The sequence below is a fragment of the Pinus tabuliformis genome, chromosome 5_2 (genome assembly GCF_031772625.1).
Source record: "Pinus tabuliformis cultivar Carrire ecotype Pingquan chromosome 5_2, CPIR1, whole genome shotgun sequence".
Taxonomy (NCBI): Eukaryota; Viridiplantae; Streptophyta; class Pinopsida; order Pinales; family Pinaceae; genus Pinus; species Pinus tabuliformis.
Window position 1 is genome coordinate 385,819,899 of NC_142306.1, and position 72,089 is coordinate 385,891,987.

The window sequence follows — 72,089 nt, forward strand, 5'->3', positions numbered from 1 at the left end:
TCCATTATTACAACAAGGGAGGTTGGGGCCATAGTTTCACTCAAGGCCAAATTAATTTGGCATAAGAACTAGTTGAAACTCTCATATATAATGGTTTTCAATTTAATAATGCGTGTTTTCACTACTCCTAGAAAGAGACAGGTGAAAAGTTCGTTACGTGACGGGGTCATTAACTAGTAGATGACGGAAGGGGTGGTGAAATTGGTTATATATATCTAGCAAAACTAAAACTTATATGCTAACACACTCACACCCTTCTGAAATAACTTGTTAACCTCTAAATATGTACACTATCATAGAATATTTTATACTATGTAAAGCAGGAATTGATACTCATAGACCTGGTAAAATCGTTAATAGAAAATGATATTGAACACAATTTATTAGGGAAATATTATTGTACAGCCGCCTTGTAGGCTAGCTATGAACAAATAGAAAGGAGAAGTCAAAATTATTCCATAATTCGAGCTACATGATGAAATGTATAGTTCCATGTTTACAAATTCATCGTTAAATAAACAAGAGCCAAAATTGGAAACATTCACCAGTTTCATCATTACAGAGATAAGTATAAAAGTCTGGAAACATTCACAGTTTCATATTTATAGAGATAAGAGTAGAAACTCGAAAAATCCATTGATGTATATTTATAGTAACAAAAATAAAAACTGGAAACATTTACAGTCCCATCATTATAGAAATGGGAATATTAGGGAAATGAAAAAAATCACTGAATTATTGTTCCAAGGGACAAGAATAAAACTAGAAATATTTATAGTTCCAACATTACGGAGACGAGATTAAAAACTATGAAAAATGTTACAGCGAGTTGGGTTGAAACCTTAGCCCGCCCTCTTAACCAAGTGACAACATAGCATGTGATTTTGACCTACAACCTCCAAACTATAAGTCTATGAATTCCAATTGATGAAGCGCAACACTATCTAGAACCTCATAGGAGCATAGAGGTATGTTCCCTCATGGATGTTCTGAGCCAGGGTAAATACATATCAAAGTGAAAGGGACAACCATCTAGACTAAAAAATCTAACGATTTTAATGCAGGAAGTAACCACCTATAGAACTGAAGAGGGGCAGGGATTAACCATATGCCCAAATTTGAGATGAAACCACAAATAAGGGGAACTTCATTGAAGGCACCGCACAAGGAATTGAAACAAATAAATTAAATTTGAAATAGAACGGCAAAAGAAAATTAAAAAAGAAATCACAAACAAGTTAAGAAGGGACATCAATGAATTTTACCTGTACAAAATAATTTGCACAACCTATCACCTTCTAGCTACCTGTAGCAAAAATCACAAATTAAACCCCATGAAAGTTATTTAAAAAAAGAGTAGAAATGCTACCAGGGAGCGATTTAAGAGCAGACTTTTCATGAAATCGTACAACAAATAAAAATACAAACTTACCCTTACTTGTTAATTGATGGAAGAACTTTCCTCCGATAGAGATGCATTTATGGGTGAGTGGAATCCAAAAACGGGAGGCACCTATGTGTATCCTCCAAGCAACATGGAGAAAAAGAGAGAAGGTTCAAACCCCAGAAGCTAATGTACTTGAAGAAATATGTGTTCAAAGCCTTAAGACAACCACGCAGAGTAGCCATACCTATAAGAGGTGCAAAGGCCTTAAGCCACCCAAGTAGCAGGATTGCCTCCCATAACTAGAGTACAGACCTACAAAATAGAGAAATTCCTCACGCATATGACAAAAATCATGTAGGAACAGTGGAATAGAGTCTTTTATTAGGCTGAGATTTTACCTAGTAAAACATAGTTGTCATGAGAGCACCAGAGAATTAGCTAGCAAGGGAAAAAGATGTAATGAGAAACTCTGGATAGAGCCTTATATCACCCTTGCAGAACTCTAGCTGTTGTAGTGAAAATATTACCAAGGGAAAGGAATACAATGGGGCTATGGTTAATACAAACACATGATTACCATAAATTAAACTTGCATAAATATCCACCCTTGATTATTGATCCCTCGAGTATGGAGCAGGCACATGAAGGGTGTGGCTTTCATGTGAATGGAGAGGAGGTGTAAGCAGGAGAGTAGAGGAGTTAGGAATTAGTATCACCACATTTATCGCATAGTTAGCCTCCTTACCCTAGAGACATATTTAACATAGTTAATGATGGTTTCACCCTATCATCAAGGATGTTAATGTTTAGGATATAATTATAGTGTTAATATTTATAACTTCAACCTTAGCTAAGTATGCCAATGCGGGGTTAATAAATGAACGATAAATTCCCACATACCACATAATTGGGAATGGAATGATCTTCATGAAGGTGCCACACTATTGAACGCTGCATTTTAAATTCAATCACAAACATAACTTAATGGCTATGTTCGAAAAGGTACACATCATCCTTATGGCATTCAACATTATTTAAGAGCATATTAGAAAATTTTTTATTTCTACATTTAAAAGAAAAAGAACTCACCTAGTACATGTAATGAAGGTACATATTACAATATGTCATCCTAGGTGTATGACACATGGTATAAGAGCTCCAATGACTATACTAGGCCTCCAAGGCACCATCATAAAAAAATATAAGATACTCATAGAGATTGTATGCTTCATGAATCATAAGGTACTGCAGTGGAGTAGACTACAGCAGAATGACAGAAAGGTCTCCTCCAACTCATATGCATGGTGTGGATTTGTGTGTGGAATTGGGGGAAGGCAGCACTTCACTACCATATCAGTTGGTTGATACAGTGAAGAATCTAGAACAAAAAATAGTATAACTTCAAATTAGTAATGAAAAATTACTGAAGTCCCTTGAAATGCAAGAAATAATGTTGAGAGAGTGGATGGAAAAGTCCAACCACAAAAGCACTAAGTTGGAATGGCAAAAGAGGAAGAAAAGTGAAAAAAAATCTACAAAATCTGAAAGTAGAGGGGAGTCGGGTCGGATATGTCCAAAATTATGGAAAGGAAAGACGAAGATAGAGTTACAAGGTGAGTTTAGGAATATTAATCCACTTAGCTTTGAGGTGGAGAAAGACGATAATGCAAAGGCTTGGCTATTAAATATGATCAAATACTTTCAGGTGTATGAATATGAGAGTAATTTGAAGGCTCGTCTGGTCATCTATCAGCTGCACTGTAACGCTACGTTGTGGTGAGAAGAGGTAAAAAAGCATACATTTTCTGGAAGAGAAGACAATTTCTTGGGAGGAATTTCAAAAACAATTTAAGTCATGGTATCTTAGTGACTATGCATTTTTTATTAATTTATCTAAAATTAAGCAAAGTTTTTTGGTAGAAATCACATAAGAGAATTTTTTGGCCTACGCTTTTTGAACCATCAAGTGTGGTTCATCATGAGGACCAGATGATCTTAGTGACTGTTACTATGATGATCATGCCAAAGAATTCCATGAATTAAAGTCAGGGAAACTAACCATGGACAAATTCATCGTAAATTACCAACCTATTATGATATGGACCATATATTAAAGAAGAAAAGGCCAAAATACAATGATTCTTAAATTGTTTACCCACCTCTTATAAAGAGAGAATCGAGTTTTATGAACCAAAATCAATGGATGAAGTAGTAAGGAAGGCTAGGTTGTGTTATCAACAATTCAAGAATAGAAGTGAGGGTGGAAAGTCATGGAAAAACAACAATAGAAGCAAGGTGGGAGGGAATTTTAAAATGAAAACTCCCTCTTACCCTAAGAATTTTGGTAAATATAAATTAAGGAAGAAGTTCTGCAAAGGAAATGCACCTCCACCAACACAATCTTACATGGGATCAAAATGTAAAACACTGTACAACAAGAAGAATAGTGGAAAAAAATACTGAGAACCATTAAAATGGTGGGGCTATGGTAAGTTTCATTAGTTAACAGACAGCCCACATAACTCTAGATCTATCCAGAATATTCAAGAAATCCAAAAAGAAATGACAATGAATGAATTTGCTAGGAATATTCCTAGGATTAGTACAACATTGGAAGACATGAAAGTCAAGCATTAATATACCATGATTGAAAACGAGGTACTATATTGAACCTAACTATGTCTCTTTTAATTGATCCAGGGGCTAGTCTATGTTATATGATCCCCCAAATTGTAGAAAAGTGTAATTTAAAATGTAAAAAATTCAAGAGTGCTTGGTTGCTCCAGTTGGCAATGGGTACTAAAATAAGCGTAACCATTGAAATCAAATAATGTGTTATTAGTTTAAATGGGCATCCCACTAATATAAATTTAAATATTCTTCCTTTCAGGTTCTATGATGTGCTAATAGGCATGGATTGACTAGAAAAGCATGGAGTTGTTATAAACTACTTAGAGAAAAGAATCCAATGTGTGGGTGAGGGTGGACAAACTTGGTTAATTAAGGGAAAACCAAAACTAATATCAGTTCAACAAATTACAAAATTACAACTTAAAAGAAGTGATAGGAAAGGGTGTTAGTTGCATATGGTGCTAGTAGAAAACAGTGAAAAATTAACTAAAAAAGAAAGATTGAACAATTTATAGGTTAGTAAGGCATTTCAAGATGTTTTCCTAGAAAACATTTTACGACTACCCCCACATAGAGATATAGATTTCAACATTGACTTAGTGCTGGGGGTTGTTCTATTGTATAGATCGCCGTATAGGATGAGAATACAAGAGTTACTGGAATTAAAAATGCAGTTACAAGATTTTTTGAATAAGGCATATATCAGGCCTAGTGTCTCACCCTAGGGGGCATCAGTACTCTTTGTAACGAAAAAAGATGACACCCTTAGTCATGAGTTGAACAAGTTAATAGTTAAAAACAAATACCCATTGCTTGGAATGGATGATCTATTCTATAAGGTAAGAGTGGTGAAAGTATTCTAAAAATTTGACTTAAGAACTGGTTATCACTAGTTACATATTAAGAATGAAGATATATATAAAAAAACCTTTAGAACTAGATATGGTCATTATGAGTTTGTTGTGTTACCTTTCGGTCTCACAAGTGCACCAACAACTTTTATGTGCCTGATGAATAACATGCTTCATTCGTACCTTGATAAGTTCAGACTCATATTTATATATGATCTTTTAGTATATTAAAGGAGTGAGGAAGATCTCATGGAGAATTTCAGGATAGCGCAACAAACATTAAGAGAGAATCAATTGTATGAAAAACTCAGCAAATGTGAGTTTTAGAAAGACATGATACAATATTTGGGGCAGATTAGTTCTAAGAAACGATTCACTATGGATCCTAAAAAGGTTAAGACCATCATGAATTGGCCTATGCCAAAGGACATATCAACAGTACGTTCATTCATAGGAATTGTAGGATACTATCACATATTTATAGAATCCTTTTCTAAACTAGCCTATCCTATCATATCTTTGTAGAAAAAGGGTATAAAATTTGAATGGATAGCCAAGTGCGACGAAATGTTCGATAAGCTAAAGAAATTATTAACCACAACTCCTATAATAAAAATTGAAAACCCCAATAAATAATTAGGTTTGTGTATAGATGCATGTTTGGAGCATCTTATACGAGTACTAATGCAAGACAATGCAGTAATAACATGTGGGTCCAGAAAGCTGAAATTACATCAACATAATTATGCAATGTATGATTTAGAATAGGAAGCGGTAACACATGCAATCAAAATTTGGAGACATTATGTTCTAGGGAAAATTTTTACTTTGGTGACAAATTTATCAGTCTAAAATATTTTTTCAGCCAACCCAACTTAAATAGAAGGCAAACAAGATGGTTGGCATTTCTCAGTGAATTTGAGTGTGAAATAAAACATATAAAAGGAAAAGAAAACAAACTAGTCGATGCTATCAACAAACATGCACATACTGGGTTGGGAATGTTTGTTAGTAAGGTAAGTACATATTTTATAGAACAAGTTAATCAATCAATACCCTAAGACACTCAATATTTGGAACTGCAGTAAAAATGCAAATTATAGGATATGGAGAGACTTCAGAAAAAATTATCACATATTGAAATAGGATATATGTCCCTAATGTGAGTACATTGAAACAAACAATATTAGATGAATACCACAAGAAACCTTATGTATGCCATCTTGGATATTAGAAAATGATCACTGCATTAAAAAAAGATTTTATTTTAGTCACGTATGAGAATATATGTGGCAAAATATCTAGCAAAATGCATGAAATGCCAGCATGTCAATGTAGAGCATCAATATCGTGGTGGATTATTGAACCCCCTATCTATACCTGAGTGGAAGTGGGAAACAATTTCAATAGATTTTATTACCGGAACACCGTGAATAAAATTCTAGCATGATTCTATCATGGTGGTAGTAGATGTTTTAACTAAATAAGCACACTTCATACTAGTACAACCCACATTTGGGACTGCCCAAATTGCTAGTACTTTAATGAAAGATATCTTTCATTTACATGGGGTACCTAAAGTTATTGTATCAGATAGAGATGCTACATTTACCTCCAAATTTTAGAAAGCATTTTTTGGGGGTATAGGAACATAATTGAATTTCAACACTACATATCAATGAGAAACCGATTACAAAATAGAAAGGAAAAATCAGATTGTTGAAGACATATTAAGAATGTATATTATGAATCAGCCCACAAAAAGGGCAGATTTTATGCACTTAGCAGAGATTTTCTATAACAATAGGTATCAAGCTACTATTAAAATGAGTCCTTTTGAAGCATTGTATGGCAGAAAGTGTCATATGCCCCTTAGCTGGAGTCAACCAGAAGATAAACTTATATTGGGACCAGATGCTTTGCAAGAAATGGAACAAATAGTGTGAAAGATACATCAGAATATAAAAATAGCTCAAGACCAACGAAAGAGTTGTGCAGAAAAGAAAAGGGATGATAAATAATTTAGCGTTGGGGACCATGTATTCTTGTCGATAAAACCCAACAAAAGTACTTTACAAACAAGAACTTGTGCCAAGTTTGAACCGTAATTCTGTGGGACTTTTGAAATATTGGACAAAATTGGGCCAGTACCATATCAGCTAGCTCTTCCCAATCATATTAAAGTGCATAATGTATTTCATGTATCCTTATTAAAAAAATATGTCCATGACAGTTCTCATGTAATTGACTAGAATTTGGTATCGGTAGAACCCAAATGACATTTCCCACCAGAGCCACTCCATATCCTAGATTAGAAAGGAACCAAGCTACAAAATCGAGTCATCGCTCAGGTTAGAGTACAATGGAAGTAATTTACCCCTGAGGAGGCTACATGGGAGTGGGAGGATGCTATGAAGGAAGGGTACGAGTACTATTTCAGTAAGGAACAACTAAACAAATAAAATGTAATAACCATCTATTGTTATGTAAGCATCTTCTTTGTTGTTTATTATTAGACCATTTTATTATGTGGCGAGTAAGCCACAAAAAAAAACTTGATTTTGAAAATGATATTTTAAATAAATAAAATAAGGAAATAAAGGTAGAAAATTTTGGGAGAGATTGTATTAGAGAAACTTTCCAAATATGAAAAATACTTGAATTATCATAAATTTCTTTAAAAAAATAACTCAATGGAAGATAAACACCGAGGGAAAATATCTATGGGAGAGAATAACAAATTTTAAAGGAAAAACATAAAACAACCTGGGCTAAGGGGTAAGTAGAACCTTGAAAGGCAGGACACTGCCAAGAAACATCTGCTGAAGATTAATATATAACACATTATGGGAATCATCAAGAAGTTGTTGATTCCAAGAAAAATTTCTCTACTCATGGGGAACCAGAGGAGATTGGTTCAAGGTTGTGAGGAAAATCTATTTCCTAGAACCATTTTCCATCCAGATGAATTACCCCACCAAATACTTTTGGTAGAGGTTTTGTTGTTTTATTTTATAAACGAACTTGATGTTATGTTGATTGATCAGTTGTGAGTAGGTGTTTAGTGGATTTCCTGTAGAAATGAACTTGTTGCTATATGTATTGATCTATTATCTAGAAAGTATAATTATTCCTCGCTGATAAATCAAGTATCATATTTTTATCTAATTAACTACTCCATAGATGTTACGTCTATTATTTTAGCTTGTGGTATTATGAATGAGATTATGGTGGAAATAGTATTTAGAGGATGATATAGAGCTATTAGAATTTATATGGAAGTACTTGAAATGTTATTATGTTGCATTGTAGTTTTAGTAGATATATAATTTGAAGAAATAAGTAGATGAATCATTTTTTCAAAACAATATCAATTATCGTTTAGTTAATATCATTACGAATGAGTTTCTTGTAGGAAAGAAAAAGAATAAATATGAAAGGATCATGATTAGGTTACTCTTGAAAAAGGAAACTGAGACGATTATATGCTTTTAAAATTAGAAAATTTATAGACGGAATGGAATATAAAAATAAAAGATAATGATGTATATTATGCATGCAAGGGAATGTACCCCTAATTATGAGTGTAGAAAGGTTATGTATTGGACTCTACCACATGCATAGATAAATTTTAAGCTAGTAATATTAATTATCGAAATATGTTAGATATGAGTTCTAAGATCGAAGGTTAGAAATCACCTATAGAGGGTTGGCATGATTGGAATGATGTGGGTTTGAATGAATAGCTTAGCTTCTATTAAGAAATAATAGAAAGGACCCATTTGCACCATTAACACTAGTTGGAAAGTCCGTAGTTCAAGTGTGTGAATTTATATGATGGGCTAGTTTAAGTGTGGGCATCACTTTGGGTTGCTAGTAACACACATAACATGTAAGAGTAGTTTAATAGCTTAAGGTAAGTGGTAGAGGACTTAATAAATTAGTGAAAGGTTGCCAACAAGTGTTGAACAACCATAATTATGGTTCCAATCTTCTATCAAATAGTGAAACGATGGCAAGTAAACTAAATATAACCCTAGGGATGTGGTAATCTCCACTATTACAACATGGGAGGTTGGGGCCATAGTTTCGCTTGGGAATAAATTAATTTGGCATAAGAAAGAGATAAAACTCTCCTCTAGAAATGCTTTTAATTTAACAACACGTTATGTCACTATTCTTAGAAAAATATAGAAATAAATTTCATTAGTTGAAGGGGTCATTAACTAGTAAATGAGGGAAGGGGTGTTGGAATCGGTTATATATATCCTGCAAACCCAAAATTTATACGCTAGCACACTCACACCCTTTGGCAATAACTTTTTAGCCTATAAATATATACACTATCTTAGAAGATTTTATACCCTGTAAAGTACGAATATGTACTCACGAACCTAGTAAAATGTTTAAGGGAAAATAATAATGAACGAAAAATATTTGGGCAAGATTATAGTAAAGTCATCTTGTAGGCTACCAACCAACCAACTCTTATATATATATAAGAGTTGGTTGGTAAAATTACATATTTATAGATTCATCATTATAGAAACAATAACTAAAATTGGAAACATTCACCGGTTTTATCATTATATATATATATATATATATATATATATATATATATATATATATATATATATATATATAAAAGAGTTGGTTGGTAAAATTACATATTTATAGATTCATTCTTATAGAAAAAAGAACCAAAATTGGAAACATTCGCCGGTTTTATCATTACAAAGATAAGTATAATAGTATGGAAATATTCATAGTTTCATATTTATAGAGATAAGAGTAAATACTTGTCAGGCCCCTATACTACTAGTGTAACCCCTTATTGTTATTAGTATAACCCACTTATTATATTGATGTACCCATGTAGTGCCCATATTGTTACTATTGTGCCCCATAGAAGCCTGCTATTGTTATTATTGTGCCCTTACATTATTATTGTTATGTCGGCTCTGATTATGTTATGACCCCTTAGACTCCTATATATAGAAAGGAGGTCTCTTCATTTGTATAATCCAAGAATTGTTCATTTATGTAATGTAAAGGAGGTTGCCCCCTTGAAGAGGCTGAATTCTAAGGCGTTGATCTATCTTTTCTATCTTTTCTTGAGCTGGTTTCATAACATTTGGTATCAGAGATTTGCATTCTAGGGTTTCGCTGCTCCAAACAGGTCATCGTGGCAGTTTCGCTATAACTTCTTTTCGGTGACGTTTCAGAAGTTGCAACAAAAACCCATTTGAGAAGAAATCGCGCTGAACCTTGGGTCCAAATTTCAGATCTTTTCACACGATATCGATGGAGATATGATCTGAGTAAATTGGTCTTTTTGCAGACTCCTGAATTACATTCCAAACAGGTGACCTGGGGAAAATCATCATAACTTTCTTTTTGAGCATCGGATTGAAATTTCACAAAAAGGTACAGAAAGAGGACAGACTGTAGTTTTTGTTTATATATTTTTCAGATTCAAAGCTTGAAACAGTGACACGTGGCACTTCATACAAGTTCATTGTACTGAACTAGTCTACAATCAGGTCACTATGGTAGATTGTGCATAACTCTTTCTTGGAGAATCCAATTTGGATCAGACTAGTGGCATTCGAAAGAGGACACAGAAGGCTACTACAAGTTGTAATTTCAGAACTTAAAGATCCAAAAGTACAGAGTTACAGTAGTTTCAAGATTGAGCTCCTAAAATCAAGAAAAAACAAGATGAGGAAGTTTGATGGCAAGGATCCGGTAAATTGGATACTTTATATGGAGCAATATTTTGATCTACATGGTGTAAAACTGTTACAAAAGGTATGTATTATATCTTCATATTTAGAACCAGATTAATTTTTATGGTACAAAGGGCTTTGTTATCGTAAACAACTTGTTACGTGGTCAATTTTCACAGAGGAAATGATAGCACATTATGAGGATACAAAGAGAAACACCTTCTTTAGAGCAACACCACAACAATTAGAAAGAGTAAAAGGTATTTGTGACATAGTGGAAAGAAAAATTATGGAAAATAGGAAGCGTACCCCTCACAACTATAAATATGGAAGTGTTGTTTCTCGTAGCCTTCCACAACCTACAAGGGTTACACCACAACAATTGGAAGAAAAAAGAGAAAAAGGGCTTTGTTACAATTGTGATAGCAAATGCACTAAAGGTCATAAGTGTGCTGAGAAGAAATTATTTTACATAGAATATGAAGAGGAGGAAGAAAAGGATCAAGAAACATAAAAAGAAGAAGATATACGCCAGGACCCCACCCCAGAGAAAGAAGAAACGAATCAAACCATATCTTGTAAAGCATTGGCAAGAATTACCACTCCTCAAACTCTCAAGATAGAAGAACATATCAAGAAGAAAAAGGTGCAATCCAACCATATCTTGTAATTCATTGTTCGAAATTACCACTCCTCAAACTATCAAGATAGAAGGACATATCAAGAAGAAAAATGTTCAAGAAGTGAAAGATCACATCGAGCATCAAGAAATGAATCCAACCATATCTTGTAAAGGATTGGAAGAAATTGCCACTCCTCAACCTCTAGAGATAGAAGGACATATCAAGAAGAAAAAGGTTCAAGCAGTGAAAGATCACATCGAGCATCAACAACAAGTTCTCCAACTTTTAAAGGATAATGCCACTTCGGTGCAGAATCAAACGAAACAACAGGTAGATCAACATCGTAGTGAAAAATGTTTTGATGTAGGTGATTGGTTATTTTTACCGCTACAACTCAAGCAAGCTATGTATGAGAAGGAAATGTTGGCAATACTACATGCACTTAAAAAATGGCAACCTTACCGAATGGGAAGACTCTTCAAGGATGAGGATGTGGAAGCATTGTTTTGTGCTATTTATATTATCCCACCAAATTGGATAAATGAAGCAAGGGATTAATGGAAGAAGGACGAAGAAGTATGGTCACTTATTCAAAAGTTGCAAAAGATCCCAATTCAAACAATATTTCCAGAAATTAAAGAGGAAGGAAAAATCATATTGGAACCTGGAGCAGTCACAGAAACAGGAACCCGATAGCAACGAAATCGATCAATTTCAGAGTATCTCATCAAGTGGAAGAACTTACCCATTGAATATTCCACATGGGAGGACAAGAATTTTATACAGAAGCATCAAGAACTACTCAAGCATTGAGGACAAAACTTTTTGAAGGAGAGGGGCATGTCAGGCCCCTATACTACTAGTGTAACCCCTTATTGTTATTAGTATAACCCACTTATTATATTGATGTACCCATGTAGTGCCCATATTTTTACTATTGTGCCCCATAGAAGCCCGCTATTGTTATTATTGTGCCCTTACATTATTATTGTTATGTCGACTCTGATTATGTTATGACCCCTTAGACTCCTATATATAGAAAGGAGGTCTTTTCATTTGTATAATCCAAGAATTGTTCATTTATGTAATGTAAAGGAGGTTTCCACCTCGAAGAGGCTGAATTATAAGGCGTTGATCTATCTTTTCTATCTTTTCTTGAGCTGGTTTCATAACAATACTGGAAACATTCATAGATTCATCAGTTAGTAACAAAATAAAAGACTAGAAACATTTACAATCCCATCATTATATAAATGGGAATAGTAGGAAATTGAAAACAATCATTGAGTTATCATTCTAAGAGATAAAAGTAAAATTGGAAATATTTTTAGTTCCAACATTTTAGAGACAAGATTAAAAACTCGGAAAAGCGTTACAGTGAGGGGGGTTGAAACCTTAACCCTACTTCTTAACCAAGTGATATAAAATCATGCGCTGATATCTTAAAACCTACAAACTACAAGTCTATGAATTCCAATTGATGAAGCACAACATTATCTAGAACCTCAGAGGCACATAAAGGTATGTTCCTTGGTGGAAGTCTTGAGCTAGGGAAAATACAAGTCACAATAAAAGGGACAACGAACCAAACTAAAAACCCTCATGAGTTCAATGCAAGAGGTACCAATCTATAGAACCAAAGAGTGGGGGGGGGGGGGGGGAATTAACACTATGCCCAAATTCGAGATGAAACCACAAAGAAGGGGAAATACATTGAAGGTACCTGACATGGAATTACGAATACATTAAATTTGAAATAAAACTACAAAATAAAAAGAACCTAGAAATAACAAACAATTTACGAAGGGACAATAATAAAATTTACCTGTACAGAAGAATTTGCAGAGTCGGTCACCTTGCAGCTACCTGTAGAAGAAATCATGAATCGAACCCCAACAAAGTAATTTCAAAAAAACAGTAGAAATGCTACGAGGGAAAATTTAAGAGCAGGGTTTTCATGAAATTCTATAGCAAATGAAAATGGAAGCTTACCCTTACTCATTAATTAATGACAAAAATTTATTTTGATAGAGTAGCCTTTATGGGCAAGGGGTAGACAAAAAGGTGAGGCACTTGCGTGTATACTCCAAGCCACATGGAGAAAATGAGAGAACGCTAAAAACCTAGAAGCTAATCCAATTGAGGAAACAGTTGTTTGAAGCCTTAACAAAACCACACAGAGTGACCATAGATGTAAGAGGAGTGAATTCTTTAAGCCAGCCTCATAGAAGAATTTCCTCATAAAGCTAGAGTACAAACCTACGAAATAGAGAAATTCTGCACACATATGCTGAAAATCATGTAGGAAGAGTGGAAAACAAGGTTTTATCAAGTTGCATTTTGACCTGGTAAGTCGTAGGTTTCATGCGAGCACTAGAGAATTAGATAGGGAGGGACAAAGCTTCCACAAGAAACTCTAGACAGATCTAGGTATCACCATCATAGAACTCCATTCATTACAGTGAAAGGATTACAATTTGAAAGGAATACGATGGGGCTAGTGTTAATAGAAACACAAGATCACCATATATTAAACATGCATAAATCCCCACCCTTGATTATTAGTCCCTCAAGTATTGAGAAAGGATGTGAATGGTGTGGTAGCCATGTGAAGGAATAGGTGTATGTAGGAGAGTGGAGGAGTTGGGAGGTAATACCACCACGTTTAACACATAGTTAGCCTCCTCGCCCTAGACACGTAGTTAACATAGTTAAGGTATGGTTGTGCCCTAGCACCGTGGATGTTAATGTTTAAGATATAATTATAGTGTTGATACTTCAAAATTCAACCTTAGCTATGTATGACATTGAGGGGGGTTGATAAATGAACCATAAATTACCACACAAATAATTGGGAAGGGAAGGATCTTCACAAAGATGCCATACTATTGAACCACAAATTTTAAACTCAATCAAAAATTCAACTTAATGGATATGTGTGAAAAGGTAGACATAAGCCTTATGTCATTCCACATTATTTAAGAGAACATTAGCAAAAGATTTATTACTCTATTGAAAAAAAAAATCTCTCACAAGCAATGTAATGAAGGTACATATTGCAATATGTTATCCTAGGTGTATGACAGAAAGGATGAAGTTCCTCCAACATTATGAAGGTGTTGATCTCCCAAAAGTTCAGAGGGAGCCTGGATAGAATAAAGGACATATCTCTCAAGTTGAGAGGGAGGGAGTATTATGAAAATAGTAGTGAATACCTTTAAGTAAGTATGAAACATAATGAATGAAAGTACTACAAGATGAATTCCTGTAATTGATGAAGTTATAAACAAAAGGCTTGAGAAGCACTCAGACTGTATTTGGTGTTGATAAAAGGAAAAACTACGATAATATGAAGATGTTATAACCCACATTAGAATGATTGAGGACCCTGAAGGTTTTTGTTTACTCGTATATATACATTTTAAAGTTTATTACTAATTTGAGTTGTGATTGTGCATGATCTCTCCATAAAAGATTGAACATTTCAAGCATGTTTATATTGGTGGATATATATGATTTAGTTGATTATGAGAAATGAAGCATACTACGGAAAGATGCTTGGGCATATATCTAGTTGACCTATCCGTTGATGTCTAGATCCTGAAGTAGGTAGGGTTACGTTGGTCATGGATCTTTGACCTTGTATATGCACCTAGATTCTTGGGTTGGTGGTAGAGTTTAAAATCCCGATGGTACCTATAGTGGCTAAAATTAAGTCCATATTAGTCCCACCCAATTAGAGTACCCTATTTAGGTATCTAATTTGTAGCACTGCTTGTGCTATGACTATTAAGAGGGCATATCATTTTTAGATCTTCCATATACCTCTATATGTATGTAATTATGAATATCGCCCTAGTTAAGAGGGAGTGTTGAAGACCGAATGTAACTAGTTTCAGTTTGCATAAATGTATTTGAGACATGATATAATGTACTTTTCAAAATAAAGAAAAATGAATTTTTGTTATTAAATAAATTGACTTATTAATGGATGGGTTTACTGCTTAGCTCAAGTTTTTTTGGTTAAAGTCTCCATTGAAGGCTTTCGGGATTTATGACATGTGTCCTTGTCCATGTCATAATGTAAAATACCCTTGTTGGGCTTCATTTTTCAAGAAATAAATTTATTTTAATGTAAAATAGGTCAATGAGGGCTCCTCCACCAAGTCCGCCTCAAACTAGAAAGGTTGTCCCAACTGAGGGCAGAAATCGGCCTCATTTGGTGAAATCTCTCACTAAGTTTGATCTGCAGTTACTCGGGGTAGTAAAAGGTGTTGAATTTAAGAAAGAAGATGAAAAGGGATAGCAAAGGAGAAGGAGGTATATATCAAGCACAAGAAGTCGAAATGATCTATCTCTTTCTCCCATGTGTGAAGTCGTTGAGCTAGTGGAAGGGAGACGTTACATAAATATAGATCGGATGAAATTTTGAGTTTGCTGGGAGCTGAAATTCTGGGTTGTTGCTCGGCTGAAGTTGCTAAACAGGAAGAGGCTACTGGAATTTCCTAAATTAAATTGGAAGGCTGAAGAAAGTATTATGGTATAGATCTTTTCTATTTAAACTTGAATTTTCTAGTGGAAGAGTTCGAATGGGTTTTCGCCTATATAAGGGTTTTAACCTTAGAAGAATTCCTACATCTAGTGTCTTGATCTTCGTGTTTTTATTTTGATAATTTTCTGATGAAACAAAGATAAAAGAAGAACTTAAGAAGGTTTATAAGAACATAAATTTATCACAGGTAATTATAAGCATAAGAAAATGTGCCTTCCTTTCTTATTTTTTAACATTTTAAGAACATATGATCAGTTTATAGCTGGAGCAATGTTAATGAAAATTGTCTTTCTAGAGGATGAGTATAAAGACAATGGAAGAATAATGTGAGTTTCCTATATAATTCAAATGTATTTCATATTTAAAAATGCGCTTCTAGGCTTACAAATAACTCTAATTATGCTATCATCATTAGATAAGAAAATTTATTGAATTGTTTTGAAAGAAAATATCATTGTTTAGTCCATCTTTGCCATATAACAACTACAATATGTTGTTGCAACATAGAAATTTAAAATGAATTGGGAATTTGTGTTTTCTTGCCACAATAGTAGGAATTTTTTTTTTGCAAATGAATTTATCCACACATCACATGGATTTATTTTCAATAATATGATAATTCAAACAATACAAGAGTGAATGATAAATATATATCATTTTTGTAATCCCAAAAGTAGTTAGGACAATATCAAAAGTAATGATTTTTTAATATGTTTTGTTTTGTAAAAGAGAGGAAAGTTGTTTTTAGTCTTCATTATTTCACAAAGGTTGCAAGATACAAGTATGATAAATTGGGCAGAAAGAAAAATCAAATCTACAACCATAATGTCTATTTTTTTTGCAATTTTTCATGTGATGATAAGTCTAAATTTGAATCATTTCATTTGGAAGCATTGTTGAATCACAAGACAAATAACATTTGTATCACGAGAATGTTTATATATTTCTTCATTTTGAGTCCAAAGTAATCCTTGATCATGTTTTATTCCTCTACTTTCGAACTCTCTCATGAAAAAATAATCTTGCAGCTATCCAAATAGTTCATTATTTTTGCAATCAAAGTATGTATTGCTCATATTTTATGCCTATTACATTGACAACAAATGCATGGGTGATGTCTAATCAATCAATCAATTAATTCATGATAGTGTTATTTAATGTGACTTGCTGTAGAGATAGATATTTATTTTTCAATTAATCTACCAAAGGATCGTAGAGATGCTCGACACTAGGGAATGTGAAATAAAATGTTGTTCAACCAAGTTGTCAAATCACTACAAAGATGTATTTTCATATTCTTTCAATGTAGTTAGGAGATGTGTGAATTTGCTTCGAACATTGATATGAAATCAATGGCTGTAGTATTTTCTGAAGATTGTTTTGATTTTTGATGTCTATAGTAAGTGGTTTCTCCCTTCAAGCTCTAGAGCTTTGTGAATGGAAATGCATGTCGAGTTGGAAACCTAGCTTATCAATATACTAATTTCTTCAAAAAATATATTCATAATATGTGATAAGAAATTTCTAAACATATGCAATAGTTTCCATTATGTAGTCTATTGATGATACAAGTGATTCATCACATCAACAAGTTGACTAGAGCCATAAAGTAGTGTGAAGAATTTAAGCTCTTTGGAGAACTTGTCCTCAAAAATATCGAATGGATCGAATCCTTCATAAGGCATGATCTGTATTACTGTTGCACCAAGATCATGGATTAAATGTGCCTCTAAGTAGAAATGTACAAGTTTTTTTAATTTTGTCTCTAGATCATTGTTCATTTACTTTGTTGGCCATCTTATACATACCATATGATCTCCTTAGTAATATCATGTTATGTCATGTCTGAGTCAAGGACATTTGATTTCAGAGTTATGGATATTTTATTATCAGTTAATCCAAATGGAAAATGGCATCAACCCATGGTATTCATCCACCCATGGAATTTAACCATGTTATTGTAAGTGGCATCCACCCACGGTATTGTAAGTGACATCCACCCATGGTATTCATTCACCCATGGTATTTTCCCATGGTATTGTGACATCCACCCATGGTATTCATTCACCCATGGAATTGACCCATGGTATTGTGACATCCACCCATGGTATTCATTCACCCACGGAATTGGCCCGTGCTATTGTAACTAAAAAATACTATAAGTAATAAGTCTCATTTTGTAAAAGGACAGTTTGTCCACCACAATGTAGCTTTTACAATGATTCTCTGTTTTAATAAAAAATTCTTTGTGGTTTTGTTTAATGGTCATTCTCTTGTTTTTCTTTTGGCATTTCATTTTTTCATATCTTGGGGGCCTCTCCCCCAAGATCCATTTCAATCTTTTAGATCTTGGGGGCTTCTTCCAAGATCTGGATCAGTGGTATCGAAGCAGCTTATGATTCCATGGGAATGAGGGTTTCATGCATATTTCAGTTTCAAATTTTTGCACCAATATTTAACAAAATTGAGGCACGCGCTATGACCTCCATAGAGCGATTTTTTGGGCCAAGCAGGAAGAATTTTCTTTTTTCATTTTTTTGCAAGAATTTGTTTTTGGGTGGCGATATTGCAGATCAAATCTGAAACATTTGGTAAAATATTTACAAAAGCAAATAGCAGATCTAGATTCCTTGCAAAAAATACCAAAATTCAAAAAGAAATTGGCCAAATCGGAGTTTAGATGAGGGAGATATCGCTGATTTAAAATCAGCTATGTTGTAGAAATGTTTTCTGAAAACTGGTAGACGGCGACTCTCCTATAATTTTTTTGAAGATTTTGTGTAGAATATCAAAAAATTGATTGTATATCTAAGCTCCTCCTGGAAAATCACCCAATTTAAAAAAAAATTGGGTCGAATCGGAGTTCGAATGTGGGAGATATCGCTAATTTTAAATCAACTATTTTTTCAGAACTTTTATGACGACGGAAAAAACGACAACGCGAATTAGAGTTTATACGGTGTCTAGATAAGGATTTCCAACACATGGGAAGATGCAAAATGGTTCTTCTGCCTCCAAAAATAGGTTATAATAAATATCTTGAGTTATATTGACCGAGTTATGTCCATTTTAATTTTGGAGCAGCATTCGGAGCAGGGTTCCCTTTTGAGACGTGCCCTCCCACCCCAGGCTATGTAGGCACCTGCTACTTCATCAATAACCAACATCACAGTTATGGGTCAACCACACAAAATCCTTGTCATCGAAGTCCATTTGCTAGGCCACACACTGTTAGCATCACAGTTGGTCACAAGCATTACAGGGTATCTCTATCCTCGGATCTTCGTTTGTCATGGTTATGGGTCATCCACAAACCCACACTTCATCGAAGTCCATTTGCTAGGCCACACACTGTTAGCATCACAGTTGGTCACAAGCATTAGAGGGTATCTCTATCCTCGGATCTTCGTTTGTCATGGTTATGGGTCATCCACAAACCCACACTTCATCGAAGTCCATTTGCTAGGCCATACACTGTTAGTATCACAATTGGTCACAAGCATTACGTGGTATCTCTATCCTCAGATCTTCATTCTTCTTGGTTATGGGTCATCCACAAACCCACACATCATCGAAGTCCATTTGCTAGGCCACACACTGTCAATATCAGAGTTGGTCACAAGCATTACAATGTATCTTTGTAGTCAGATCTTTGTTCATCATGGTTATGGGTTGACCACATAAAACCCTTCTCTTCAGTGGGTCTTCATATTCAACAAAGACTTCGTAGGAGGGAACTTCACGTAATGGGGACCATTGCTTCTTAAGGAGGGAGGAATGATCTGAATGGAAAATGGCATCAACCCATGGTATTCATCCACCCATGGAATTTACCGATGGTATTATAAGTGGCATCCACCCATGGTATATATCCACCCATGGGATATATGCACCCATGGTATTGTAAGTGAAATCCACCCATGATATTCATTCACCCATGGTATTTGCCCATGGTATTATGACATCCACCCATGGTATTCATTCACCCATGGAATTGACCCTGTAGTATTGTGACATCCACCCATGGTATTCATTCACCAACGGAATTGACCGATGGTATTGTGACATCCAGCCATGGTATTCATTCACCCATGGAATTGACCCGTGGTATTGTAACTGAAAAATACTATAAGTAACAAGTCACATTTTTTATAAGGATAGTTTGTCCACCAAAATGTAGCTTTTACCATGATTCGATGTTTTAATAAAAAAAAAATTATGGTTTTGTTTATTGGGTATTTTCTTGTTTTTCTTCTGGAATTTCAATTTTTCATATCTTGGGGGCCTCTCCCCCAAGATCCATTTCAATCTTGTAGATCTTGGGGGCCTCCTTCCAAGATCTAGATCATGAGTGTTCCATATAATTTCAAACCAAATTTGAGAATTCAATAAATCACTTATGTGTTATGGTCATTTTGTTTTTTTCTTTTCTTATGATAGATATGTGTTTTCATTGAAACCTTTATTAGTGAAAGGTTAATTTATTATCAAAACATCGCCTTTGGAAGGGAAAAATTTTAAACATAACGTTTCTTGAAGGGCAGCATAAAGACCTAAAATGTCGAAAAAAATTGTATGATGGGTAAAGAGGAATCCAAATTCCAACCCTCGTAACCAACACCCTAAGCATAACACAAAATGAAGAGCACAGAGTGAAAAACTCTACTTATATCACTAGAATGTTTCTTTAACGCAATTTAATATAAGTAGACATTACCAAATAATGTTCATCCCCTCACTCAAATAGCTATTCAATTCGCAAAATCATTGTTCCCCAACCCCTTGTATATTTATAGAAAATTAATTTCCTTGAAAAAGATAGCTTAAATTATAAAAAATCTTCTCTAGATTACAACATTCCCATATGATTTGTTTGAGTAAAGTAATAAAATAGCATTTAATTAACATCACCAAAGAAATAATTGGGAGTTTCACAAGTGTGTCGACCCAACCTAGAATTGTTTAGTCAATTTCATCCTAAGATGAAAATTTCTTTTCCAGTATAAACACCTCTCATGTTGATTTTTTTATTAAGTATTTAATACTTGTCTTTCATGATAAATTTTCCTTTTAGCAGTGTCCACTTTTTGTGGACCTTTTTATCCACATTCCTAGGCTTTTCAATAAAATCTATTTTTCTTCTCCCACAATGCTTTTATGTTTTTTGTCCAAGATTAGCATCTTTCTCCAACTAATAAACTTAATAGATCTTTCTATCCCATCCATTAATCTTATGTAAAACATTATCTATAATTCTTATCATGAAGAAATTTTCCAATCTCATTTACCTATGAGATTATATTCTTTTGTTTTTGGCAAGTCTAATAGTACATACACTCTATTTATTTATTACCAATTATTCATTTACATCATGGATCCAATTTTTTGATGGATTTTCCACCAATATATATGAAACAAGGTTACAGTAACTGAAAGCATATTACAATCATACAAAAGAATTTGCAATTCTTTTCGCTATTTGATTAGTCGAATTTGGATTCTTGGGGTTCACATCTGCAATGTGTTTAGAATGGGACTCTAGCACATGATGCATGAGGTAATCCCCTAGTATTTTAGAGTTGAACAAATGGAGAGAAGATTTAGGCATGTCAAATAGTCTTTTCTCTACATTTTACAAGCTTTTATATTATGCTATTTTTTATTTTCTATACCAACATTGAACCTAAATCCCTAAGAGATTTGAAACAAAGATCCGTGGTCAAGTTTGGGATGAAGATGCCTGGATGGCTCGTACATCTAGAAATCCTTAGTGGGGAGTAGAAGCCAAAATTTATTATGGCTTTGGATAGAGAAAGGTAAGAATTGGACATAGCTAGGGTACTTTGGAGTCGAAAGGGCCTTTGTATTGATGATAGATTGGGATGTAGGTGGGCCTTAGTCTAGTTTCATAATATCATTCTCCTCAAAAGCTAAAATTTTATAAAAATTCAATATTTGTGGAATCACATTATACTTTTTCACATTAATGATTAAAATGGAAAGTGGATTTTTTTATAATTTTGTTCTACTTGCAAATATGGTTGTTTTCTTTTACTCAATACAAAACAACCATTTTATTTAAGAAACAATATTAAATTTGTAGATTTCATTTCAATAAATTTGATGGATATATCTTCTTTGTTTTTCATTCAAAGACTACAACTTATTTTCCAATCATCATCAATAAAGATATAGGAGCCAAAAGCAATGATAGGATAAAGAAACTAAAAGGGAAAATGCTATCGCTATGGCTACCTCACATTGCCAATTTTATTTAAGTGAAAACACAAATCACTATCTCATTTTCTTTACTAACTTTTTAAATTTAAAGATCTGATAATGCTCAACCTTCTAACACTAACATCGTCATTTCAATTAGCAAGTACACCTATCTTTTCTTGTGACATTTTTGACATCGTTAATCTCATTAATAGGTACACCTTTATCTGCTTGCGACATTGGAAAAATAATGAAATGCAAGCCAATAAAAAAATGAAATGCAAGTCATATCACCTAAGCTGAACTTCTTTAAACAAGCTAATGGGGAAGGGAGATCATGAGATTTTGGTCGTGGTGGGAGATAAAGGTACATTTTTGTAAGCACTCAATCAAAATTTGAACATTGAATGTGGGTCACAAAGCATATCATCCTCCTATTGAAGGGAACATAGAAAATTTTCTCCCTCTGATTAAATATTTGCTTGATATGGGGGTGTTTATTAAAATTTGCTTGATATGGGGGCATTTAATAAAATTTGAATGTAGTGTAAGTTACAAAGACTCAGTGGAGGTCTATAAATATAGGGGAATGAAGTAGATTTTTAATGTAGTACAAGCCACAAAGACTGAACAAAGACCTATAAATATAGTATCTTAATTCGTAGGCATTACTTGAAAGAAGCCATCTGGCTCAAGAAAAATCACTTTCTTAGAGATGGAGCTTAAGAGAAACCATGCAGGTATCTTTCTCATTGATATTTGTCAGAGTAATTTTTCCCTTTTGCAAATATGAATGGCTATTATATTGAAATTGGCTGAGTATTCCACTTCAATAATCATATCTTTTAAAAAAAGTTAAACAATAGCACTAAAAAAAGTTAGTGTTTTCATCCTTCACATTTTTCCTTAACAAGTCCTTCAATGGAAAGGTATGAATATCAAGTAGGAAACAAAAAATTTCAACCATTATTGTGGCAAGAATGACCAGTCGATGAAACTGCAATCCATCTGCAATGAAATGATATACAAGCATGTAAGACAAACAACACATGTAATAACTACAAGATGACTATTAAAAAACCACATTAGTTTACTATTTGAATACTAAATAATCTACACAAATTGTTAAAAACAACATTATATATTCTATTATAACATGATTTGAATAGATAGTTAAGATACACCTATTTACTTATTGAGAGCAAAATGAAATTATATCAAGAATACATTTTTAAGATTGAGAAGGTACTCATAAAAGGTGTCCTCTCCCCAAGTCATGGCATTGTTTTTATTGAAATAAAACTATGAATATCCCATAGTACTGTCGGATTCTCTCCTAGTTCTCGACAAAAATCAATGATATACATAGTTCGTCCAAATTTCCACAAAATTAGCAACCTTAACAATTTAAAAGGCATTTTGTCACATAATAACATAATTTTTGTAAAGGGAAAAGAATATCTGGTATCTAAATCAAATTAGGATATTTGGAAGAGATGGCCAAACTAGCACTGCCAAACAAATTTTGTATTCCCTCTTTCAAACAAGCACTTAACCTCCATCCCTCAAAACTTGAAAATTAAAAGTTACCCATTGAAGCCAATATTTGGTGATCATAGTCCAATTTTTTTGAATCTAAATCATCTATACAAAAATCTATACACATCAAAAACTAGTGGTTAAATCCATTTAATTCCCCATCCAAAAAAGAATATTGATAGATCTAGGAAGAAAAATGTTCTTTATAAATCCTACAACTTTCACAACACTTTCTATCCCATTGGCTTGAAATGAAATGCGAGACTTGAGAAGTAAGTGAAGTGTAGTTGTGAAAAACGTATTTAAAATTCCATAGGAAACATAAGAAAAGAATAAAATAGAGAGATAACATTCATATGATAGATGTTAACACCCGCACATTAAAATTTATGTCATGATCCACATTCCATAACGTGGAAATGTATAATGTGATTCCACAAATCTTAAATTTTTATAAAATTTAAGCTTTTGAGGAGAATGATATTATGAAACTAGACTGAGGCCCAACTACATCCCAATCTATCATCAATACAAAGGCCCTTTCGACTCCAAAGTACCCTAGCTATGTTCAATTCTTACCTTTCGCTATCCCGAGCCATAATAAATTTTGGCTTCTACTCCCCGCTAAGGATTTCTATATGTACGAGCCGTCCAGGCATCATCATCCCAAACTTGACGACGGATCTTTGTTTCACATCTCTTAGGGATTTAGGTTCAATGTTGGTATAGAAAATAAAAAATAGCATAATATAAAAGCTTGTAAAATGTAGAGAAAAAACTATTTGACATGCCTAAATCTTCTCACCATTCGTTCAACTCTAAAGTAATAGGGGTTACCTGATGCGTCATCTTCCAAAGTCCTAGTCTGAAGACATTGCAGATGTCAACCCCAAGAATCCAAACTCGACTAATCAAATAGAGAAAAGAATTTCAAATTCTTTTGTATGATTGTAATATGCTTTGAGTTATTGTAACCTTGTTTGGTTTATATTGGTGGAAAATCCATGAAAAAGATTGTATCCATGATGTAAATGAATAATTGTTAATAAATAAATAGATTGTAAGTAATTTTGGAATTGCCAAAAACAAAAGAATATAATGACATGGGTAAATGTGATTGGAAAATTTCATTACATAAGATTAATGGAGGGGATAGAAAGATCTATTAAATTTTTTAGTTGGAGAAAGATGTTAATCTTGGATAAAAACGTAAAGGAATTGTGGGAGAGAAAAGTGGGTTTTATTGAAAAGCCTAGGAAAGTGGATAAAAAGGTCAACAAAAAGTTGACACTGCTAAAAGGAAAGTTTATCATGAAAGACAAGTATTAAATACTTAATAAAAAGATCAACATGAGAGGTGTTGATACTGGGAAAGAAATTCTCATCTTAGGATGAAATCAACTAAACAATTCTAAGTTGGGTGGACACACTTGTGAAACTCCCAAGTATTTCTTTGGTGATGTTAATTAAATTCTATTTTATTATTTTACTCAAAAAGATCGTATGGGAATGTTGTAATCTAGAGAGTTGTTTTTATAATTTAACATCTCTCTCAAGGAAATTAATTTTCCATAAATATACAAGGGGTTGGGGAACAATGATTTTGTGAATTGAATAACTATTTGAGCGAGGGGATGAACATTATTGGGTAATGTCTACTTATATTGAATTGCATTAAAGAAAATTCTAGTGATATAAGTAGAGTTGTTCACTCCTTGCTCTTCACTTTGTGTTATGCTTAGAGTGTCAGTTACGAGGGTTGGAATTTGGATTCCTCTTTACCCATCATACAATTTTTTTTCGACATTTTAGGTCTTTACGTTGCCTTTGAAGAAACATTATGTATAAAATTTTGTCCTTCCAAACGTGATGTTTTGATAATCAATTAACCCTTCACTAATAAAGGTTTCATTAAAAACACATATCTATCATTAAGAAGAAAAAACAAAATGACCATAACATATAAATGATTTATTGAATTATCAAATTTGGTTTGAAATTATATGGAACACTCATAATAAAATCTCCATAACACTGAAATCAAATGTCCTTGATTTAGACATGCCATAACATGATATTACTAAGGAGATCTTATACGACATATAAGATGACCAACAAAATAAATGTACCTCTAAATAGAAATGTACAATTTTTTTAATTTTAAGAATAGATAGAAACTGTATTTAAAAAAAAAAAAAACACTACATATTGTGAATACAACACTGTTTACATTGGACCGTTTCATATCAAGTTGTTGCATTGCACAAATAACGTGACGCCGGGGTCATGAAAGTCCATTCTAGGGATAAGAATCATGATGTAAAGTAAATTCCGTGAATTAATCTTTATTTGAACGCTGAAACACATGGTATCAATATGATCATTTTGGGAAATACAATCAATATGTACTCAAAAGAGTGGGAATAACCAATACCTAAAAGAGGGTGATTTTTGTCTAAATGCGTTAAAAGTACCCCTTAATGTAGTTTATGTTGCTGAAGTCAAACTAAAGCGTGGTCTGTAGTGGAAATAAGGTAAGATACCTCTTCATTGAATCAGACTTCGAAGCGGGCTAGGGTATTTTTCACAAATTTGTTACAACTTATTATAACATTTTCTGTGGATAATAATTGTGAAAAATCCATACAATGGGACAATGGCCTCGAGCATTTTGCATCGAATAATCTGACTACACCATGGCAGAAAACAATAAAATAACTAAATGTCTCATTCCTACTTTAAACAAGAGTAGATGCAGAATTACGAGGAGACAAGGTCATCTTATAAACCTATATTGTAATAAATGCCCTTCTCGTTGCACGTGAATTTGGACGAGGCGGTGTCAACTGTTCCCGTTCATTTTGAGGGAAAAGGGCCGCCCAACTTTCTGATTGGTTATATTTTTAATCTCGGATGCAGAAAGGCTTGCTACAATTTCACAATGATGTAGTAATTTTTTTCTCTGTCTACGGCATCATATCATGGTAAGCCATAGCAGTGATTCATTTCATTCATGATGTTCATAAGGATTAGGTTCATGAGAGTATGACAACTACTATTTCCTTTTCAAGTCTGGTTTTTTCCACTTTGTTGAGTTGGAATAATGGTTCGATAAAAGAATTATTTTGGATAATGATCACCCTCATATTTTAAAATTGGATAGTGTTTACCAAGCTTTATCTCTTGTTCAAGTCACACTACGGCACCACCATCATGAGGTAAGAAAAGCCTAATTGATTGAAAGAATAATCACATATTCCTATTCGGAATTGGAGAAGAAAACCAATGTATGACTGTTGTTTCCTTCTACAAATCCGTAATGAAAATTGCTGCTTTCCTCATCTGCAGATCTGAAGGGTTGTCAAATTCAAACTAATGACCCTACCTATTTTGAAAGCAGCTCATTGCTACGAAAACATCTAGATTGCTTTCAATGGGATAACGTTATCCTCACCAGCACATGGATAACACTTGTCCTCTTTTCTACTTAGCGCTTATCCTCTATATATATGTATATTCTTAAATAGTACACATCCACAAGGCGTTCAAATATTAATGGTGTGAAGAAGCCAAGGAAATAAACGTATGTCAACGGTGTCTGCATCAAGAAGTCAGAGCTTCTCTCATGTGTCTTTAAACTTGTTAATAAATACAAGGAAAGTACAGCAAAAGAGGTGATAGTTGAGCAGAATATCCAAGTCCAGCTAACTACGGTGATTAAAACATTGCTATAATAGTGACAAGTCTTGAGATATGGCATGGCTTAAGTTCATGGAATTGCCGTCCGCGGATTATGTGTCGAAGTCGCTTCTGTGTATGAATTAAGTAGAAGTATGGGCAATCAGATTCAGAGTAATATATTTACCTCTTAGCTGTTTGGGTCTTCCTCTCATATAAATGGGAATTTGAATCTCATATGGTGATGGGGAATCGAATTGTCAAATGATGATGGTCAATTGAACTGTGAATTGAACTATCACTAGATTAAAAATTACTTTGGTCAAAAATATTGAAATTGATGGACGTCCATATTTTTACCAAAGGCTCCTGAAGTTTTTCCGATGGAGGGTTAGTTTTCTTAATTCCAACAAAATGTGCCCTTGAATCTAAGTAAGATGGCAGGAAGTGACGTATTTAGTTCGGCACTTCCACGCGCCATATTCTTACGTATGTTTTACCATTCAAGTAATCCACCATAATGTGGAATGTTTTTTGGAATTACAGAATTAATGCATGGTATGGTTTCTTATTGACAACATAGTTGAAAACCTATACTTTTGTCTGCTTGTTAAGGTAAAAATCTTACCAATCCCAAAATTTATTGTAGGAAATAGGCCAAGTGGTTGCAGCAACAAGTGAAAATGTCATAAGAACGAATTAGTTCGACACTAAGAGGTTATTCATGACCAAGTGCATGATTATTTAGTTGCATGTTGTATTATAAACACCATGATGTGCTTAGGTCAAACATTCATAGTTGTAAATACATGTCTCCATCCTTACGTTAGTTGTAAATGCACCGGTATATAAGTATTTAAAAAATGGTGTTAGTTGTTGAATTTACAAATTATATATAACCAAGTTACATAGATGTGTGTGTATAAGTTTATATGGGCTATATTTTTAAGTATGCATAAACTATCCCATAATATTGTGAATGCTTTTCCTTGGAATTACATGATTAAATTATTTGTGAGGTTTGTAAGTTCATCTTCCCTTGGGTTGCGGATAAATAATGTTGGAGATGAATGAGGATAATCCCAAAATCAATGATGGATTACATTTATGGAGGTTTGAATCTTCTTTATTCATATATTTACCTACATAAATGACTCAACTCTATGCATATATTCATACATGGCTCATTACGTTCTTACTATGAGTTTCGATTGTATGCATGAAAAGATTATATGCTTTTATGCATGAATATTTCCCATGATTTAAAAATAGATTTAAGATATCTCACAATAGATATAGTCAGCTTGATGAGTAAATTCGAAGGTATTTAGTCCTTACAATTATATCGAAATTCTCAAATCTAAGTAATTTTGATAGCTATAGTAACATGGTGGGTGGGAGAAACCCTCATAGACTATATTTAAAGAAATATTTTTTCCAAGGTTTAATTGTGGTGGAGAAAAGAGTAATGCAAAGAAATGAAAACAAATAACATATTTATTATTTCAATAGGTAAGAAAAGGTCAACTATAAATTGGTTATTTCTTTTTGTGGGCCTACTTATTGAGTATTAAAAATTACATGCACAATGTATCAAAATATAATATATGTATATCCTTGAAATTAGAGAAGGCTCAAATACTAAATGCCTTGACATAAGAGGAGTAAAGCATGTAACGAACTCTACAAAGGATAATTGATATGAAAGTTATCCATAAATGATGGTGGTGAATAAGTGATTTTTAAAGTATGGTCATTTGATGTATTTTAGTCATGTGGTCATCATACTATTTTACTCATATTAAAATTATATTATGAGTTGTATGATTATTATGCAAGGACATATCTTAATAAAATACAAACTATTTCACATAAAGATAGTTGTGTCAATGAAATAACCTAATTGAATAATGTTTTTACTCATAGAGATCTTAAGAAAGTATGAAAGATAAAGGAAATAAACAAGGATCTTCCCATAGAACATGGGAAAATTCAAAGATAAATTATGTAGAGGGAATCTATATAAATCACCAAAAGAAAGCTCATGACATTCTAGAAACATTTTTTTTTTATTACAGTCGAATCGGCAACAGGGGTAGCCTCGCGACTCGCATTACACGGGGTTGATTTCGACCACTACCTCTATAACCACTGGGAGCTATGCGTGCCCCTCTATACAGCTCCAGAGTAAGTCTGGGGGATTTGAACTCGTGACCTTCAGTACGGAGCCCACCTTTCTAACGAACTTCGCCGCATTGTGATTACCAACTCACCTACCCCCGTGAGGATGACATTCTAGAAACATTAATACGAGATTGATGGTTAATTAATTTCCATCCTAGAATAGTTTCTGAAGATTTTATTTGCAGGAAGGTTTCCATGAAAAATTGTTAAGCACATGAGTCTAAGTATTTTTAAAATTGTCGATCGATTTAATATGTTGTGTTGATTAATAATGAAATCAATTTTCAAATGTGGTTTTTCCACTATATGAGCCGTTAATTTACTTTCTTGGTAAAATGCTTCAAATATACACTATTGAATGGATCTAAGTCTTACTAGGTTATTATTAAATATGGAATTTGACATGCATAGTTTGTAACTTACAATTTTCTTTTGAGTAAAGCAAATATCAAAATAATTATAACTAAAGCACATAATAGGCACAAATTATATTCCAATCTAGATGAAATTATGGTCAAAATTTACAAGTAAATGCTCAAATGCAATGCAAGTCAGTGTATGCATGTGGGCGAATACATCATGCATTAATAAATTATGACTCTAATAAGAAGGTCAATGGGACTGACACCAAAAGTACATCTAGTGTAAATACATAATGGGGGTATAGAAGCAAATCCTTGGTTAGTAGAAGAAACACAATATTAATCTTAAGAGAACCTTCCCAATAATTCACTCAAATTCTAATGTGTGAAACTTTGCAACTTAAGGTGTACCTTAATGTACATATCATTGAGATATAAATAGGGTTCCAATGGTAATATCTCACAAATAGGAACATTTCCAATCTCCAGAATGATTGAAGATGTTACAAATGTACTTCTTGTTGAAGCGATCAAATTAAAATGATATATGTGCTTCTAGTTTATATAAACAAAGTATACTTGTCGACTAGATACGGTGGTGCTTTATGCATTAGAGAAATTTAGAGCAAGTATCCATTGAGATATAAATAGGGTTCCATTGGTAATATCTCACAAATAGGAACATTTCCAATCTCTAGAATTATTGAAGATATTACAAATGTACTTCTTGTTGAAGCCATCAAATTAAAATGATATATGTGCTTCTAGTTTATCTAAACAAAATATGCTTGTCGACTAGATACAGTGGTGCTTTATGCATTAGAGAAATTCAGAGGAATGTAATGGATAATAAAAATTATACACTAGATTCAGAACATGATTTTATAAATTAATAAGCAAATTATTGATAAAACCAAAAGGTTTTCATATCCATACAACCTATGATGATCTAAGACCTTTTGCTAGTAATAAAATACATTCACCAAAGGGGTGACATATAAAAGGTTCTATAAAAGAGAGAATACTAAACAATACAACAACTCGATGCTTTAACCATATTTAGTGGCTATATGATACTGGTAAGTGAGATTGTTGTAAAATGAAATTGATTTCAATAAAGTTATATCTAGCAGTTGTGAATTGTACAATCTGAAATCAAGGAATACGGGAAAATTATACTTGCCAGATTGTATTGATAGTGTTATCTCGGTTTGAATATGAGAACATATTTTTTTTTTTTAAATTATTGCATAAAAAATTTGATTTAAGGAATTTAACAATTGAGTTGGTTTCCAAGAATATGAATTTCATTCTACCAAGTGAGGATCTAGTGTTAAGGTGGGGTATATACATGATAAGGACTCAAGCTTACACCCTAGTATACATATTACTGTGGAATGTGAAAACATTATAACCTTTAGTCATGACTCCTATATAGGAGTTGTATGTACTTACATAGTAATTGTTTGATTGATTTTGAATATACACCGAATTATTCACTACGAACAAGGGGTTGGAAGTGGTGTTAAATAGAGCAAACAAGAAATCATATGACATAACGAGTTTATATGTGGAGTACTTTTGAGCACCAAACAATTATTTTCTTGTCTAAATACAAAGTTAAGGCTGTTACCAGAATCAAATATAACATTGAAGTCCATACTAGACTAACTATTATAGTCAATAGTTTACTTATGATTAAGTGGAAGTCATATTTCGTTGTTATTGAAACCTTGTCTATGGGACAACTTCAATCCCAAAAAACAAATTTATTGGTTTTGTAGTGTGGTATTATGCATCTAATTTATCATTTTCTGATTATTTTTTTCAACCACAAGATACAGAAAAAGGATTAACTACGTGAAAGAATTTGAAACTTTAACATAAAAAAATAGTTATGCTCTAGTTGGAGAAGTGGAAGGGATCCATCAAGTCCTTATTCTCCAATGGACAAACCAAACATGGTTGAGTGGACTTTCCTAAAGGTAATATAAATAATGGAAGGAATTTTTTGGATAATACTAACATGTTTGAAAACATGTTAACGAAGTATGTGTTGTGTAGGTGATGCAATGCACATGGGTATGGTGTACAGGTTATACAGGTGGTACTATGTACAAGCAATACACATGGTACCAATATGGATGCACGTAGTGCATGATGATATATGGCATATATAGTTGTAGGTGTGCACTACCCACTATGTGTAAGTACTCATTGTTGAAGAGCAGGCGTTGTAGATTGCGACGTGTGGCAACCGATCTAGAGTGAAAAAGCAAGACAAAGGTGGAAACTAAGAATTGGTGTTGGGAACTTCAAATAAGTATCCATATTTTTTTTCAAACTTAGTAGACATATAATGTATGGACGTGATATGATATTTTATACATGGTTATTGGTCAAATGTGCTAGTTTGGGATGTTGTGACTAATGCAGGGGAATCGCAGGATGCAAGTGTTCGGAAATAAGACAACTACATTGGAGGAACATGTATCTCTTCCTATTATTTAAATAATATGGAACTGAGGAATCACAACTAAAAATCATGCAACATTAACCCATAATTTCTCATTTAACAAACAAAAATTGAGTTTCTACATCTGAAAATATCTCACAAAATTAATTGAAACAAATGTGATAGCTAGGGAAGGAGATTTCTCATAGAAATCCTTTATAACTGATTTATGAACATGTCTGATTGAGGTAGCAAGACCATGGGAACTTGAAAGTTCAAAAAGAGTTACATGTGAATGCGGAAATAAATGGAAAGATGTAGTAATACACCGAGGATGGTGTAGATTTAATGGGGGGGAGTATGTAACACCCCTTTGTTGTATGTAATAGTATATTGACCTAAGCTAAGAAAATGTGGGTCTAATATGTAACAATGAAAGTAAATACTTTATTATTAAATAAAATAATTTAATCACTTAGAAAAGCCAGAAACCAAGAGATGATATTCTTACGAAATCCCATTGGTTAATGGGAATGGATAATTCTTTCATGATAAGACTTCTACATACAAATCTAGATAAGCTTAATGAATTTGGAGATAAATGTCCATTAAGATACTTAGCTGGAGAAAGATGCTAACTTAAGAAAAAACATAAAAGCTTGGTGGGAGATAAAGACAAGCTTTTATGAGGAAAAGTCTCGCGGGAGACAAACTAGAGATTTTCTATGAAAAGCCTAGGTAAATAGATAAAAATATCCATAAAATAAAGACATCGTTAGTGTAAGCCATATCATGAAGGAGGGTATTAAATACTCATTGCAGAGATCAATAGGAGGCAATTGATCAATGGAAAGAAAACTTGAGTCGGGGGTGAACTAGAAGAATAATTTCTAGGTTGGGTGGTAGTGCTCGATTCTGCAAGTGACATAGTTCTCAATTTCTTTTGTCTTGATCATTTTCATGGGATGTACCGTATGTTTACTCCTTACTTTTTATGTTGTTGAATCTCGCAACATATTTGGATAGTTGTATGGGTTACCTTTATTTGTGAGGATGATTAAATACTTGTGCATGTTGAATCGAAGTGTGGCTTTGGTGATGGGAGCATAGTAGGTAATTATTAATATTGGTCAAGGAGCTATAGTACACATGTGAGTAATGGTATAATTTGCATGTGACAACTGAAAATGAGTAGAATTGTGTGTGTTCAATTTGTTACGAGATGATTATATATGGATGGATGGGATAACTATTGAATCTAAATTTAATTCAACTTAAATTTAGTGAAGGAACATATTATGTGGAGATTAATATATTACTAAGGATGTATGTGCCAATAGTATGTGTTCCTTTTTAGAGTTGTCGAACAAGTGTGTGACAACCTAGAGGGATTGAAACCCTTGAGATAAAAATCTCTTTTAGAGTGAAAAAATATTTGATTCCTCGAGGTGTTGAGTAGATCCCGAGTTACGATGGATCCAGTGTAAACAACCTGATTTAAGATGGATAAATTAAAATTAAAATAAAATAAAATTTAGAAAAAAAAAAAAAAAACATAAAGTTGAAAATTAAAATAAAATTGAGGTCAAATAGCTACTTTACCATTAACTGTTTTTGGACTCCAAGTTGTGGTAGCCCATGGTTTTTTGAATAATATTTTTATTTAAGAAGAAATATTATATATGTATTTTCTACCTCCCTTGTTCTATATTGAATGAGTATGTGCCAAGTACCTAGAGGGATCAAATCCCATGACATGTAAAATTATTTTAAAGTGAAAATATATTTTATCCGTCTAGTTATACGGTAGATCAATGGTTAACATGGATCTAGGGAAGTTAGTAATAATAATAATGAAATTAAAACTTAATTAATCTTGTTACATGTTTCCTTAAATGTATATATGTTTAACTAATATGGAAGTCATGATGCAATTCCTTTTCCTATTTTGTAAACATTTGAATCCATCAAATTACATAAATTTAAAAATAAAGTAAAATAAATTAATAATTCAAACAAAATTGAAGTAAATAGCCAATTTATTGTTGACAATTTCTAGTCTCCAAGTTTTCACATCACATAGTTTTACCAATAGTATAACCATGTGGGCCTAATGGTTAAGAGCATGTATTTCCTCAAAGAGGTCACGAGTTCAAAACCATAGCGTGGTAGAGTGTGTATGCCTGCATAGACTTAAAAATCACATATTTATTGAAATCACAAGATGGGTGAGCTCTGCACACTCATAGTTCCTCTAGCCTCATGCTCTACATACTCAAAGTGTCTTAGGGTTTTTTTGAAGGTGTTGAATCCTAATTGAAATAAAAATATTCTATTTAAATCACAATATGTGTTGAATCCTTATTGAAATCGCAAGATGTTACTGAAATCACAAGATGTGTTGAATCCTTATTGAAATCACAAGATAAATGTGTGTTGAAGACTTATTTAAATCACAAAAGACAGGTGAGACATCTTCATTGAAATCACAAGATGGGTGAGCTCTGCACACTCATAGTTCCTCTAGCCTCATGCTCTACATACTCAAAGTGTCTTAGGGTTTTTCTGAAGGTGTTGAATCCTAATTGAAATAAAAATATTCTATTTAAATCACAATATGTGTTGAATCCTTATTGAAATCGCAAGATGTTATTGAAATCACAAGATGTGTTGAATCCTTATTCAAATCACAAGATTAATGTGTGTTGAAGACTTATTTAAATCACAAAAGACAGGTGAGATTTGCACACTCAAAGTGCCCTGGGATTTTTTCCAGGTGTTGAATCCATATAGGAAATAAAAGAATGAGTAAAATGAGTTTAAACAACACAAATGAAAATCTAGCCACAGTTTTTTTCATCGGATTCCAACCACCTCCGAAAAGTCTCTCTTAAAGACAACTCCTACATATACATTCAACCCACCTCCGAAAAGTCCGAATTAAATACAAATCCTATATATATAGCCTAGATACATGTTAATTCTGGATCTACCAAACACTAAGAGGATTAAATATCCCTCTTTTGGAGGGAAAAGTGATTTGATCCTTTTAGGGACTTGATATATTTGAAGTTAAGATCGATGTAGGTAGGTTAATCATAATAATAAAGTTTCAATTTATTTGATTTTCATGATTTTATTTAATATACACACTATGAGATGTACCATGAGGTATGTGTTTTGTTGTTTACCCACATTTTCCAACCATTTACTTTATATGGTTGTATTATGTAAATTGAAAAGTAAATATATTTTGGCTCTATCTTGGCTACTACTAAAAATACTCCATGGTTATTTTTTTTGAGGATAAATTTCTTTTTTAACTAAATAAAAAATTTGGAAGCTTTATTCCAAAATAGACACAAGTACCAATATCAAAAATACATCAAGTATAGAGGATTTGTGACAAGATAAAAAAAATTGGAAGCTTTATTCCAAAATAGACACAAGTACCAATATCAAAAATACATCAAGTATAGATGATTTGTGACATGGTTTATTGTTACTAGGTTATTGGATAAGATATTGTGAAAAGGGAAAATATTTTAATACCAAGTGAACCACATAAATTAAATGGATGGTAAATGTTTATAAACATCAATCTATGCAAACCATCAAAACACTTATTTTATGTTACATATGACATTATCAAGATTAAAAAACGAATCATAAAATTAACTATATTATAAGTTTATTTTAACTTATTATTATTTATTAAAAAAATTAATAAATGTCTTGGGGGAAGCTCTATTAGTGGTCGAATTAATGTGAAAATCTGTGAATGTTGTGAGATCCAAGGTTCAAATATGTGAAGGTTGAGAGATCTAAGTTTCAAATCCCTCTTCGAGAGAATTAACCTGCTACACATAATTTAAAAACCATCTAACAATATTTTTAACTATGGATAGTCATTGCACTTTACCATGGTTGGATTTTCTTCTATTACCATGGATCAATAACATGGCTTAACAATATCACATGCCTATAAATCATTTCATTTCATCAATCAATTTAGTCAAAAGAGAAAAAAAGAGCACAACTACCCTTAAAATAACTTTCAACCTTCGATTTTTAATTATTACTAACAATATTTTAGAATATTTAGTGGATCTAAAATCCTTACCATAAATTTAGTTCTATTCCAAAATAGATAGTAGCCTTTAGTGCAACCATATAAATTAAAGGGATGCATGAATAAAAAATAAGTATCAATAACATTTACTACATGATACATCTCACACCTAAAAAAAAAAGGTCAAAAAAATTAACTAAATGATAACTTTATTATTATTATTAAAAAAGTAATATCCAAGTTCGACATATATAGATTTTAAAAAATAGGGAACATGATTCTTAAACATGATATTTAGGCCCACCTAACCATGGGGATTATTGATATGTAAATATGAATTGTTATAATATCATGGACCAATAGCACCACTTACTAACATCTCATTCCAAAAAATTATAAGTCACTTCATATGAGACTTGTTCATAAGATATTTTTTAAAAAATTAACGAGTTCAATTAAACAAGAAAGGCGTTGTCTATATGTGAAACTTTTTGAAAAGTTTTAAGGTTTTTTTAAATCACAAGTTTGATGGGCTATCTCTTCACAATTGAGGTGCTAGAGGGTTTTTCATAGTTTTTTTTTTACGGTCTTGAATCCAAATTTGGAGTGAAGAAAACCAATTTAAACAACACAGATCAAGATTTCATCATAATTTTTTTCACAACAACTCCAAACAAAAAAATGAACATACTTTACAAATAAGTCTCAACCTTTGATTTATGTATACTATTATGAATATTGCCTCAAACTTAAATATTAATCATTCACTTAATAATTATAAATAAATTAAAATTCTAGAAGTCCTATTTCAAAATAAAAAGAATATCAATTTAATTAACACTTCATTATATATATATAAAACAAAACCTAACTTAATTAGCAATTTCATATATATAAAACAAAACATTAGGTTGGGGTTTAGTGTCATTAGATTATTTGACGAATCGCAAAAACGTGAAATTTAAAACTGTGTTATAAGTTATGAAATATCAAAACTAGGCTAGCAGAATTTTTTGAAAGTTAAAACTGTCTTATAAGTTATGAAATATCAAAACTAGCCTAGCAGAATCACGATCACAATATTCCAAAAAAATTCAATTTTCTATCCAAGATTGAAATTAGCACCGACCTGCTGGACTCGTTAAAACTTGGAAACTTGAAATGTATATAGATAAAAGGGAATTTGGAAGTGATAAAACGTAATATTGTCGCGTTTGCGAATAGGAGTTTCTGTCGATGACATTCGCCATCTAGATTGGGTATTCAACAAAGACAGTATTCCGTAAATATTCGACTGTAATTGTTTACAACCGCTTGCGTGAACTCAAGGTCGGAGGTGATGAACGGCAGGGAATATCTCTCAACCGGGTGAATTACCTCTGAATTCCGACAATTTTGGTGCCCTAGGGTTTCATTTCTACTTATAATCTTATTTCTAAAAGGCCGGCGGTTATCAATCAAAAGGTCACTTGGGTCTAGATCTCCGTCCAAAATCCAGGATGGAATCGAGAACGGAGATGGCTCGGCTTCAACCTCGAGATGGTTTACCAGCGCTGTCAATGGGTCGCACAAGTTCGTAATACAAGGTTTCTCTCTGACCAAGGGCATGGGAATTGGCAGGTGAGGCTTTCGCCGTGGGAGGTTATCAGTGGGCTATTTATTTTTACCCTGACGGCAAGAGTGCACAGCACAATTCGTTATATGTTTCGGCTTTCATCGCGCTGGCCAGTGAGGGCACAAAGGTTCGTGCTGTCTTCGACTTGACGCTGGTGGATCAAAGCGGGAAGGAAGAGCACAATACATTCCACACTCATTCGGGCCCGGGGCTGAATAGAGGGCCTTACACTCTTAAGCATCGAGGATGAATGTGGGGTTACGGACGGTTCCGCCAACGTGTTGAAAAATCCAATTACATCAAGGATGATTGCCTGATATTAAGTAGCAAAGTAGGTATTGTGGAGTCTGCCAGCGAATACGCTAGGTTGCACTCGCTAGCTGTTCCTGAATCAGAGTTAGGTTTACACTTTGGTGCACTTTTAGAAGATCAAGAAACCTCAGATGTAATTTTTGATGTGGGTGGGGAGAAATTTCATGCCCATAAACTCGTTTTAGCTGCATGATCCCCTTTATTCAGAGCAAAAATTTTCGAGTCTTCAGACAAAAATAATGTAGTTATTATTACAGAGGTGAAGCCTACGGTGTTCAAGCCTATGCTGCATTATATTTATACAGACACCCTTCTTGATGAAGATCCATCCTCACCGAATTCTTCTTCAACAACTGAGACATTGACAGAGCGGTTGCTTGCCGTAGCGGATGCGTATGGTTTGCGGCGATTGAGGCTACTTTGTGAATCAAAACTATGCAAAATCATATCTGTAAGTACATTTGGCTCCACTTTTGCTTTGTCTGAGAGTTGCCATGCTACTGACTTGAAAGCTGAGTGTCTCAAATTTGCCGCACAAAATATTGCAGAAGTTATGCGTTCAAACGGTTTTGAGTATTTGAAGGGGAAATGCCCTTTATTTGAGGTAGAACTTTTAAAGGCAGTTGTTAGCTTTGAGGATCATTCCAGTAGCGGAGAAAGCTGTTCGAGTGTGTGGGCTCAAATTAACAATGGGGCTGAGTAAGGCCAATAACGTAGGATTGAGAGATTCTATTGGTTTCGCACCAATTATTATAAAAACAAGATGCAGGGTGGTGACGTCACTGCGCTTTTGCAGAGATGTATTTTAACTATAGTTTTAGTTTGTTTGGGTGAATTTATATGGTATTTGTGTTTCAAAACTAATTATAAAAGCTGAAATTTATATAGTTTTGTTTATTAATTATAAAATCTAAAATTTATATAGTTTTATTTATTATTTCTAATGTAATATTGTGAAAACAATTGCTTCGACTTCTTTGAAACTATATTATATCATAAAAAAATAAATGATACATAAAAAAATAAATGATACATATGCTATTCATATATTCAAAATAACAAATTGGTGTATTGCATTTAAACAAAGCAGCAATTTGCCTAATTTTATTTTCATATTGATAAATTAAAACTATTTGTTAAAATTACATTGTAAAATTAAATTCACAGCTAACCAAACAAATTTTGATATATTTTACTACATAAAACAAACCAAATTTTTTTTCCTAGAGCACCCTTACTAATCCTAGAATTTAATATAAAAATATATACCTAAATAGCAAGATTAGGCTAAGACCTCATTAAAATTTAAAACAATATCTCAGGATCTACGACGCTAGTAAATGTTGTTGATGTTAAGAAAAATGAAACTAGAATAATTGATCATGTAAGGAATGTTGTTTAGAGGACTTGATTTCAGAAATAATGTTTTTGAGTTTCAACTTAAATACGTTATGGAGAGATTGATCATGCAAGGAAGGTTGTTGAGAAGACTTGATTTCAGCAATAATGTTTTTGAGTTTCAACTTAAATATGTCATGGAGAGTTTTTCCAAAGCATCAAAGGTGAAGAGGTAACTTTAGACCAATGCATGGTAATAAAAGAGTAATACAAACTGAACAACTCAACTTAATTAAAAAAATAATAATCCTTAAATAATTTGGTTTATAGTAATTTGTGAAACTTAAGTGATTATAACAACCATTAAAATATAGGAAACTTCAAGATATTCTTAGAGGTGTAAAAACCCTCATATATAAGGTATGTGTTAGCACTTCTTAATTCCTGAAGATGAAGCCTTAGACAACCCTTATGGTGTTTTTGTCAAAAAACTTTATAGAGAGGTGAGCAAGGAGCAGTGGAAATGATAACATCTAAAGCATCTAGTTGAGGATGAATTTTAGATATTACAATAGAGGAAAGACACTAAAATGTTCAACAAGCCATAAGATAGCACTTAAAAGTGGATTTTGAAATAATTTTTTCTTAACAAAACATTGAAGACATAGGATTTAAGAATAGAAATAACACAATATAATGAAACAAAAACATGATATAAACATCACCATAAGATATTGACACATAAATAATTCAAAAAGTAGAGTTCATCCTTCATCATTCAATGAAATGTTTTTAATGAAAATGTACAATACTCAATGTCTTCTCTCTCAAATAGTGAACTAAGGAAATTCATGAAATATATACAATTATTTCATCCCTGGACTAAGGAAGTAGAAATCCATCATTTGCCACAAGATAGGAAGATGTTTCAATGCTTTAGGAATAAAATATTTGGAAAATAGCCCCATATCCTACTATATAGGGTTTTGTTTTTTACTAACCAAAAATATGCTAACGGAATATAAAATCATCCTATTTGGTTGAAAATATTCAAACTTCACCATCCAAATTAATTTGGAGTCAATTATGCCAAGGTGAAGTTCTAAGAAGTCAAATTTCAAAAAATTCTAGAACTGATATAGCTTGGCCAAATTGAGAAAAATGAGTCTCAAAGTAACACTTCTAGTTCTCAAATTGTAACATTTGTGTAAAAACCAAGAGATGTTTTTGTATATTATCTCTTTATTAGAGAAACCACCCTCACTTTTCTACAATTTTTCTCACTCTCAGAATCCACAAACAAAAATCATGACTAAAACAAAAAATGACTAAATGTAAAAAATAGGTGGTAAAGATTCATTTGTAGCCTCCAATATATGTCACCTATTGCAAATTTTAAGGAGTTTTTGTTAAATATCTTGCTTTGGATAAAAATCACTTTTGTTTTTTCAATATTCATCTAGATTTAGTGAGAAAATGGTTTTGAAGTTAGCTTCTTAAACACAATGAATCCCTGCAACCAAAACACAACAAATTCATCCTTTGCATACTTATGACCATATCCTATAATTCTAAATGTTCCAAATAGGTGGAGGACAATACATGAATCATCAAATACCTATTAGAAAAGCACAACAAGAAAGTGAAAAAAGAAGGATTGATTTGACCAAGTGTTGAAATCTCTCATTGAGACAAATAGTTGGTAGATGATGTTTAAGACCTCATGAACCCTCTTTGAAATTACACTTATGAAAATAACTACAAAATAATTTATTTTATTCATATCTTATATTCTTTGAACATTTTGTTGTTCCTCCCTTGGTATAACCCTTTTAGATTCACTCTACCTACAATTATTTTACATAAGCATGGTAAAAGCAAACCATGCAAACCATTGCAATCAAAGAGGCAACAAAAAGTAGCCATTGAAAGAGGGAGCACCCATGTAGCCATCAAACAATTCAAAAAATAGATGGGAAGATGTATGTAACGCATGATTCTGAAAAAAATAAAATAATTAAAGGATAATGCACAAAGTGATATAGACACAATAATTATAATTAAACAACCAACAAGATGTAAGAATACACATAGGAATCTCCCACCCCACACATCTTTAATTTAACCATAAATTGATGGAATTTGTATAGTACACATGATTAGAGAAACCAAACAACAGTTTTGAGCATCAACATGCATAGTCACTTACAATCTAGAAATTATAACTACAAACATTTTGAACCACTAAATGTTATAGGTTTCACACGTTTGGGTTGATTTTGCCTAATAGGGTAGAACAAGACTTCAAGATTGTTCTTACTATTGATGTGTTCTCAAAATTCACTAGAGATAATAATATTGGAGATATGAAACACTTGACGCAAGAAATCATGTAAATATAATAATTATATTATGAGAATAACAATATTTTTGAAAATTTCGAAGCTTTGGCATCCCATTATATTTACAAAATCCATCACATGTGAGAGATGCAATAATTCCAAAAAACATAAATCTTAAGAAACTTTTTCCATAATGAAATGTAAACATCTACGTTTAAGGATATTAAAAAAAAACTATATCTTTGAAAATTTTGGTATAAAAAAAAAATTGATAATCAAAACCTTAGTGTGTGTACAAGGGCTAGCTCCCCTTAACCCCCTTCCTCTTTCATAATTGCTTAGGACAAGATTCTAGAGAAGACACCTTTTGACAATGGATACTCGAATATAGAATTTGAGAGAGTAAACAAGGCACCCACTTAAAAAGTTCTCAATGTTGAATAACCTAAGAGAAAGTTGCTAACAAAATCATAGTGGCAAGTAATAAATGTCAACATTATAATAGCTACCACCTATTTACAATTTCTTTGTTTGGCCTTTGATTAATGTTATATACATGAGTTTGTACAACTTGTTCTTGTAATTTCAGTGAAAATATTTTCAAGTGTACAATAATTTAATGTGGAATTTAAATATATAGTAGGAGGAGTTATATCTATACAATTGTTTAATTTTTTTTTTTTAAATGATATTTTCAATTAAATCTATAAGTACTAAGAAATATGAATTACATTTATTTATCTTTCGACAACTATTTAAAATAAAGGTGACACGATCACAAAGAGAGCTCATGTGTAGCTATGATGCATGTATTTCTATATATGATTTTATAGTGACGAGAAATCTCACAAAATATTTAAATGGATTCTCTCATCACTGTATGATAAATCATTTTTGTTATTACGAGTGCAGCATAATTGTTCAAAAAAATTGTAAAGAAATAAAGGCATTTACCTATGAACAAGAACATTATGAAAACAATTATTTTCCTATTACCAATGCAATGAACATTATTCTTATTTTTAATAGGTATATTGTATCTAGGATATACTCTATCTATGTTAAATAATGATGGAACATCTCTTTCTTACTAGTTGTTGTAATAATAACTATTCCTTGCAAAGCAAAATAAATTTTTTAATTGAGTAGAAATAGGAGTTAATATTAAATGGATGCAAATGCATTAATGTCTGGGATGAATATTTGAAAATATGATAATAATTATGATGATTGAACATTTGGATTGAGGAACATCGAAATTGGCATACTCGCTCAAGCGAATATCAAAGTTATGACATGAAAAAAATATGATGTTATGTCCCATAGCCATTGAAGACATGGAAGGAAACACCAATAATAGGGAGGTTTATCCAAAAGTGGTCATGCATGGAGCCATAATCATTGGTTTATGTTGTTGTATGGAAATTGATGTTACTATTCTTTATAAATAGAAATAAGTTTTTTTTTTATGGTTGTTGTGTAACATGTTCGAGTTGAAGTCACCAACAATTACAATTGGATGTTTCTTTTCTACTGGATCTAAAATGTAGTCAATGAATTGAATGTTTTCTTTAATTGTTGCATTTGGTTTAAAATAGACCTTTGTTAGTGAGATGGCATTTTTTTGAAAATGAAAAGTGTAAATTGTTGATTTAATATGGTTTTTTGTATAGGTAAATTGATTGTTAATTGAAATATTTTTTGTGCAATATGTGATAATTCTGTTTAAGTTCAAAAGATTCATGTAGTCATATTATTTTACAAGCATTGGATTAGATGGATGTGAAATTGTTTTTTTTTCTTAGAAATAAATGATTTTAGCATTCATTAGATCATGGTAACAAATAATATCCTTAAAATATAATGAGAAGTTGTGTACTCTACAAGCATATTGTCAAACAATGTTTTGTTTGTGTTGAATATAAACTATATTCAAGTTTATAAGAAGCATTTTTTTTAGGTATTTGAATTTCAAAAGCAAGTTTGTTAGTGATTCAAATCTTTTAACTTCAATGATACATACATAATTTCATATAAAAGAGCATATTAACCAAATAACATAACACATGAAAAAGAAGTGGAAATCATAAAGAAACCATGAGATCAAAGGAACACAAATAATTTTAGTATGGAGTTCACCCAATGTGGGCTACGTCTCCAAGTCCTCCTCAAAGTGAGGAGGTCTTCTTTCATTAAGTGGTAGCAATGAAATAAATTACAATCAACTTTACAAAAATGACCCTTATACCTCCAATTAGAATAATGCCCTAAAAACGGAGACCTCGTATGTAGAAACAGACTCAACTATAGGATTCCTCATGTGAAAACATGAGAAAATGACAATAAACTTGTCAAATTCTAACATTGCCACCTCTCGCCAATAAGGGTTCCATGCTTGGACTGTACATGCTCCTCCACTAGTGTGTATTCGAATGAAAAAATCAAGTTTAAATACAAGTGATGGGTGGAGACACCAAAGAACGATCCATGGACCATTAGTGGCAGAGTCATTTAGGCCGAGGGCAAACAAGGTTAAAATGCCCACTACTCATCGTATGACATATTATTGTTTTGATAGATAAGTTATAAGGTTGGTGACATGTAATATTTGGTGGTGTGGTTTCATAAAATATGACAATGTTTTATTTTTGTCTGCATTTCATTATAATTTGGGGCTGCTTGTTGGGGGTCGAGCCACATGGGCTGGTCAAGCTTGAACCTCATTGTCCTCCCACCATGTGTCTGCATTGTATTACATATGGGTCAGGCGGTTTCACCACTGTTCTCCTAACCATCGTTTAATTGAAGCATATATTCAACATAAACATATCAATTTCATAGGGTCATTGGGGGTGGAATGGTTTCCTATGTGCCACATCAAAAATATTATTATTTTTACTTTTTTTGCACCATATAGTTGAAATTTTTGAGCTTGAAATTAAGGGTTACTACATGAATTAAGGATGTGAAAAATTAACCTTTTCTGACTCTCTTTTTCCATGCACTGAGACTATTCCCAATTGTTGCCTCGTTAGTGACTCCCACTTGGCCAAGTTTGACCAAAACTTTGACCAGCTAAAACTATATCATGCAAAATCAGATTTAAGTGTCATTTGCACTATTAGAATGAAGGGGATGAGCACTACGATATGCTACTAGTTTAACATCCATCTCATGACTTTTATTTTTGAGCTATTTTCAAGGCCATTTTTATTTTTAGATCCACTAGGATTTTTCCTTCCCAGTAATGAGCTTTTATCTACAAATAATTTTATTTGTCAATTGGTAAGTGAGGGAGTTGCTCATTCACTTTCTCCATCTCCATCCATCGAGCCTTACTTGGATGCATTCCTTTTAAACCAATACGAAGGTACTCCACATCTCCCCATCGTGAAGTCATGGCCTTTATATCGAGAATGATGTCCTCTGGAATCTTATCCAAGTATTGAGGTGCAAAATCATCCACTCTAGGAACCTATCCAACCTCCTCGGTGGCCATTATCAATGGACGCTCATAAAGATTCAAGTTATCAATGTTCACCACTTAGTACATCTCAATGTATGCTTGAAAATCAAGATGAAAAGCATTACCTACATTCTTCTCTAATATGGTGAATGGGCCATATCAGATTTGTCTCAACTTCTTTCCTTCCCATTTCATCTTGAATTTCCTTATATTGAACCACACTTTGTCACCAACCTGGAATTGGTGATCGACTCGGTGTTTTTCATGTCAGTCTTTGTATTGAGCTTGACTTTTCTCCAACTGCTCTAACACTGCCTGGTGAATCATTTGAATTCACTGAATGAACTTCCATGCTTTGTCTCGGTCATCTTTCCCCCTGGAATCTTAGTCTCTCCGAAATACCACTTCTAAGGGATCCTTTCCAAAATAGGTAAAGCATGTCTCGAACAGTGACCTCTCAGTCGGCAAATGCATTATCGAGTTGTATGCATGATGTACATAAGGAATTTTCCCATCCCACGACTTGGGATTCTTGCCACAAAAGCCTTGTAGTAAGTGTATCAATGTACGGTTGAAAACCTATGTTTTTATGTCGGGTTGCACATGAAATTTCATGCACCTCTTCAACTTGGTGTCCATAATTCTCCACTAACTTGTTCCAAACTCTTGAAAAAAGCGAGAGTCTCGATCAGACATAATGGACGTGGGTAGCCCAAAGTGGACACATACAAATTGGAAGAAGAGATGAGTAGTCTTCTCTACAGTGATCTACTTTTTAGAAGGCATTAATTCAAACATTTTTCTAAATTGGTCCACCACGACATACAGATAGTCATGACCTCTCCTAGGAAAAGGCAAAGAGCCTACAAAGTACATTGACAAACTTTCCAATGGATGAATCAGAACATGGAATGGTGTGTAGAGCCTAAATTTTCTATTAGTGGGGTTGCTAATTGAACACAACACACATCCCTTCACATATCGAGTCACAACATTTTTCGTGTGAGGCCAATAACACAACCTATGCAAATGAAACAAAGTTTTCCATACAACAAAATGACCTAACACAAGTGACGTATGTGCCTCCAACATTACATGTATTCATTCATTATTGGGGATACAAAGTTTGCCAAGGTGATAAAAATAACTCTCCCTGCAAATGGTAATTATCCACCTATGATCCATGAGTTAGATTTGCATAAATATCCTTAAAATCATCATCAAAAACATATTTCTCATCATAATTTTGAAAATATAAAGAGGTATTTTGCAAAAATATAGATGCAGAAATAAGAGGGCGAGAGACATATCTTCCACTTTGTTGGTGGTGCATTTCATGTATTTTATTACCAAGTGAAATTACTAAAGTAATCCCATCCATTTGAAATGATGTTTTTGTTCAATCTTTGTCTAAAAATGGAGATACTACAAGGGTTAGTGATTTGTGTGAATGATGGTCTCCTTGTCAATCAAATAGTGGTTCCACTTGTTCATGCTTTAAACCAAGTCATACAACTCCTTGTTGTATGTGGGATCGTTCACAATAGGTTGGGAAAGTCTCTCTGAATTGTAACATACATGTTTCCTTTGTTGCATCAATATGACTCCCATGGTGTATCCACTTGAATTTGTATCGATCTCAAAATGTTGTTGGAGGTGAGGAAAGGTGAAAAAGGGTGCAATGTTGATCTTCTCTTTCCGTGCATGAAAGGATTTCTACTGCTTTCCTCCCTAGTGAAAGGTTTTCTTCACACTCATCAATGCATGTAAGGGGGGCACAATGATAGCGAAGATTGAAATGAACCTTCTCCAGTATTTTACTGCACCAAAAAACTATGAACCTCTTTAACATTGGTGGATTTATGCCACTTCCCAATCACATCAATTTTAGAAGGAACTACTTTCAATTGTACACCTATGACAATGTGACCTATGTAAACTTAAGAGGTCTTTCCAAATTCACACTTTGAAATTTTGACATACAATTTTTCTTTTTACAAAACATCAATCACTTTTTTAAGATGACACAAATGATCATCCAATGTCCTATTTTAAACAAGATTGTCATCAACATACACAAGCACACAATCGTCAAGAAAAGGCCTAAAAATATCATTCGTCATCCTCATGAATATGGTCAGAGAATTGCATAGTCTAAATCGAATCACCAACCATTCGAATAAACCATATTTCATCTTGAATGTAGGCTTCCTTTACTATTGTTCTGCAAACATGATCTGATGGTAAGCACTAATAATTTTCAATTTATCTAACAAATCATCAATATCATGGAGAGGGTACCGGTTCTTCACCATTATTTTGTTCAGTGTCATTTAGTCTATTCACATCATCCATGGTCCATCCTTCTTCGACACCAATATGATAGGTGAATCTCATCGAGAAGCACTTGGTCTTATGACCCCTTGGTTCAAGAATTCTAGTAACTTCTTCTTTATCTCCTCCATATTGATATATGAGAACATTTACATACCATTGTTGGGTAAAGAAGCATCCTGCTGCAAGTGAATCTTATGTTGGATCTTACACTTCGAGGGAAACCCACTTGGTTCATGAAAAATACCATCATATTTAGAAATAATTTCATATGATTCATTTTTATGAGTGGGAGCACAAGCTTTGAAATCTTTAGATTTCTCGACATATTTTTCTCTCACAACAATGAGAATGCAGCCTCTACTGGAATTAATCAATCTATACATTTGACCTACACTTACAAGACTAACACTAATTTTGGCGCGATGATCTCTAACAATATATTCCACCTCATATTTCATGAGATGATACTTGTTTTCATGGAAAAACAAAATTTTATTCCTTTCATACAAATAATGACATCCTAATACAATACCACAAATATCCAAGGGTACAACATCAACATCAACCTCATTTACTAGTTTGGATTGAATAACAAATCTATCTCTACACGGCCTCGTTACATGTAATTTTTCTTTACCACACAAACAACCCCTATTCCATCTTGAATGTAGCCTTCCATTAATCTTGTTCTACAATGTTGACCTCATGGTAAGCTCTGCGCAAGTACAGTTTTGTGAATTAGATAACATTTTTCAATTGATCCATCAAATCATCGATGTGAGGGAGAGGGTACCAATTCTTCACTGTTATTTTGTTGAGTGCCATTTAGTCTATGCACATCATCCATGTGACATCCTTCTTTGGCATCAACACAATAGGTGACCCACATGGATAAGAACTTGGTCTTATGAACCCTTGGTTCAACAATTGTTGTACCTTCATCCTTATCTCCTCCACCTTGATAGATGGTAACCTGTACATACCAATGTTGGGTAAAGGAGCATCCTGCTGCAAGTGAATCTCATGTTGGATCTTACTCTTTGAAGGAAACCCACTTGGTTCCTGAGAAATTTGATGATAGTTAGAAATAATTTCATACGATTCATTTTTATGAGTGGGATCACAACCTTCGAAAGCTTCAGATGTCTCAACAACATTTTCTCTCACAACCATGAGCATGTAGCCTCTGCTAGAATTAATCAATCTCTACATCTCACCTGCATTTACAAGAATAACACTTATTTTGCGAAATGAGCTCTAACAATGTTTTCTACCTCATCTTTCATAAGATGATACCCTTTTTCATGGTGAAACAAAAAAAATCAGTAATACAAATAACAACTCCCTAATACAATACCATAGATATCCAAGGGCACAACATCAAGATCAACCTCATCTACTAGTTTGGATGCAATAAGAAATCTAGCTCTACACTACTTGGTTACTTTTAATTTTTATTTATAACACAACCAACCAAGTGGGATTTGTTACAAAAATATGGAGTCAATTATGCCAAGTTGAAGATCTACCAAGTAAAATTTAATAAAATTCTAGAACCCTGTCAACAAATCTCGCTTGTAAAAATTGAGAAAAATGAGTCTCAAAGTAACACTTCTAATTCTGAAACTGTAACATTTGTGTTAAAACCAAGAGATGTTTTTGTATATTATCTTGTTATTGAGAAAAACTAGTCTTAATTTTCTATAATTTTTCTCTGTCTCGGAATCCACAAACAAAAATCATTACTAAAACATGAAATGCTGAAATCTAAAAAACAGGCTCTAAAGGTTCATTAGTAGCTTCCAATATATGACACCAGTTACAAATTTAAAGGAGGTTTTTGTTAATTAGCTTGTTTTTGACAAAAACAATTTTCTTTTTTCAATATTCATCTCCATTCGGTCATAAACGAGTTTTGAAGTTAACTGGTTAAACAGTTAAAAGCACAACATGTAGCCAAAACAAAACAAGTTCATCCTTTGAATACTTATGACCATCTCTTGTACTTTTGAATGTTTCAAACTTGTAGAAGACAACCCATGAATCATCAAATACCTATTTGAAAAGCACAACAAGAAGCATGGATTTGACCAAGTGCTGAAATATCTGATTGAGACAAATAGTTGGTAGATGATGCTTAAAACCTCATGAACCCTCTTTGAAACTTCAATTATGAAAAGAACTGGAAAATAATTAATTTCCTCGTATCTCATATTCTTTGAGAGTAGAACAACAAAAAAGTGCAGTAGTGAAGGTATAGATGTGAAAATGACTAGATGATCACCCTATTGAACATTTTGAGATGAAATTTGAGGTATTAAATATAAAAGAAACAAGAAAAACAAAATTTTATAACCTGGAGGTCGTCAAGGTGCAAGAAACCATAGAAACTGTGAAAGCACAGTAAGAAAGCACAAGGCAAGGAAGAAACACAATAGTTTTTTACACCTTTGTATGCAAAAATGATTTGACAAGGTTTGGCGTAGCTATAAATTGTCCAAATTAAATGACCAAGATTGAAATTTAATACTATAACATAGGACTCTAACACTATGAATCCCTACTAAGCTAGATACTCTCCTAAAATCTAATCCAATATTTAATACAACATGAACGGTTGCAAAAAAAGAGCCACATAAAATGGCTTAGCCAATTCCTGTAAAATCGTCTCTTGAAGATATCACCTATAAAGCTATTGTCTAGAGCTACAAAAACATTTTTAAGGGAGATACAAGAGTATAATAATAATTCCAAATATTTCCTCTTCATATTATTTTGGTGAAAATGAATATACTTTAATTACAAATAACTAGGTCCATGAAGACATGCAACCCTACAATTGTACCAATCTTCCCTTCCCACACCCTCCTGGTTTAGATCACATGGTGCTACAAAACCATTTAAATATGGGAAATTTCTATGAGATTGCATAGCCAGCATTACCATGTGTATCTTGATATGCTCTTCGATAACTTCTTGCACTACCTCCAATAGAACGAGGTCCATAACCATTGCTTTCTTTCATATAATGGGTGTCGCTTTTGTTTCCATATCCAACATCATTGTTTTCATATCCATAGAAAGAAGAAACTTCAACAAGCTATCTTGAAGGAGCTAGATAACCCCACGAACTTGATCCTACTACTGCATAGCCTAACGATCCAGAAAACATTCCATAGTGAGTTATGAAAATAAGAGCATTTCAATATGGAGTAGGTATAGGAGTAACAACATAACAAAAAATTCCAATACCCTATGTAGTTCTATGAGTGGGTACTATGCCACCAACAAAATTATTCTTTGTCTTAGGTCATGTGATATAGTGTGCCTTTTAACATTTTGTTGTTCATCCCTTGGTAGAACCCTTTTAGCTTCAAACTACATACAACTATATTAATTAAGAAAGGTAAAAACTAACCATGCAAACCGATTGCAATCAAAGAGGCAACAAAAAGTAGCGATTGAAAGAGAGAGCACCCATGCAGCCCTTCAAAAATTCAAAAAATGATGGGAAGATGTATATAACATATGATTTTGAAAAAAAAACAAATTTAAAGTATAATGTACAAATTGATATAGACACAATAGTTAATATTAAAGAGCCAACAAGAAGCAAGAATTCACAAAGGAGTCACCCGCCCCACTCTCCATTAATTGAACCATAAATTGATGGAAGTTGTATATTATACATGATTAGAGAAACCGAACAACATTTTTAAGCATGAAGATGCATAGTGACATATAGTAACTACAAACATTCTGAGCCACTAAATGTTGTAGGTTGCACACTTTTGCGTTGCTGCTACCTAATAGGGTACAAGCAGACTTCAACATTGTTCTTACAATTGATGTGTTCTAAAATATCACTATAAATAACAATCTTGGAGATATGAAGCACTTGAAGAAAGAAATAATGTAAATATAGTAATTATACTATGAGGATAACAACATTTTTTCAAATTTCAGAGCTTTGGCATCCCATGATATTTACAGAACACATTACATCTGAGAGATTCAATAATTCAAAAAGATAATATCCTAATAAACTTCTTCCATAATGAAATGTAAACATCTACATTTAAGGATATTCAATAAAATGATATGTTTGAAAATTTTGGTATACAAAAAATTGATTGTCAAAAACTTAGTGTGTATACAAGGGCTACTTCCACTTATCTCTCCTCATCTTTCATAATTTTTTGGGACAAGGTTCTCGAGAAGAAATCATGTGACAATCGGTACTGGAGTGTAGAATTTTAGAGAGTAAACAATCTACATTGAAATAAATAGCCACCAACTTACAAAGTTCTCAATGTTGAATAACCTACAAGAAAATTTCTTACAAAATCATACATTCCTTAATATGAAGTTTTTAATGGCAAGTAATAAAGATGAACATTATAATATCTACCCACCTATTTAGAATTTCTTTGTTTGGCCTCTGATTAATGTTACATACATGAGTTTTTACAGTTTGTTCTTGTAATTTCAATCGAAATATGGTTCAAGTGTAGGATAATTTAATGTGAAATTTAAATATATACTCAGACTCATATCTAGACAATTGTCTAAATTTATGCTTAAAAATGATATTTTCAATTAATTCTATAACTGCTAAGAAATATGTATTACGTTTATCTTTGGAGAACTATTTAGAATGAAGGTGACATGAGCACAAAGAGAGCTCATGTCTCGCTATGATGCATGTATTTCTATATATGATTTTCTAGTGACCAGAAATCTCACATAATATTTAAATGGATTCTCTCATAACTGTATGATAATTTTTTTTTGTGATTACTAGTGCAGGTAATTGTTCAAAAAAATCGTAAAGAAATAAAGGCATATACCTATGAACCAAGAATATTATGAAAAAAATTATTTTCCTCTTACCAATACAATGAACATTATTCTTATTTTTAATAGGTATATTGTATCTAGGATATAGTATACCTATGTTTAACAGTAATGAGATCAATATTGATGGAAGATATGTTTCTTACTATTTGTTGTAATAGTAGATATTCTTTGGGAAATAATTTTTCTAATTGAGTAGAAATAGGAGCTAATACTAAATTGATGCAAATGCATCAATGTCTAGGATGAATATTTGAAAATATGATAACAATTGTGATTATTGAACATTTGGATTGAGGCACATCGAAATTGGCATACTCGCTCAAGTGAATAACAAACTTATGATAAGGAAAAAATATGGTGGTATGTCTGATAGGCATTGAATACATGGAAATAAACTCTATTAATAGAGATATTTTTCCAAAAATGGTCCCGCATGGAGCCATAATCATTTGTTGGTGTTGTTGTATGGAAATTGAAGTCATTATTCTTTATAAATAGCAATAATGTTTTTGTTGATGGCTATTCTGTAACATGTCTCAGTTGAAGTCACCAATAAATACAATTGGATATTTTCTTGGTACATGATTGAAATGTAGTCAATGAATTGAATGTTTTTTTTAATTGTTATATCTGGTTTACAATAGAAATTTGTGAGTCTGATGGCATTTCCTTGAAAATGAAAAGTGGAATTTGTTGATTTAATATGGTTTTCTGTATAGGTAAATTGATTGTCAATTGCATTATTTTTTGTGGAGTATGTGAGAATTTCATTTAAGTGCAATAGATGTATGCATTCATATTATTTTACAGGCATTGGATTCGATGGATGTGAATTTTTTTTTGTTTCTTGGAAATAAAGGATTTTAGCATGCATTAAATCATGGTAAGCAATAATATATTCAAAATGCAAGGAGAAGTTATGTGTGTTCTACAAGCATATTGTCAAACAATGTTTTGTTTGTGTTGAATATAAACTATGTTCAAGTTTACAAGAAGCATTTTTCTTAGGTATTTGAAGCTCAAAAACAAGATTGTTTGTGATCTAGATCTTTTAACTTCAAGGATGCATACATAAATTCATATAAAAGAGCATATTAAAAGAATAACTTAACGCATGAAAAATAAGCAGAAATCATAAAGAAACCATGAGATCAAAGGCATGCAAACAATTTGATTATGGATTTCACCCAATATGGGGTACGTGTCCGAGTCCTACTCAAAATGGGGAGTTCTTCTTTCTTTAAGTGGAAGCAATGGAATGAGTTACAATAATCATTATGAAAATGAACATTATACCTCCAATTTGGATGATGGCCTGAAAAGGGAGACCTCATCTAGAGAAACAGACTCCACAGTTGGATGCTTGGCGTGAAAACATGAAAAATGACTATAAACTTGTCAAATTTTAACACTCACACTTATAGCCCTCTAAAGGATTTTTCACACAGGTTACTATCATCATGGGGCACCTGTCTCCGTGGTTTTACATTCAAACCAGACCCTATTATTTTGAAAAATGTGCAAATATTTTTTCAAAAAAAAAATCTCCTATCCACATTTAATTTTTACAATCCAGGGCCCTTTCCAATTACAGTCTCTACTCACATTTGGTCACATGTCATTAGCAAACCACCACCATTTTTCATGCGTGTCAAAAAAAATCACTTACACCCATTATGGAAAATCCTACTAACTCCAAGATCATCAGAAAGCATGTTTTGACCGCTATCGGTCCCATCTCAAGCTCTGACCTCATAAGCGTTATCGGTGTCCTCGAATATCGATAACCCTCGCTATTACAACTATCTAACCTAAGTTAATACAATATGTTCTTATATATATCCCAAATCACCACATCGGGTGGATGACACACCTTTCCTGTCGACTTCAATAAATGTATTCCAGGAAAGAGGTAGTACCTTGGATACTCCCTCCATTAATAGGGATATCCTCGGGTGGCACATTGGGAACCATTATTTCCTATTAATGTCATTAGTTCCCTTGAAATTCCACATCAACTCAAAACATTCATGTCAACGTGGTGTCGTACTTAGTTACTGTTGTAGCCTGTTCACATAGTTGAAGACCCTCCCTTCACTAACCACCTCATTCAATAGTGCTTATATTGTGAGGGAGGGAGGTACCTGCCCCAAAAATATATGCATACCATAGCACTCATCCAGAGTACTTCACCAAGATATGCATAGGAAAATAATATTTCACCAATTTGACCAAAAGGCGCCCTTGAGGGCGTCGACAATGTTCATCATCACCTATTAGCAGGTCAACAACCAAAAAGTTGACTGGAAACAAATCAATTGTTGTCTAATTGTAATCAGTTTTGATTAGCCATCATAACAAGCATGCAACATGCCTGCCTCATATAGAACACAAAATTATTGAAGTTTTTCCATAAGAGAATGGGTATCATTTATACTCAGTCAGAGATTTTTCTCTACTCATCTCTAAAACAAGCAATCCTCTCTCTCAAAAGGATAATCAGACTCTCTGAAGAAAATTAAAACATTATTTATTTCAGCTATACGTATGCTCCTAACCTCATACATGGAGGGGAAAGTGTTAACACTGGAAAGTCATACACCTACTAGTATAATCCATAAAATATTAAAAGTGCCCAGTAGAATGCACAGGTGGACATTTTTCTAGCCGAATACATTATAAATATTAAAAAAATCAACGGTTCTCCTAAGTTCCAAAGTTTATAAAGGAAATCAATTAACACCTCACATATATTTCTTCGATAAACACACACGCATGGCATATCATCAAAAAATCCATGCGGTTGCAGAAAAGGTGACTCAACAGTCTGGGGCACTCTACACACTTGGAGATAACTTCTTGATATGAGATCGGCCTAGTACATCCGAATTCGAGTCACCTTGGAGAATTACAATCCTCAATGGAATCCTCTTGTCCTACTCATGTGTCTTTATGATACATGTACCAAGAGAAGGAAGATGGTTTCAAAAAACTATGTATAAACAGGCCATGGGAGAGGCAGAAGAAGAGACATTGTTATGTTAGTCGAATTTCTTGTAAGAAAACCACCATTTCATTATGGAACCAAGGAAGTGAAGAGCAGTAGCGTGTTGGAAAAATTGCTTCTAAGCAACCCAATGTCCTAGTGAGTGAATATAAATTCACCCTTTGGAGAGTCTTCACACTTCTTTGAGAGAGAGTGGAAACTTTCAAATAGATTGAGGAAAAGAAGCATCCTTGTTGAGTATTTTTTGAGCTCTCTAGCTCAAGGAATTCTCTTCAAGTGTTCTAGTATTTTGATTATATTCAGTCTATACAACCAACAATCAATAAAGGGATATTTTTCCATCTATTATTGATGTGTTTTCTCCATATGAACATTGTTATGTTCATGCACCTCTTTGTTTAAGTTTATGTTTTTGTATGCATTGTATCCATTATTTACAACGTTGTTTTTATTTATGTTTTTCCACTAACAACACCAATTTTGATTGTGATCCTTTGCAGGTAACAATCCACTGCTAAGGGGTTGTTTTTTGGTGCACTTGTGCTCCAAAAAGACTACAACAACTATAATGGTTTTTAGGGTCCTTTTGTTCATTGTACTGAAAGAATCGTATGACATACATACATTTTTTTTTTCTTGGTTGCTACTTTTGTGGCCAAATTGGAAGAAGCATATTCTACCAAGAAATATTTTTTAAGTTCAGCAGGTTGTATTACATTTCTATGAATGATTGACATGCACATAATATCTGCATAGTATCGAGTTCCTATTACAGGAGAATAGGTATTTTATGTTGAATAATGTAACTAGTGTCATTCTTCATAATTGTATTTGTGTCATGATGTAATGTATTTTTCATAAGAAAGAAAAATGAATTTTATCATTAAAGAAATTGACTTATTAAAGCAAGGGTTTCATGCTTGGGTCAGTTTTATTTTAAATAAAATCGTCCATTGAAGAATTCTAGGGTTTATGTCAAGCGTCCATGTAATAATGTAAAAGACACTGCTTGGGCTTCAGTGGTCAAGAAATAAATTTATTTTAACGTAAAATAGGTCATTTATGACTCCTCCACCATGTTGGCCTCAAACTAGACAAGTTGGCCTAACTGAGGGGAAAAATCTCCTATATAAAGGAAACAACTCAACCTCATTTGGAGCATTCACTCACTAAGTTTGATCTACAACTGTCGGGAGTAGTAAAAATTGTAAAATTCAAGGAAAAATATGATAAGGGATATAGAAGGAGAAGGAGGTCTATATCAAGCACAAGAAGTCAAAATTTTGGCTATATTTCTCACATGTGTGAAGCTACAAAGCTTTTGGAAGGGATGAAGTTGCGAAAATATAGTTGGAACAAAATTTCAGATTTTTTGGGGGCCAAAATTCAGAGTTCTTGCTGGGTTGAAGTTGTTGGATAAGAAGAGGTGATTGATATTTGCTAAATTAAATTCAAAGGATGACTTGGTGGACGATGAAGATTTTTGTTCTAGGTTATTTTTCTATCACAACTTGAATTTGCTAGTGGAAGAGTCTGAATAGGTTTTCCCCTATAGAGGGTTTTAGCCCTAATAGAATGTGTACATCTGGTGTGTTGATCTTCATGTTTTTCTTTTGATGATTTCTTGATGAAACATAGATAAAATAAGAACTTAATAAAGTTAATACAAGCACAAATATATAACAAGTAATTATCAACATAAGAAAATATTTATGCCTTTCTAATTTTCTAACATGGTATCAGAAGTAAGAAGAAGAAAATGACATACTTAATATCTATTAGAAAGAGATATAAGGAAAAGGGTTTCAAGGAAGGTCATAAGGGGTAGAAGATAAAAATATTAAAATCTCAATGAAGGGAGAAAGTAAACTAGAATGAGCCTCCAACTATAGGGCATGGAAAAAGAGGATAGATATTATCCTCGTCAAGCACAAATTTTTGGACCTTGTTCAAGGAAAAGTCAAGAAGCCTACAGATGAAGAGGAGAAAGGTTATTTTGAACTATACTCAAGAAATGTATCAGGATTTCTAAAAATTATTCACCATAAATAACATTGGTAAAATAGAAAGCCTCAAGAATGAACTAAGAATGATAAAGATGAGAAGAGAAGATACTATATCATCCTAATTTGTAAGGATATATAGAATAAGAGATGAACTCCAAGAAATATATGAAGTTGTACCAGAAAAGGAGCTCATAATTGTTTCTCTTCTAGGACTACCAAATGCTTGGAGTGATTTTGCATAAGGAATTAACAGTTGGAAGGATACTCCAACATTCGAGAAAATGTGGAATCCATGCAGTCAAGAAAAAGCTAAAATATCATTAGTAAATAACAAGGAGGAGGATGAAGAAGAAAACACCTTTAATGCTTATTCTTCTCGTCACAAGAAGAATGGAACCTTCAAGAAGTTCAAGGGACCAAGGAAGAGAGTTGACCTATCCAAGATTGAATTCAATAACTGTTATAAGATGGGCCGTCCAACAAATCAATGCCCTAATAATTCTAGAAATAAGAAAATAGGTAGGGAACAAGAAAGCATTAGTGATGGAGTTCCATATAAGAAGAACAATATTGAAGAATCGAAAGTCAAAGGAATATACTACTAAGTCCTCTCTAATATATCCTTCTTATCCTTTTATTCTATGTTTTGTAGTGTTTTCCTTTATGTTTTGATTTCTAGAGTTTGTTGGTCTAACATGTCTTGTTAGAACATTTTTTGAATTATTTTGATAGGTTGTAGGTGTCCCTTAGAAAACTTAAACTAAGAGTGATCCACCACCATTTTACGAAAAGATAAGCATTTTTTTTCTTTGTTTAAATTTTTCATGTTTGGTTTCCTCCTCACTTCAATTTTGTTTGTATTGTATGCTAATAAACTTTCTTTATGTTTTTCCTCAGTTAGGAAAGGTTACTAAATGCTCATATATTATGTAGGATACTTCAAAGGATAGAATTGAAGCATGGATGAAGTTTTGTTGCAAAATAAGCCTGTTGAGATTTGATGTCTCACAATGTTTGTTAAAGAACAATTCAAAATATGTCTTAAACTACAGGTTTTTCTAACGAGGTTCTCTTCATAGAAAATGTATGTTCATTTTATTTTGAAGTTTTCTTTACACTACTCACATCGTTATGTCTAGGGTTTTGAACCTTAAATATTATTTTTAGGGTGATTAATCATTATATTAAATATACAATTTCTAAATTATGAAATTGATCATTCTTGTGAAACCATAACCTTTAGGGTTCACTATAAAACCCTATAATTTTTGTTTCTAAGGGTATGTCAATGTTAATAGCATTAAATCCCTTGTTCTCATAGGGTTTTTGATGAAGTATATAAATCCTATTATTTTGATGTTTAGAGTTTTATTATTGTTTCTATAGGAGGCCTTGTTCTTTAGGGTTTTTTTGTTAATGTCTAAGTAATATATTGAAACCCTAGATCTTTAGGGATTGGTTAATTAGGGTTTATAAAAAAAGCCTTTGTAATAGCTATAGGAAGGTCATACGAATGAAACACTCAGTGTGTATTCTCTTAGATTGATTGAAATTGTTACATATCTAACTTTGATATATTGTTGTTTAGGGTATGTTAATGTTAATAATTTTAAAACCCTAGTCCTCATAGTGTTGTTGATGAAGTGTACAAATCCTATTCTTTTGATGTTTAGGGTTTTATTATTGTTTCTATAGAAACCATGGTTCTTTAGGGCTTGTTGTTAATGTATAAGTTATATATTGAAACCCTAGATCTTTAGGGATTGGTTAATTAGGGTTTATAAACAAAATCTTAGATTCTATTAAGAAATAATAGAAAGGAAGCTTGTGTACAATTAGCACTCGTTGGAAAATTTCTAGTTCGACTGTATGAATTTATATGGCATGCTAGTTTAAGTTTGGGTATTAGTTTGGGTTTCTAGTAACATCCAAAACCTATACGAGTAGTGGAATATGTTAAGGTAAGTGGTGGAGGACTTAATAAACTAGTGAAAGCTATCCACAAAGCACTCAAAGTCCTTCGTTATGGTTTTAATATACTATCAAAAAGTGCCATTGTGGCTAGTGAACTAAAGATAATAGTGGGGTTGTCATAACCTCCATTATTATAACAAGGGAGGTTGGGGCCATAGTTTCACTCCCGACAAAATTAATTTGGCATAAGAAAGAATTAAAACTCTCATATACAATGGTTTTCAATTTAATAATCCATGTTCTCACTACTCTGAGAAAGAGACAGGTGAAAACTTCATTAGGTAACGAGGTCATTAACTAGTAGACAATGGAAGGAGTGGTGAAATTGGTTATATATATCCAACAAAACTAAAACTTATATGCTAACACACTCACACACTTCTACAATAACTTGTTAACCTCTAAATATGTACACTATCATAGAATATTTTATACTGTGTAAAGCAGGAATTGATACTCATAGACCTGGTAAAATCGTTAATGGAAAATGATATTGAACACAATTTATTTCAGAAATATTATTGTACAATCGCCTTGTAGGCTAGATATGGATAAATAGAAAGGAGAACTCAAAATTATTCCATCATTCGAGCTACAAGATTAAAGGTTTAGTTCCAAATTTACAAGTTCATCGTTAAAGAAACAAGAACCAAAATTGGAAACATTCACCAGTTTCATCATTAAAGAGATAAGTATAAAAGTCTCGAAATATTCATAGTTTCATTATTATAGAGATAAGAGTAAAGACTTGAAACATTCACTGATTTATATTTATAGTAACAAAAATAAAAACTAGAAACATTTACAGCCCCATCATTATAGAAATGGGAATACTTGGAAAACAAAAAAAATCACTGAATTATTGTTGTAAGAGACAAGAATAAAACTAGAAATATTTTTAGTTCTAGCATTATAGAGATGATATTAAAAACTGGGAAAAATGTTACAGCGAGTGGGGTTGAAACCTTAGCCCTCCCTCTTAAATAAGTAATAGAACAGCATGTGATTTTGACCTGGAATCTCCAAACTATAAGTCTATGAACTCCAATTGATGAAGCGCAACACTATCTAGAACCTCATAGGAGCATAGAGGTATGTTCCCTCGTGGATGTTTTGAGCCAGGGTGAATACACATCACAATGAAAGGGACAACCATCCAAACTAAAAAATCTGACAATTTCAACGTAGGAGGTAACCACCTATAGAGCTGAAGAGGGGTGGGGATTAATCGTATGACCAAATTTGAGACGAAACCACAAAGAAAGGGAACTTCATTGAAGGCACCAGACAAGGAATTGAAACAAATAACTTAAATTTGAAATAGAAATGTAAAAGAAAAGGAACAAAGAAATCACAAACAAGTTAAGGAGGGACATCAATGAATTTTACTTGTATAGAATAATTTGCACAACCTATCACATTCTAGCTACCTATAGCAGAAATCAGAAATTAAACCCCATGAATGTTATTTAAAAAAAGAGTAGAAATGCTACCTGGGAGTGATTTAAGAGTAGGCTTTTCATGAAATCGTACAACAAATGAAAATACAAACTTACCCTTACTCGTTAATTGATGGAAGAACTTTCCTCTAGTAGAGAAGCATTTCTAGGCGAGTGTAATCTAGAAAGGGGAGGCACCTATGTGTATCCTCCAAGCCATAGGGAGAAAAAGAGAGAAGGTTCAAACCCTAGAAGCTAATGTAATTGAAGAAATAGGTGTTCAAAGCCTTAACACAACCACAGAGAGTAGCCATACCTATAAGAGGTGCAAAGGCCTTAAGCCACCCAAGTAGTAGGATTGCCTCCCATAACTAGAGTACAAACCTACAAAATAGAGAAAATCATCACGCATATGCCGAAAATCATGTAGGAAGAGTGGAATAGAGTCTTTTATTAGGCTGAGCTTTTACCTACTAAATCATAGTTGTCATGAGAGAAATGGAGAATTAGCTAGCAAGGGAAAAAGATGCAATGAGAAACTCTGGATAGAGCCTTGTATCGCCCTCGTAGAACTCTAGCCATTGCAGTGCAAATATTACCAAGGGAAAGGCATACGATGGGGTTGGGGTTAATGCAAACACATGATCGCCATAGATTAAACTTGCATAAATATCCACCCTTGATTATCGATCCCTCAAGTATTGAGTAGGCACATGAAGGGTGTGGCTTTCATGTGAATGGAGAGGAGGTGTAACCAGGAGAGTGAGGAGTTAGGAATTAGTATTGCCACATTTATCGCATAGTTAGCCTCCTCACCCTAGAGACATACTTAACATAGTTAATGTATGGTTGCACCCTATCATCAAGGATGTTAATGTTTAGGATATAATTATAGTTTTAATATTTATAACTTCAAATTTTGATCCGAATGGAAAATGGCATCAACCCATGGTACTCATCCACCCATATTATTCATTGAACCATGGAATTTACCCATGGTATTGTAAATGGTATCCGCCCGTGGTATTATAAAATCCACCCATGGTATTCATTCACCCATGGAATTGACCCGTGGTATTGTAACTGAAAATTACTATAGGTAACAAGTCACATTTTGTAAAAGGACAGATTGTCCGCCACAATGTAGCCTTTACAGTTCAGAGGCATGTAGCCACCACATCTCTTGTCAGAGATAAGCTACCATCGCCCTAGCTGGTTTATTTCCATTTCTGGTTGTAAGAATATTTTAGTATTTTCCATTAATGAAATGAAGTATTATTTCCGCTGCATATCTGTCTCTATGGTTACCTCTGTATTTTGCTACATTCATGTTTAAATCCAGATCAGTGGGTTTTAAAAAAAAGGTTCTTTGTCGTTTTGTTTATTGGGCATTCTCCTATTTTTCTTCTAGCAATTCAAGTTTTCAGATCTTGGGGTCCTTTCCCCCAAGATCCATTGCAAGTTTTCAGATATTGGGGGTCTCTCCTCCCAGGATCCATTTCAATCTCTTAGATCTTGGGGGCCTCCCCCCAAGATCCAGATCAGTGGTATCAGAGCAGGTTATGATTCCATGGGAATGAGGGTTTGATGCATATTTTAGTTTCAAATTTTGCAGCAATATTCAACAAACTTCAGGCATGTGCTACAACCTCCAGAGAGCACTTTCTTGGGTCGAGGAAGAATTTTTATTTTCTCATTTTTTGCAAGATTTTTTTTTGGGCGGCGACTTTGCAGATCAGATTTGAAACATTTGGTACAAAATTTACAAAAACAAATATCATATCTGGATTCCTCTCAAAAAATCACCCAATTTCAAAAAAAAGGTCAAATCGGAGATCGGATGTGGGAGATATCGCTGATTTAAAATTAGCTATTTTATCAGAATTTTTGTGACGGCGAAACTATTGCAGTGCGAATTTGAGATCTCAGAGTGTCCAAATAAGGATTTCCAACTCATGGGAAGATGCAAAATGATCCTTCTGCTTCCAAAAATAGGTTATAATAAATATTCTGAGTTATATTGGCCGAGTTATGTCCATTTTAATTCTGGAGCAACATTCGGAGTGGGCTTCCATTGGAGACGTGCCCTCCCACCCCACTTTAGTAGGCACCTGCTTCACATTCATCAGTTTCAACATAGTAGCATTCAGCTTGGGTTATTTGGAGACGTGCCCTCCCACCCCAGGCTATGTAGGCACCTGCTACTTCATCAGCAACCAACATCATGGTTATGGGTCAACCGCATAAAATCCTTGTCATCGAAGTCCATTTGCTAGGCCGCACACTGTCAAAATCACAGTTGGTCATAAGCATTACAGGGTACTCTATCCTCGGATCTTCGTTTATCAGGGTTTTGGGTTAACCACATAAAACCATTATCTTCAGTGGCTCTTCATATTCAACAAAGGCTTCACAGGAGGAAACTTTACGCAATGGGGACCATTGCTTTTTAAGGAGGGAGGAATGATCCGAATGGAAAATGGCATCAACCCATGGTACTCATCCACCCATATTATTCATTGAACCATGGAATTTACCCATGGTATTGTAAATGGCATACGCTCGTGGTATTGTAAAATCCACCCATGGTATTCATTCACCCATGGAATTGACCCGTGGTATTGTAACTGAAGATTACTATAAGTAACAAGTCACATTTCGTAAAAGGACAGATTTTCGCCACAATGTAGCCTTTACAGTTCAGAGGCATGTAGCCACCACATCTCTTCTTAGAGATAAGCTACCATCGCCCTAGCTGGTTCATTTCCATTTCTCGTTGTAAGCATATTTCAGTATTTTCCATTAATGAAATGAAGTATTATTTCCGCTGCATATCTGTCTCTATGGTTACCTCTGTATTTTGTTGCATTCATGTTTAAATCCAGATCAGTGGGTTTTAATAAAAAGTTTCTTTGTGGTTTTGTTTATTGGGCATTCTCCTATTTTTCTTCTAGCAATTCAAGTTTTCAGATCTTGGGGGTCTCTCCTCCCAGGATCCATTTCAATCTCTTAGATCTTGGGGGCCTCCCCCAAGATCCAGATCAACCTTAGATAAGTATGCCAATGGGGGCTTAATAAATGAACCATAAATTCCCACATAACACATAATTGGGAAGGGAATGATCTTGAAGAAGGTGCCACACTATTGAACCCTGCATTTTAAATTCAATCACAAATATAACTTAGTGGCTATGTTAAAAAAGGTACACATAATCATTATGGAACTCAACATTATTTAAGAGCATATTAGAAAAAATTTTATTTCTACATTTAAAAGAAAAAAAATCTCCTTGTGCATGTAATGAAGGTACATATTACAATATGTCATCCTAGGTGTATGAGAAATGGTATAAGAGCTCCAGTGACTATACTAGGCCTCCAAGGCACCATCATAAAAAATTATAAGATACTGATAGAGATTGTATGGTTCATAAGGTACTGCAGTGGACTAGACTACAACAGAATGAGAGAAAACTCTCCTCCAACTGATATGCATGGTGGGGATTTGTGTTTGGAATTTGGGGAAGGCAGCACTTCACTACCCTATCAGTTAGTTGATACAGTGAAGAATCTAGAACAAGAAATAGTATAACTTCAAATTAGTAATGAAAAATTACTGAAGTCCATTGAAAAGCAAGAAATAATGTTGAGAGAGTGGATGGAAAAGTCCAGCTACAAAAGCACTACGTCAGAAGGACAGAAGAGGAAGAAAAGTGAAAAATATCTTCAAAATCTGAAAGTAGAGGGGAGTCGGGTGGGATATGTCCAAAATTATGGAAAGTAAAGATGAAGATAGAGTTACCAGGTGTGTTTAGGAATATTAATCCCCTTATCTTTGAGGTGGAGAAAGAGGATAATTCAGAGGCTTGGCTACTAAATATCATCAAATACTTTCAGGTGTACGAATATGAGAATAATTTGAATGCTTGTTTGGACATCTATCAGTTGCATAGTAATGCTACCTTGTGGTGAGAAGAGGTAAAAAAACATACATTTTCTGGAAGAGAAGACAATTTCTTGGGAAGAATTTCAAAAACAATTTAAGTCATGGTATCTTAGTGACTATGCATTTTTAATTAATTATCTCAAATTAGGCAAAATCTTTCTATAGAAATCACATAAGAGAATTTTTTGGCCTACGCATTTCGAACCAACAAGTGTGCTTCATCATGAGGAGCATATGATCTTAGTGACTTTTACTATGATGATCATGCCAAAGAATTCCATGAATTAAAGTTGGGGAAACTAACGATGGACGAACTCGTCTTAAATTTTACCAACTTGTTATGATATGGGCCATATATTAAAGAGGAAAAGGCAAAAATACAATGATTCTTAAATTGTTTACCTACCTATTATAAAGAGAGAATCGAGTTTGATCGACCAAAATCAATGGCTGAAGTAGTAAGGAAGGTTAGGTTGTGTTGTCAACAATTCAAGAGTAGAAGTGAGGGTTGAAAGTCCTGTAAAAAAAGGATAGGAGCAACGCGGGAGGGAATTTTGAAAGGAAAACTCCCTCTTACCCTAAGGATTTTGGTAAATATCAATTAGGGAAGAAGTTCTGCAAAGGAAATGCACCTCCACCAACATAATCTTACATGGGATCAAAATGCATAGAACTGTAGAACAAGAAGAACAATGGAACAAAATACTGAGAACCATTGAAATGTTGAGGCTATGGTGAGTTTCATGGGTTAACAGACTACCCACGTAACCCCAAATCTATCCAGAATATTCAAGAAATCCAAAAAGAAATGACAATGAATGAATTTGCTAGGATTATTCCTAGGGTTAGCACAACATTGGAAGGCAGGAAAGTCAAGGATTAATCTACCATGATTGAAAACTAGGGTACTATACTGAACCAAGCTATGTCTCTTTTAATTGATCCAGGGGCTAGTCTATGTTATATCATCCCCTAAATTGTAGAAAAGTGTAATTTAAAATGTAAAGAATTCAAGAATGCTTGGTTGCTCTAGTTGGCAATGGGTACTAAAACGAGGGTAACCATTGAAATTAAATAATGTTTTATTAGTTGGAATGGTCATCCTACTGATATAAATTTAAATATTCTTCTGTTTAGATCCTATGATGTGCTAATAGGCATGGATTGACTAGAAAAGCATGGAGTTGTTATAAACTACTTATAGAAAAGAATCCAATGTGTGGGTGAGGGTGGACAAACTTGGTTAAATAAGGGAAAACAAAAAATAATATCAATTCAACAAATTACAAAATTACAACTTAAAATAAGTGATAGGAGAGGGTGTCAGTTGTATATGGTGCAAGTAGAAACTAGTGAACAATTAATTGAAAAAGAAAAATTGAACAATTTATTGGTTAGTAAGGAATTTCAAGATGTTTTCCTAGAAAAAATTTTGTGACTACCCCCACATAGAGATATAGATTTCAACATTGACTTAGTGTTGGGGGTTGTTCCAATGTCTATATCCCCGTATAGAATGAGAATATAAGAGTTACTGGAATTAAAAATGCAATTACAAGATTTGTTGAATAAGGGGTATATCAGGCCTAGTGTCTCACCCTAGGGGGCATCGGTACTCTTTGTAATGAAAAAAGACCACACCCTTAGTCATGAGTTGAACAAGTTAACAGTTAAAAGCAAATACCCATTCCCTGGATTAGATGATCTATTCTATGAGGTAAGAGTGGTGAAAATATTCTAAAAATTTGACTTAAGAACTGGTTATCACCAGTTACATATTAAGAATGAGGATATATATAAAACAACCTTTAGAACTAGATATGGTCATTATGAGTTTGTTGTGTTACCTTTCAGTCTCACAAATGCACCAATAACTTTTATGTGCCTGATGAATAGCATGCTTCATCTGTACCTTGATAAGTTCAGACTCGTATTTATAGATGATCTTTTAGTATATTAAAGGAATGAGGAAGATCTCAAGGAGAATTTCAGGATAGTGCAGCAAACATTAAGATAACATCAATTGTATGAAAAACTTAGCAAATGTGAGTTTTAGAAAGACATGATACAATATTTTCGGCACATTAGTTCTAAGGAAAGATTCACTATGGATCCTAAAAAGGTTAAGGCCATCATGAATTAGCCTATACCAAAGGACATACCAATAGTATGTTCATTCATAGGAATTGTAGGACACTATCACAGGTTTATGGAATCCTTTTCTAAACTAGCCTATCTTATCATATCTCTGTAGAAAATGGTATAAAATTTGAATGGATATCCAAGTGCCACGAAATGTTCGATAAGCTAAAGAAATTATTAACCACAACTCCTATACTAAAAAATGATAACCCCAATAAATAATTAAGTTTGTGTACATATGCATGTTTGGAGAATCTTATACGAGTACTAATGCAAGACAATGCGGTAATAGCATGTGGGTCCAGAAAGCTGAAATTACATCAACATAATTATGAAATGTATGATTTAGAATTGGTAGCAGTAACACATGAGATCAAAGTGTGGAGACATTATGTTCTAGGGAAAATTTTACTTTGGTGACAGATCTATCAGTCTAAAATATTTTTTTCAGCCAACTCGAATTAAATAGAAGGTAAACAAGATGGTTGGCATTTCTCAGTGACTTCGAGTTTGAAATAAACCATATATAAGGAAAAGAAAACAAACTAGTCAATGTTGTGAACAAACATGCACATACTCGGTTGGGAATATTTGTTAGTAAGGTAAGTGCATATTTTATAGAACAAGTTAAGTAGTCAATACCCTAAGACACTCAATATTTGGAACTTCAGTAAACAGTACAACAAATGGAAATTCTAGGATATGGAGAGACTTCAGAAAAAATTATCACATATCGAAATAGGATATATGTCCCTAATGTGAGTACATTGAAACAAACAATATTAGATGAATACCACAAGAAACCTTATGTATTCCATCTCAGATTCTAGAAAACGATCATTGCATTAATAAAAGAATTTATTTTGGCCACATATGAAAATATATTTGGAAAAATATGTAGCAAAATGCATAAAATGCCAGCAAGTCAAAGTAGAGCATCAATATCCTGGTGGATTATTGAACCCCCTATCCATACCTAAGTGGAAGTGGGAAACAATTTCAATAGATTTTATTACCACACTGCCATGAATAAAATTCCAGCATGATTCTATGATGGTGGTAGTAGATGTTTTAACTAAATAAGCACACTTCATACTGGTACAACCCATATTTGGGACTGCCCAAATTGCTAGTATTTTCATGAAAGACATCTTTCATTTACCTGGGGTACCTAAAGTTATTGTATCAGATAGAGATGCTAAATTTACCTCCAAATTTTAGTAAGCATTTTTTGGGGGTAGAGGAACATAATTGAATTTCAGCACTGCATATCACCCAGAAACCGATTAGAAATAGAAAGGACAAATCAGATTGTTGAAGACATATTAAAAATGTATGTTATGAACCAGCCCACAAAATGGACAGATTTTATGCACTTAGCAGAGATTTTCTATAACAATAGGTATCAAGCTAATATTAAAATGAGTCCTTTTGAAGCATTTTAGGGCAGAAAGTGTCATACGGCTCTTAGCTTGAGTCAACCAGAAGATAAAATTATATTGGGACCACATGCTTTGCAGGAAATGGAAGAAATAGTGTGCAAGATACATCAAAATATAAAAATATCTCAAGACCAATAGAAGAGTTGTGCAAACAATAAAAGGGTTGATAAATAATTTAGCATTGGGGACCATGTATTCTTTCCAGTAAAACCAAAGAAAAGTACTCTACAAACAAGAACTTGTGCCAAGTTTGAACCTCGATTCTATGGGCCTTTTGAAATATTGGACAAAACTGGGCTAGTAACATATCAGCTAGCTCTTCCCAATCATATTAAAGTGCATACTCTATTTCATGTATCCTTATTAAAAAAATATGTCCATGACAGTTCCCATGTAATTGACTGGAATTTGATACAGGTAGAACCCAATGGACATTTCTTCCTAGAGCCACTCCATATCCTAGATCAGAAAGGAACCAAGCTACAGAATCGAGTCAACACTCAGGTTAGAGTACAATGGAAGTAATTTACCCCTGAGCAGGCTACATGGGAGTGGGAGGCTACTATGAAGGAAGCGTACGAGTACTATTTCAGTAAGGAACAACTGAACAAATACAAAAAATTGAGGATGATGTTATTTTGAGAGGGGGTAAATGTAATAACCATCTTATGTTATGTAAACATCTTCTTTGTTTTTTATTATTAGACTATTTTATTATGTGGCGAGTAAGCCACACAAAAAAAAACTTGATTTTGAAACTGATATTTTGAATATAAAATAAGGAAATAAAGGTAGAAAATTTTGGAGAGATTTGTATTAGAGAAAGTTTCCAGATATGAAAAATATTCGAATTATCATAAATTTCTTAAAAACAATAACTCAGTGGAAGATAAACACCGAGGGAAAATTTCTGTGGGAGAGAAAAACGAATTTTAAAGGAAAAAAATAAAACAACCTAGGATAAGAGGCAAGCAGAACCCTGAAAGGTAGGACACTACAAAGAAACATCTGCTGAAGATTAATGTATATAATACATGATGGGAATCATCAAGAGGTTGTTGATTCCAGGAAAAAATTTTCTACTCAGGGGGAACCAAAGGAGATAGGTTCAAGGTTGGGAGGAAAATCTCTTTACTAGAACCATTTTCCATCCAGGAGAATTACTCCACCAGATACTTTTGGTAGAGGTTTTGTTGTTTTATTTTAGAAACAAACTTGATGTTATGTTGATTGATCAGTTACGAGTACGGGTTCGGTGGATTTCTTGTTGAAATGAACTTGTTTCTATATGTATTGATCTATTATGGAAAATGTATAATTATTACTCTCTGATAAATCAAGTATCATATTTTTATCTAGTTAATTATTCTATAGATGTTATGTTTGTTATTTTAGCTCGTGGTATTATGAATGAGATTATGGTGGAAATAATATATAGAGGATGATATAGAGCTATTAGAATTTATATGAAAGTACTTGAAATGTTATTATGTTGCATTGTATTTTCAGTAGAGATGTAATTTGAAGAAATAAGTAGATGAATCATTTTTTCAAATGGTATCAATGATCATTTAGTTAATATCATTACGAATGAGTTTCTTCTAGGAAAGAAAAAGAAGAAATATGAAAGTATCATGATTAGGTTACTTTTGAAAAAGGAAACTGAGACGATTATATTCTTTTAAAATTAGAAAATTTATAGACGAAATGGAATATAAAAATAAAAGATAATGATGTATATTATGCATGGAGGGGAATGTACCCCTAATTATGAGTGTAGAAAGGTAATGTATTGGACTCTACCACATGCATAGATAAATTTTAAGCTAGTAATATTAATTATCCAAATATGTCAGATATGAGTTGTGAGATCGAAGACCTGCAGAGGGTTGGTACGACTGGAATGACGTCAGTTTGAATGACTAGCTTAGATTATATTAAGAAATAATACAAAGGACCCATCTGCACAATTAACACTAGTTGGAAAATTCGTAGTTCAAATGTGTGAAATTATATGGTAGGATAGTTTAAGTGTGGGCATTAGTTTGGGTTGCTAGTAACACATAGAACATGTAAGAGTAGTGTAATAGATTAAGGTAAGTGGTAGAGGACTTAATAAATTAGTGAAAGGTTTCCAACGAGTGTTGAACATCCATAATTATGGTTCCAATCTTCTATCAAAGAGTGCAATGATGGCGAGTAAACTAAATATAACCCTAGGGTTGTGGTAATCTCTACTATTACAACTTGGGAGGTTGGGGCCATAGTTTCAGTTGGGACTAAATTAATTTGCCATAAGAAAGAGATAAAACTCTCCTCTAGAAACGTTTTTAATTTAACAACACATTATGTCACTATTCTTAGAAAGAGAAAGAAATAAATTTCATTAGCTAAAGGGTTCATTAACTAGTAAATGAGGGAAGGGGTGTTGGAATCAGTTATATATATCCTGCAAACCCAAAACATATACGCTAACACACTCACACCCTTCTGCAATAACCTGTTAACCTCTAAATATATTCACTGCCATAGAAGATTTTATACCGTGTAAAGTAGGAATCCGTACTTACGAAGCCAGTAAAGTGGTTAAGGGAAAATAATAATGAACGAAAATTATTTAGGCAAGATTATAGTAAAGTCACCTTTTAGGCTACGTGTAAAAAAATAGAAAGGAGAACTCAAAATTATTCCATCATTCAAACTACATGAACAAAGGTATATGTATATATATGTATATATATATATATATATATATATATATATATATATATATATATATATATATATATATATATATAAGAGTTGCTTAGTAAAATTACATATTTACAGATTCATCATTATATAAACAACAACCAAAATTGGACACATTCACTGGTTTTATCATTACACAGATGAGTATAATAGTGAGTACATATATATATATATATATATATATATATATATATATATATATATATATATATATATATATATATATATAGAGAGAGAGAGAGAGAGAGAGAGAGATAAGATTTGCTTGGTAAAATTACATATTTATATATTCTTCACTATAGAAACAAGAACAAAAATTGGAAACATTCACCGGTTTTATTATTACAAATATAAGTATAATAGTATGGAAATATTCACAGTTTCATCTTTATAGAGATAAGAGTAAAGACTGGAAATGTTCAGAAAATCATCGTTTAGTAAAAAAATTAAAAAACTAGAAACATTTGCAGTACCATCATTATAGAAATGGGAATAGTAAGAAATTGAAACAATCATTGAGTTATCATTCTAAGAGATAAAAGTAAAACTAGAAATATTTTTAGTTCCAACATTTCAGAGATGAGATTAAAAACTCGGAAAATTGTTACAGTGAGGGGGGTTGAAACCTTAACCCTACCTCTTAACCAAGTGATATAAAGTCATGTGTTGATATCTTAAAGCCTACAAACTACAAGTCTATGAATTCAAATTTATGAAGCGCAACATTGTCTAGAACCTCAAAGGCACATAAAGGTATGTTCCTTTGTGGAAGTCTTGAGCTAGGGAAAATACAAGTCATAATAAAAGGGACAATGAACCAAACTAAA

General features: G+C 33.1%; 1 pseudogene; it reads left to right on the plus strand.

Moving 5' to 3' along the window:
- The first annotated feature begins 27,649 nt into the window (after nt 1-27,649).
- On the plus strand, nt 27,650-38,915 carry LOC149159112 (BTB/POZ and MATH domain-containing protein 6 pseudogene; annotated as a pseudogene).
- The last annotated feature ends 33,174 nt before the right edge of the window (nt 38,916-72,089 follow it).